Below are 72,089 nucleotides of genomic sequence, written 5' to 3' on the forward strand. Positions count from 1 at the left end.
AGAGATCTCTAGCCTTTCCCATTTTGCTGTTTTCCTCTATTTCTTTGCATTGATCGCTGAGGAAGGCTTTCTTATCTCTCCTTGCTATTCTTTGGAACTCTGCATTCAGATGCTTATATCTTTCCTTTTCTCCTTTGCTTTTCGCTTCTTTTCTTTTCACAGCTATTTGTAAGGCCTCCCCAGACAGCCATTTTGCTTTTTTGCATTTCTTTTCCATGGGGATGGTCTTGGTCCCTGTCTCTTGTACAATGTCATGAACCTCATTCCATAGTTCATCAGGCACTCTATCTATCAGATCTAGGCCCTTAAATCTATTTCTCACTTCCACTGTATAATCATAAGGGATTTTATTTAGGTCATACCTGAACGGTCTTGTGGTTTTCCCTACTTTTTTCAATTTAAGTCCAAATTTGGCAATAAGGTGTTCATGATCTGAGCCACAGTCAGCTCCTGGTCTTGTTTATGTTGTCTCTATAGAGCTTCTCCATCTTTGGCTGCAAAGAATATAATCAATCTGATTTCAGTGTTGACCATCTGGTGATGTCCATGTGTAGAGTCTTCTCTTGTGTTGTTGGAAGAGGGTGTTTGCTATGACCAGTGCATTTTCTTGGCAAAACTCTTTTAGTGTTTGCCCTGCTTCATTCCATATTCCAAGGCTAAATTTGCCTGTTACTCCAGGTGTTTCTTGACTTCCTACTTTTGCATTCCAGTCCCCTGTAATGAAAAGGACACCTTTTTTGGGTGTTAGTTCTAAAAGGTCTTGTAGGTCTTTATAGAACCGTTCAACTTCAGCTTCTTCAGCGTTACTGGTTGGGGCATAGACTTGGATTACTGTGATATTGAATGGTTTGCCTTGGAAATGAACAGAGATCATTCTGTCGTTTTTGACATTGCATCCAAGTACTGCATTTCGGACTCTTTTGTTGACCATGATGGCTACTCCATTTCTTCTGAGGGATTCCTGCCCGCAGTAGTAGATATAATGGTCATCTGAGTTAAATTCACCCATTCTAGTCCATTTCAGTTCGCTGATTCCTAGAATGTCGACGTTCACTCTTGCCATCTCTTTTTTGACCACTTCCAATTTGCCTTGATTCATGGACCTGACATTCCAGGTTCCTATGCAATATTGCTCTTTACAGCATTGGACCTTGCTTCTATCACCAGTCACATCCACAACTGGGCATTGTTTTTGCTTTGGCTCCATCCCTTCATTCTTTCTGGAGTTATTTCTCCACTGATCTCAAGTAGCATATTGGGTACCTACTGACCCGGGGAGTTCCTTTCAGTATCCTATCATTTTGCCTTTTCATACTGTTCATGGGGTTCTCAAGGCAAGAATACTGAAGTGGTTTGCCATTCTCTTCTCCAGTGGATCACATTCTGTCAGACCTCTCCACCCTGACCTGCCTGTCTTGGGTGGCCCCACAGGCATGGCTTAGTTTCATTTAGACAAGGCTGTGGTCCTACTGTGATTAGATTGACTAGTTTTCTGTGAGTATGGTTTCAGTGTGTCTGCCCTCTGATGCCCTCTTGCAACACCTACCATCTTACTTGGTTTTCTCTTACCTTGGGCATGGGGTATCTCTTCATGGCTGCTCCAGCAAAGCGCAGCCACTGCTCCTTATCTTGGACGAGGGGTATCTCCTCACCCCTGTCCCTTCTGACCTTGAACATGGAACACGTCTTCTAGGCCCTCCTGCACCCACCCAGCCACCCACCACTCCTTGGAGGTGCGGTTGCTCCTCCCAGCTGCCGCCCCTGGCCTCAGGTGTGGGGTAGCTCCTGCCGGCCGCCGCCCCTGACCTCAGACTTGGTAGCTCCTCTTGGCTGTTCCTGCGCCATCGCAGCCTGGCACTCTTGGCCGCTGCCCCTGACCTCCGACGTGGGATAACTCCTCTTGGCCGCTTCCTCTCGGGCATGGGGTCCTCCCGGCTTCTGCTCCTGACCTCCGACGTGGGGTAGCCACCCGCACTGAATGCACTGGTGGCAGAAGTTATATGCATTACTTCTGTCTATTTTGGCAATTGTCATCCAGCTTCAGTGTTTAGAACTCTCTCTGCAAACTATGTCTGCAAGAGAGATATTCAAAACTGACTTTTAAAACAGTTAGAATGAATTCTAAGATAAAATATGCTTTGCCAAATCTGTGAACAGTGTTCTGAACATTGATGTGATTTCCTCAACATTTGGGGAGGATGAACATGTATGTACCATATCTGCTTGATTGAGAGCTGGGGGAGCAGCATTTTTCATGAAATAAGATAAGGGAGGGCAGAGTTGGAAGTGGTTAGATTCAAGGACTAGTGTTTCTGCAGAGTTAGGGAAAAGGGGTAGGTGTGGTAACAGGGAACCCTGTGCTTGAATCATTCCCTGAGGTACTTAACAGCCTTCTGAAAGAAGCACAGCGTCCTGGGTTTCCCCAGGACAGCAAAAGTATGTGTCGGAAAGTTTAGATATCTGGACAGGCAGCTGTTCAATGATGTCAACTCAGGAGCTCCAGATAAGGTAAAGAAAATCTAATTCATCTCTGTTAGGGCACTTTTACCAACCCCTAAGTCATACTCTCTTCCTTTGTTTATTTGTACATTTTTTTTTTTTAGATTTCCAATATCAATGATATCATATATTTGTTTTTCTCTGTTTGACTTACTTCACTTAGCATAATAATCTCTAGGTCCATCTATGTTGCTGCAAAGGGCATTATTTCATTCTTTTTATGGCTGAATAATGTTCTATTGTATGTGTGTATATATAAATATACACATATATATTATATATTGAATATATATATATCACATATCTCCTTTATTCATTAATCTATCAATAGACATTAGACATTGATCCCAAATGTCTATTTATAGGTCATCACCAACTCGATGGATATGAGTTTGAGCAAGCTCCGGGAGTTGGTGATGGACAGGGAAGCCTGGTGTGCTGCAGTCCATGGGGTCGCAAAGAGTCAGACATGACTGAGCGACTGAAATGAACAGAACTGAATTGAGACATTTAGTTGCTCCTATGTCTTGGCTACTGTAGCAATGAACATTGGGGTGAATGCATCTTTTCACATTAGAGCTTTCATCATTTCCAGATACCAAAGTGAAGAATGATCCCTAATTATCCTTCAACATTTAATGGAAGTCTTCTCTCCCCACTTCCCCAAGGCAGAATGAGTGACTCCTGCTGTGTCTTCTCATAGTCATTTTATACAACTTTACTGTATTTAATTTATTTAAAAATATTCACTCACTCATTCATGTATGATTTGTGTTGTCAGGTGATGGACCCTGGAGATGGTGGGTACAGAGATCACAAGGAGACATTCCTTGCCCCTCCTGGAGCTCACTGCCTCAGCAAGCAAACACACAGGTAAGCAAACTATTACAGCAAAGTGTTTGCTATTACTAGATAAGGCTCTGGGAGCATGGAGGTGAGGAGGAACCTTCTTGAGAAGATGGGTGAAGGCTCCTGAAGAGGTGAAATGTGAGGGGTGGGAATAATGCTATTAAAAGAACAATGGCCATGGGATAAGAGTGAGCAGAACAAGTGCAAAGGTTCCCAGGTGAGTGCTCACATATGGTGCTGGAAGAAACCTCTGCAGGCTCAGCAGGGCTGGGGCAAAGTGTGGGATGCAGGAGGGGAGGGGGCTGTGGAAGAAAACAGGCAGGATCTTGAGCTTCTGACACACTTGACAAAGAGAGGTGGAACTTGTTCTGAAGATGGGACTCTTAACCTAAGACAGAGTGATGAGGATGATCGTGCCAGATTCCAGGAGAGAGACAAGGGGACTGAAAATGGGAAGGGTCATAAGGAGGGAAAAGTGGGATCCAGTTAAGAGGGGCAGAATTTTAAGGATTTGCCACACTGGGCTTAGTGAGAGGGCTCTCCCAGAGTTCTGAAGACCTGAAAGCAGGGTTGAGTCCAGCTGGATGCTCTGTCCTAGGGGCCCTCAGTGCCTGGCAGGGAGCTGGTACACCATCCACACTTACCCAGCAAATGAATGAACCTCACGGGAAAGAGCTCATCTACTTGGTTCCTCATGGATTGTGATGGAAAAGAGAGGAAGAGAAAGAGGTTAATGAAATACATGTTAAATTATGGCCATATAATGATGGGTAAGAATGATCCTTGAATGGCTATGCCATTATTTCCTCAGACTAGCAGCTTCTCCTTACCTGTAAAGAACACAGAACTGTCCAGTTTGGGCTTGACCTAGGAGATATTTGACCCACAGTCTGCACTTTTCTTTTTTTTTGAACTGCCCTCCCTTCTTAGAAGCTCTTTGCCTCTTGTCAATGCAGGGTTGCCAATCAACGCTGGCCATCTAGCCCCATCCTTCTCACTCAGCATTTAAAAGTTAAATGCTTCATAAGAAGCATTTTCCATGAGGCCCAATAGCACATAGAAAGTACTCAACAAATGGTAACTTTATTTTTTCCCCATAACTTGAACCAGCTGTTTATTTAACACTTTCTAAGTCTTGTCTTTCCATGGGAAAAACAAATCCTTTGTTGTATATAAATGAGATTAGCCTTCTTGGGTATATCTTTGTTTTTTGAATGGGGTCTTTCTGGAAATACAGTGACCTAAACCAAGATGATTCTAATGCTAAGATTTGTAGCCCCAGAGGAGGAGCAATAGGGAGGTATTTTGGAGCTGAGTGCATTTCAGAGCTGTTGGCATGGTACCCACAGAGATGGCTCCCTACCCAGCTTATGAAGCCTGGCTCCAGAAAGAGCTTATCACTCTGGTTCCTGTCTCTCTGTAACGACTATTCAGAGTGGTTTCAATATGTTTTCCATGTGTGGAAGTTGTTGTAACTTTTAAAAGATGTCCTGGTGGGGGATGGGCTTGGAGAGGAGCATGGGGTCTGGGCGGATGAAGCAACCATTGATGAACTTTGTGCACAGAGCAAAGCATAGAGAGGAGGAAGCAAAAGCTACAATAAAATAAGCAGCTCAGCTCCATCCTTGTCCCCCTTCTTGCTCTGTGCTGCCTCAGAATGCCCAATTCTATTTGTGGGATGGATGCCATAACCACATCTGAAAATCAAGCCTGTTTCACTCTGTCTTCCTCCTTCTCTCTCTCCCCCCTGGGTATTTATTGTTTTCTAACACTTCACTAGGCCCTATGGACTAAAAGACACTACAGAAATAGTCTTGGTGAAGGAGCTCATTGATGGAAAGGAAGAGAGATGGGGAAATAGGCACTTGTAGTGATAATCATCACAAATACCTAAGTTTCCCTTACTATGCACTGTCTGAGGCAGTTTATGCTTATTCATTTACAACTTAATTCTGAAAACTATGACATTATTTTCATTATCCTATTTTGAAAATGGAGGGACTGAGGGACAGAAAAACTAACTTGCTTAAGGTCACACATTTAGTGAGTGGCCAGGTTGGGACCCTAGTAGCACAGTGATAAAGAATCCACCTGCCAGTGCAGGAGACACAAAAGACATGGGTTCGATCCCTAGGTCAGGAAGATCCCTTACAGTAGAAAATGGCTACCTACTCTGGTATTCTTACCTGGATAATTCCATGGACAGAGGAGCCTGGTGGGCTATACAGTCCATGGAATTGCAAAGAGTCAGATATGACTGAACAACTGAGCTGGGATCGTGCAAACACTTCCCCTACCTGTGACACTGTTGCTCTATTGGAGAGGGTCTCTGCCCTGACTGGCACCTCTGATAAATCTTTCTGGAGGAGATGATACCTAAATCTTGAAAAATGGTGTTTTTTTTTTTTTTTACTGCATCACTCGGCATGTGGGACCTTAATTCTCTGGCCAGGGGTCAAACCAGCACCCCCTGGACTGGAAGCATGAAGTATTAACTACTGGATCAACAGGCAAGTCCCCTGAATCTTGCAAAATGAATACAGGTTTCTCAGGCAAAGAGGGAAGGGGCCTGCAGGGTGAGAGGGGTCTTCCAGGCACAGGCCATGTCAAAACCTGGAGATAAGAGAGGACAGGCTTGTTCAGAGAATCTCCAGTTGCTCAAGGACGCTGGAGTGAATGGTACAAGACATTGTTGCTGGTACACAAGCTGGAGAGGTAGGTAGGAGTAAGATTGCAAAGTCCCAGCTAGACATGAACTTAAGTCTGATAACTACAAAGAAACTCTAAAGATATCAGTGATAACTAGGCCAGAATTATTGACACCGCTGTCCTCATTGACATGCATTTCTGAAAGCCACATTATAAAGCCTTATGGCTGGAAAGAGGGAAGCCAGTCCTTCCTTACCAACCCCTTCTCCTCATTCTGTGTCTACCACACACGTATGCTAAGATGGACTTTTGTTTGTTCATTTATGTATGCAATATTTATTCAACAGGTATTTATTAAGCACCTCTTATGTGTCAGGATTTGGAGAAGGGCATGGCAACCCACTCCAGTATTCTTGCCCGGAGAATTCCATGGACAGAGAAGCCTGGTGGGCTACAGTCCACTGGATGGCAAAGAGTCGGACACGACCGAGCAACTAACACATGTGTCAGGAATGGTGCTAGGTACCAAGTTTACGAATAGGAATGAGACACTGGAAGGACAGAGTTTCCTAGGGACATATCAATGCATAATTTCAAAGAAGTAGGCAAAGCACAATAAGATGGATGTATTCAAAGTGTAGAAGAGGCGGTAGGTCTCCATGGCATAAAACCCAGACCCTCGAGTTGTGCTCCCCTGGGTTCAGACTCCAGCTCTGCCAAGTATTAGCTCTATGACACCAGGTCACCTGCTCCATTTCTGGGCTATCAGTTTCCTCATCTCACAAATGCAGATCATAATATGAACAACCCCACAGAGCTATGACAATGATGAAATGAGTTAACATTTTAAACTTAATGAGTCCAGTATGAAAGTAGGAGCCCTGAAGTGACATTGTTCCCCAGTAGATGTCACTGCTACATAGCGAGTTAGGTGAGATACTAGGAGTTCAAGTCTATGGTTTAACAATCCCTGCAGAAAAATGCTACATCAATGGCCATCTTCTCTAAATACAAAATATGGCAGAGGTTTAGTAGGTTGTGAAATATACATGGGCCAGGGGATGATGATCACCTTTTATAAAAAAAAGTTCTGCATTTAGACCTACTTGACAGTTTTGACCATGCCATACAACATGAGGGGATCTTAGTTCCCTGGCCAGGGATCGAACCAATGTGCCCTGCATTGGAAGCACCAAATCAATACCACTGGACAACCAGGAAGTCCCCTACCTGACAATTTTGAACTTTTTCCATAGTGGCTCCCTGGTGGAAGCAGTTTTCTCCCTGCTTCCTAGAAATCTTGGATGCATTCTTTCAGCTTAGACTTTGTCAGGAAGCATCTACTCATTTTCATGTTTTTAAAACCATTTCTGAGAAGGTGTGGAGTAATAATTGACAAAGCCACTGAGGCCTAACTTAAAAAGGAGCTTAAGATCAGATCGGAATACGGTGACTTGGAAAGAACCTTTGTAAAGTAGGAAGAGGCAGCTTCACTGAGTCTGACTTTATGGCAACTGGATTTGGGCCTAAAGCTTTATTATCTATGGGTCAGGGGAGATTCAGCCTTTTCCGTGATCTACATAGATCTTGGCCTAGGTGTAGTGTTGGGTGAATGAGTTCTTTCTGGTTCTTGATTCTGACCTGACCAGGCCTTGAGGTCAAATGGGTAGGTTGGGACAAAAGAGGTCATCACATACTCATTTACTTATTGGAGTTTCACAGAAAATTTCGTTTGGGTCAGACTTTCTATTAGGTAAAGGGATACAGAGATAAGTAAGGCCGGTTCCTGTTCTCTGTCTCTTCTTGAATGGAAGAGATAGACATGTAAGCATATAACTCTAATACAACCTTTGAAATATTATTAGAGAAAGGGCAACAAAGTCGATAAGGAAAGGGAAGTTGGACTTTTTTTGTCATGTGGAGAAGTTAGAGAAGAGCATTCCAGATAGAAGAATCAATACATACACAAGTGTAAAAAGTTAGGGGCAAAATTAATGACAATTGCTCTGAATGGAGGGTATGGGTATTGAAGTGGACAGATGAGGTGCTACTCTAATTCAAGGAGACTGTAGTGTTAAAAAGGCCTGACGGTTTTATAAGTGGAATCTTAAAATACTGCAGAGTTGGAGCCACCTCTCTTTCCTCTGTTGTTGATTCTGTAACTCCAGTTTCTTTGTCAGACAATCAGTGCTCACTTTACTCCCCGAGGGCCTGGGCTAAGAGGGTAATGTTGGAGTCACCACACAATGTACCTTGGCCCTCGTGAACAGCCTGAACATGCACTGGATAATAATAATAATCCCATGTGCTTAGTCACTAAGTCACATCTTACTCTTTGCAGACTCGTAAAGATACTGTAGCCTGCCAGGCTCCTCTGTCCATGGGGATTCTCCAGGCAAGAATCCTGGAGTGGGTTGTCATGCCCTCCTCCAGGGGATCTTCCCAACCCAGGGATCAAACCCAGGTCTCTCACATTGCAGGGGGATTTTTTACGATCTGAACCACCAGGGAAGCCCCAATCACAATATCAATAACTGCTAATCTTGTTGAGTACTACTCGTCAAATTCTGTACCAAATGCTTTATGTGTATGATCTCATCTATCACCATAGGAGTCTTATTACGAAGGCAGAGTGGTGTCAGGATATACAGCAGGGCTTGGGCTTTGGCCATCTGGAGCCATGCTGCCTGAGTTCATGGGGTGATTCCATTCCTTATTAACTGTGTGACCTTGGAAAGCTGCTCAACTCCTACCTGTGTCTCAGTATCTCCATCTATAAAATGGGATTAATGATAATACCTACTTTCTTTATATGAGCTCAATTTTGAAAGGACACCTCAAGAGCTAAGGTGGGCTGTAATTTGCCCTTAGTGTGCAGAGTTGAGAATGATTTAAAAACCCTGTTTTGTATCCAGCTGGCCCCACCCATTCTTCACTTACTGTGAATGAATCCAAGAAATTCAACAGGTACAAGCAATCACCGGAAAGCTATTTGTTGTGATTGGAAAACACTCAAAGAAATGGAGTGCTTCACAGATGATTTAATATTTTCGAGGTAGCACATGAGAATGAGTAAACTCAGGGTAGATGAGTGCGTTTACATTCCACATCAAGGTTTTACTTAAAGTTTACATTTTGTTTAAATGAGAAGTAAGATCAATGTAATATGACTTAAACCTTTCTTGGAAATTTATGGCTTCTTTTAATAAACCTCATAAAAGGCACTTTTAAACATATGCAGCGTTCTTAATGTAATGGTTTCATTCTTGAAATATATAGTATTTAGGTTGTATCTAAAATGCTCTAAAAGTATCACAAAGGCTGTAAAAATGTTAACGGGAAGGAATCTTTTCAGAGGGATAAATATTTTCTTGGAAAAGGAAAAAGCTGTGAACCTTTTAGGTAGGGGAATGGCTTGGTTTTGAAAAATAACAATTTGCCTTTTTTTTTTTTTTTCCTAACATCCTCTCTGTGGTTCTGCTTCAGCCAATTATTAGATTAAAGCAAGCTGTTGCTACGTGCCCTAGAAACTAAGATGGATTTGATGTTGCATCCTAAGTTTGTGAGGACAAGTTTCATTTAAGGCTTTAATGAGGTCAAGGGAACAGAGCAGAAGGTTGGCTGAGTCTTTTGTGTTATTTTAAGGGCTGTATCTTAGAATTACAAGGCTTGCATAATGCCATGGAAAGAACACAGGATTTAGAGCTAAAAGATCTCAGTTTGAGACTTGGCTCTGCCATTTCCTAGCTTTGTGACCTTGGCGTAATCACTTAGATGCTCTGAGGCTTGCTTTTCTGTGGGTCTAGAAAAGAGGGTCCAGAATACTTTCTGTAGCCACTTTGTAAGAACAGTGCAGTGTCAAATGTGATAAGAGGTAGTTGAATATGATCCTAGAACTTTGTAAACTACTTTGTGCTAAAGACATTTATTTGCTGTTTCTAAATATGATGAAAACAGTTTGGACTCCAGTGTATATTGTTGAGAAAAAAGACATAGAGCAGAAAATAATAATAATAACTAATATTTACTTAGCCCTTGAGGTTAAGAGGTGGTGAAGTCGCTCAGTCGTGTCTGACTCTTTGCGACCCTATGGACTATATAGCCCACCAGGCTCCTCCATCCATGGGATTCTCCAGGTAAGAATATTGGAGTGGGTTGCCATTTCAAAGACCATGTTAATTTACCATGAGAAAGTGCTTTGTGAGCTAGATGTCAGAAAATGCACATCAACTTTATTTTCTGGATAAACATTTGTTGAACACTTATTTTATACAAACACAGAGCAGAGCTTCTACCCCACTCTACAGAGGTAAGTCGATCTTATTATTTAAGACAAATAGTTACATTCTCTTTGGTGACCTGTTTCCGTCTCTGAAGATGGCAACCTTCAGAAAAATTTCCGCTAGGTATAACTTGAGATGCATATAGCTGCTAATTATGCCATGCTACAGTTGGAAAGAACATAAAGTCCAACTTCTTTCTAGATGAGGAAACAAAGATCTAGAAGGGGAGCTGAATTTACCTGCTAAATTCAGTTTTCATCTGCTACAAGTCATAATTCTATATACAAACATCATAAAATAAGGAAAGCAATACTTCTACCTACTTCATAAAATAAGGAAAGCAATACTTCTACCTACTTTACAGACTTATACTGTGTAAAGAAGGGAATTGTGGAGGATAAATCTGGAAAGGTAGGTCAACACCAGTTCAGGGGGATCTTGTATATATGGTAAGAAATTTAGAGATTATCCTGAAAATATAGGACTCCAGTAAACTATATTAGGTAAGAGAATTATTGAATTAGACGTGTGTTTTAGAAAGATGACCCTGGGACAATGTAAAAAATGAACTGCCTCAAGTCATGGTAGGGGGCATGTTTATGGTGGTTATAGAACCCTGAAGAAAAATAATGGTTTGAAGGCAGATTGGAAAAGAAGAAGTAAAGCTCTCACTGTTTGCAGATGACATGACACTGTACATAGGAAACCCTAAAGATAGTATCAGAAAATGACTAGAGATCATCAGTGAACTTACCAAACTTGCAGGAATCAATACACAGAAATCACTTGCATTTCTATATACTAACAATGAAAAAATCAGAAAGAAATTTTTCAAAATAAATCCCATTCACCATTTCAACAAAAGGAATTAAATATCCAGGAATAAACTTACCTAAGGAGATGAAAGAACTACACAGAAAATTATAAGACACTAATGAAAGAAAAAAAAAAAAAACATAAATGGATGGAGACATATTCCATGTTCCTGGGTAGGAAGATTCAATATTGTGAAAATGACTATACTACCAAATGCAATCTACAGATTCAGTGCAATCCCTATCAAATTACCAATGGCATTTTTCACAGAACTAGAACAAAAAGTTTCACAATTCATATAGAAACAAAAAAGACACCAAATAGCCAAGTCAGTCAGTTCAGTCGCTCAGTCATGCCCGACTCTTTGAATCGCAGCACGCCAGGCCTCCCTGTCCATCACCAACTCCCGGAGTTCACTCAGACTCATGTCCATCGAGTCAGTGATGCCATCCAGCCATCTCATCCTCTGTCGTCCCTTTCTCCTCCTGCCCCCAATCCCTCCCAGCATCAGAGTCTTTTCCAATGTGTCAACTCTTCACATGAGGTGGCCAAAGTACTGGAGTTTCAGCTTTAGTATCATTCCTTCCAAAGAAATCCCAGGGCTGATCTTCAGAATGGACTGGTTGAATCTCCTTGCAGTCCAAGGGACTCTCAAGAGTCTTCTCCAACACCACAGTTCAAAAGCATCAATTCTTCGGCATTCAGCTTTCTTCACAGTCTAACTCTCATATCCATACATGACCACTGGAGAAACCATAGCCTTGACTAGATGGACCTTTGTTGGCAAAGTAATGTCTCTGCTTTTCAATATGCTATCTAACTTGGTCATAACTTTCCTTCCAAGGAGTAAGCGTCTTTTAATTTCATGGCTGCAGTCACCATCTGCAGTGATTTTGGAGACCCAAAATATAAAGTCTGACACTGTTTCCACTGTTTCCCCATCTATTTCCCATGAAGTGATGGGACCAGATGCCATGATCTTCGTTTTCTGAATATTGAGCTTTAAGCCAACTTTTTCACTCTCCACTCTCACTTTCATCAAGAGGCTTTTTAGTTCCTCTTCACTTTCTGCCATAAGGGTGGTGTCATCAGCATATCTGAGGTTATTGATATTTCTCCCAGCAATCTTGATTCCAGCTTGTGCTTCTTCCAGCCCAGCATTTCTCATGATGTACTCTGCATAAAAGTTAAATAAGCAGGGTGACAATATACAGCCTTGATGTACTCCTTTTCCTATTTGGAACTAGTCTGTTGTTCCATGTCCAGTTCTAACTGTTGCTTCCTGACCTGCATATAAGTTTCTCAAGAGGCAGATCAGGTGGTCTGGGATTCCCATCTCTTTCAGAATTTTCCACAGTTTGTTGTGATCCACACAGTCAAAGGCTTTGGCATGTTCAATAAAGCAGAAATAGATGTTTTTCTGGAACTCTCTTGCTTTTTCCATGATCCAGCGGATGTTGGCAATTTGATCTCTGGTTCCTTTGCCTTTTCTAAAACCAGCTTGAACATGTGGAAGTTCATGGTTCACTTACTGCTGAAGCCTGGCTTGGAGAATTTTGAGCATTACTTTACTAGCGTGTGAGATGAGTGCAATTGTGTGGTAGTCTGAGCATTCTTTGGCATTGCCTATCTTTGGGATTGGAATGAAAACTGACCTTTTCCAGTCCTGTGGCCACTGGTGTTTTCCAAATTTGCTGACATATTGAGTGCAGCAGCACTTTCACAGCATCATCTTTCAGGATTTGAAATAGCTCAACTGGAATTCCATCACCTCCACTAGCTTTGTTCGTAGTGGTGCTTTCTAAGGCCCACTTGACTTCACATTCCAGGATGTCTGGCTCTAGGTCAGTGATCACACCATCATGATTATCTGGGTCGTGAAGATCTTTTTTGTATAGTTCTTCTTTGTATTCCTGCCACCTCTTCTTAATATCTTCTGCTTCTGTTAGGTCCAACCAAATAGCCAAAGCAGTCTTAAAAAAGAAGAACAGAGGTGGAGGAATCAACTTTCCTGACTTCAGATTATACTACAAAGCTACAGTCATCAAGACAGTATTACTGGCACAAAAATAGAAGTATAAACCAATGGAACAAGATAGAAAGCCCAGAAATAAACCCAGGCACCCATGGGTACCTTATTTTTGACAAAGGAGGCAAGAATATACAATCAGGAAAAGACAGCCTCTTCAATAAATGTTACTGGGAAAACTGGACAGCTACATGTAAAAGAATGAAATTAGAACCCTTCTAACATCATACATGAAGATAAACTCAAAATGGATTAAAGACCTAAATGTAAGACCAGAAACTATAAAATTCCTAGAGGAAAACATAAGCAGAACAATCGATGACACAAATCAAAGTGAGATTCTCTATGACCCACCTCCTAGAGTAACAGAAATAAAAACAAAAGGAAACAAGTGGGACCTGATTAAACTTAAAAGCTTTTGTGCTGCAAAGGAAACTATATGCAAGGTGAAAAGACAACCCTCAGAATGGGATAAATTAATAACAAATGAAACAACTGACAAAGGATTATTTTCTAAAATACACAAGCAGCTCATGCAACTCAATATCAGGAAAACAAACAATCCAATCAAAAAGTGGCAAAAAGACCTAAACAGACATTTCTCCAAAAAAGACATACATATGGCTAACAAACAGATGAAAAGATGCTCAACATTGCTTATTATTAGAGAAATACAAATCAAAACTACAATGAGATGTTACTGCAACTGGTCAGAATGACCATCATCAAAAAGTCTACAAACAATAAATGCTGGAGAGGGTGTGGAGAAAAGGGAACGCTCCTGCACTGTTGGTGGGAATGTAAATTGATATAGCCACTATGGAAGACAGTATGGAGATTCCTTTAAAAACTAGAAATAAAACCACCATATGACTCAGCAATCCCACTCCTAGACATATACCCTGAGGAAACCAAAATTGAAAAAGACACATGTATCCCATTTTTCATTGCAGCACTATTTACAATAGCTAGAACATGGAAGCAACCTAGATGTCCATTGACAAATGAATGGATAAAGAAGTTGTGGCACATATACACAATGGAATATTACTCAGCCATAAAAAGGAACACATTTACATCAGTTTTAATGAGGTTGATGAACCTAGAACCTATTATACAGAGTGAAGTAAGTCAGAAGGAGAAAGATAAACATTGTATTCTATCACATATATACAGAATCTAGAAAAATGGTACTGAAGAATTTACTTACAGAGCAACAATGGGGAAACAGACATAGAGAATAGACTTATGGACATAGGGAGAGGGGAGGAGAGGGTGAGATGTATGGAAAGGATAACATGGAAACTTACATTACCATACGTAAAATAGATAGCCAACGGGAATTTGCTGTATGGCTCATGAAAGTCAAAAAGGGGCTCTGTATCAACCTAGAAGGGTAGGGAGATGGGAGGCAGGTTCAAAAGGGAGGGGATATATGTATACCTATGGCTGATTCATGTTGAGGTTTGACAGAAAACAACAAAATTGTGTAAAGCAATTATCCTTCAATAAAAAATAAATAAATTAGAAAAAAAGCAATAATGGTTTGAATGGAAGAGTATTAGTAGGGATGGACTTCTAGGTTACTTGCTCAGCAATGAGGGTGGGTGATGATTTTCACTGAGAACAAAGGAGATCAGTTCAGTTCAGTCGCTCAGTCACGTCTGACTCTTTGCGACCCCATACACTACAGCACAGCAGGCTTCTCTGTTCATCACCAACTCCCAGAGCTTGCTCAAACTCATGTCCATCGAGTTGGTGATGCCATCCAACCATCTCATCCTCTGTCATCCCCTTCTCCTGCCTTCAATCTTTCCCAGAATCAGGGTCTTTTCCAATAAGTCAGTTCTTTGCATCAGGTGGCCAAAGTATTGGTGTTTCAGATTCAGCATCAGTCCTTCCAATGAATATTCAGGACTGATTTCCTTTAGGAGTGACTGGCTTGATTACCTTGCAATCCAAGGGACTTTCAATGGTCTTCTCCAACACCACAGTTCAAAAGCATCAATTCTCCAGCGCTTTCTTTATGGTCTATCTCTCACATCTATACATAACCACTGGAAAAATCATAGCTTTGGCTGGACAGACTTTTGTTGACAAAGTAATGTCTCTGCTTTTTAATATGCTGTCTAGGTTTGTCACAGTTTTTCTTCCAAAGAGCAGACATCTTTTAATTTCATGGCTGCAGTCACCATCTGCAGTGAAGAACACAGGAGGTGGTATTTATTTGGGGGAAGATTGAGGTTAGGCCAATATTTAAGGGCAGGTGTAAAAATAAGTAGTTGAATATGATCCTAGAACTTTGTAAAATGTTTTGTGTTAAAGACATTTATTTGCTGTTTCTAACTCCTATGATGAAAACAGTTTGGATTCCATTGTATATTGTTGGAGAGAAAAGAAGATATAAGGCAGAAAATAATAACTAATATTTACTTAGTCCTTGTTGTGTGTCAAAGACCATATTAATTTAACATTTTATTTCTCACATCAACCCTATGAGGTAAGGATTAAGCCCATTAAACAACTGAGTAATGAAGGATCAGAGGGTTATGATATAATTAATAGTCATAGTAGCCTTTATAAGCAAAGACTCAAAAGGAAATATATCTGCCTTTGCAAGCAAATGCTTCAATTCAGATGATGGGAAAGACATGCCTGGATTTTAAATCCTGACTCTGCCACTCATGTGTTGTATGAACTTGGTTAAGAAATCAGTCCTCGTATGTGTTCTATTAATTCATGTGGGAATTTTTAAAGACACCTGCCTATCTATCTCACAGGGGAGGATGAAGGAATAAATGAGGTTACACATGAAAATTTCTTAAAACAATGCCTGGCATGATATGTACTTAATAAACAAAATTTAACTGGCTTCTTCAATTACAGTCTTTCCTTCTGTATGTCTATCCTTCAAAATGTTATTATAATTTAAAGACATGCATAGAGTTCTGATTTTAGTATCATCCCATGCTAACACTAGTGATAACAAAACAAAACATAACATACTCACTGAGTCAATAATCATGTAATAGAAGATGGGAGAAGTCGTCAAGGACATCTTACCCCAAAGAAAATAAATTAATGAGAAAAGACACAAATGAACTTGGCTTGGAACTTCCAGGATGTTGGCAATTGGGAGCTGGACCCTCAGTGGTCTGGAGCCAAGATCTGGTCAACTGAAATTAAGATAGATTTACATACCAACACTAAAAGGTCACTACAATTTGGAGCAGCAATTAAATGAGGAAGTAATCTATGAGATAAAACCCTCCAAATGGGCTACTGTGGTCTGACTCATAGGTATCTCCTGACTTATTAGTATAAAGAGAGCTGTCCTCATTTTAGGCCTTTAGGCCTCTCACAGATACCAAACAAATAAGAATCAGAGGGTTATGGTATAATTAATAGTCATATTAGCCCTTATAAGCAAAGACTCAAAAGGAAATATATCTGCCTTCACAAGCAAATGCTTCAACTCAGATGATGGGACAGACATGCCTGGATTTAAATCCTGACTCTGCCACTCATTTGTTGTATGAATTGGTCAAGAAATCATACCTATATTACTATGAGTGACAACAGATAAAGCAACGACACACACACACTAAACTGATTTTGATCACAAAAGATTGAAGATGGTGAAGTTGTCAGGTACAAGATATAAAAGAATTTTTATGAGCTTAAGACAAAAAAAGCTATCAGAAATTAAAAAAAGAGAGAGAAACAAATGAAGCTTCTAGATATTAAAAGAATCTTCATATCTAAAATTTAAGGTATCTTATTAAATAGACTTAAATAGCATATTAGACAAAGTTGAAGGGTAAAATAGCAAAAGAAAACAAACAAATATATGAAAATAGAACAAGAAAATCTAGCAGACCATTTTCTGGAGTTTTATATAAAACCACAATAAAAATGAGAAAGAGACAATATTTAAAGAGATAATGGGTGTGAATTTTCTAAAACTGATGAAAAACAGGCATCTCTACACATTAAGGAAGTAAAACATATCTGAAGGAGGGTTAAAATTTTTCTCTTGCAAGATGAAAAAAAGTGCTCACCTTAAGAGGAAATGTTGGTAAATCTGGCTATGTTAAATTAAAATCTATTAATCAAATAAAATCGCATGTAAAGTGAAAAGACAAGATCTTCAATTACTGTACTGTCTCATTTTGAGGATCTTTTCAAGGGTAGTCAACGGTCTAGTTATTAGTATGCTGAAGAACTCCCTGCGGGTGCGCTAAGTCACTTCAATCACGCCGACTCTTTGTGACCCTATGGACCATAGCCCCCCAGGCTCCTACCTCTGTCTCCAGGTAAGAATAAGGATTCTCCAGGTAAGAATGCTGGAGTGAGTTGCCATGGGCTCCTCCGGAGGATTTTCCCTAACCAGGGATCAAAGCTGTGTCTCCTGAGACTCCTGCATTGCAGGCAGATTCTTTACAACTGAACCACCAGGGAAGCCCGAAGAACTCCCTAAAAATGTACAAAAGGTTTTGGTATTAATATATTTTATCTTGGTTTATACTTTTATATGTTTAATCTGAGAACTCATGGCTTTTCTCAAATATAAAAAAAAGTTATCAGATATTTGCTCTTTAAATTAACTTTTCCACCATTCTTTCTCTACATTTCTGAGATCTATATTGGAGTCTATCAATGTGTTCTCCATATCTTTTTATTTCACTTTCATTTTTTTAAATAAAGCCTCTGTTTTAATAGAACTATACTGCCAAACTAAATAAGGTGGAAAAGTAGGATAATCATACAAAAATACTAATAAAATATTTGTATTTTTAGGTATAGTAATGCTGCTTTTTAAAATTACACTTTTCTTTAATTTATTTTTTTTGGTATAGCCACTATGGAGAACAGTATGAAGGTTCCTTAGAAAACTAAAAATACAGCTACCATATGATCCAGCAATCCTACTCTTGGATATATATCCAGAGAAAAACATGGTTTGAAAAGATACATGCACCCCAGTGTTCACTGCAACAATGTTTACAATAGCTAAGAAATGGAATCAACCTAAATGTCTATTGACAGAGAAATGAATAAAGAAGAAGTGGATGTAGGATACAGGATGCTTGGGGCTGGTGCACTGGGATGACCCAGAGGGATGGTATGAGGAGGGATGTGGGAGTGGGGGTTCAGGATGGGGAACACGTGTACACCCATGGCAGATTCATGTTGATGTATGGCAAAACCAATACAATATTGTAAAGTAATTAGCCTCTAATTAAAATAAATAAATTTAAATTAAAAAAAAAGAAGAAGTGGTACATATATACAATGGAATATTACTCAGCCTTTAAAAAAGAATAAAATAATGCCATTTGCAGCAACATGGATGAACATGGAGATTATCACACCAAGTGAGGTAAGTGATATAGATAAAGACAAATATCATATGATATTGCTCATATGTGGACTCTATAAAAACAATACAAATGAACTCATTTACAAAACAGAAACAGACTGACAGACTTAGAGAATGAATTTACGGTTACCAGAAGGGAATGATAGCAGGGAGGGATAGATTGGGAGTTTGGGACTGACATGTATACACTGCTATATTTAAATTAAATAACCAGCAAGGACCAACTGTATAGCAGTGAGAACTCTGCTCAGTATTCTGTAATAACCTAAATGGGAAAAAAGAAATTGAAAAAGAATAATAGATGCATGTACATGGATAACTGAATCACTTTGCCATACACCTGAAACCAATACAACATCGTTAATGAAATATACTCTAATATAAAATAAAAATATATATTTCTTTCTCTGTGCTGTGTTTTTGGTGGATTCTTCAGTATTAATTGTATCCCACTACTCTTTGTGTCATATCTAGGAGTTAGCTGTATATCTTTCATATCCAGGATTTTTCTATTGCTTTTTTAAAAAATAATTATCTTTCTTGTTATTTCATAATGTTTTATTTTTGTGTGTGTGAAGAATAGCATTTCTTCCTTTATGTGAGGATATTAACTGTTATTTTAAAGTCATTTTAATTGAATCTATTGGTTTTATTTAATCTCTGATGAATTAATTTCATAACTAATGATTTTTGTAGCTTTCTTAACATTTTTTTTCTTATGCTTTTCAACTCTTTGTTTTATATATTCATCTTCTGTGGAAATCCGACTTTGCACAATTTTTATCTTACTCCTCCCTCCATTGTAGTTTTAAGTGTGGCTTAAACACCTTTATCAAGAACCTAGTTTTATATTAGGGTTAAAGTCTCCTACTACAGTTTTATATTCTAGATATTGAAGATCTGGTCACCAATTTTAGGAGCCAGACCCAGTTATGGCTAAGAAGCTGTGTCTTTTTCCTCATTCCTCTCCAAGCAAGCAATTTTATATAATTCATAACATAGATAGTGTTTGACCCTCTTTATAAGAAGGAGACACTCACTTCATAGTTTTTAATTGTAAGATTTTTCTGGTTTCATTCTTCACAGGGGGCACATTTTAGTCCCCATTACTCAACAAAATTGTAACTTTTCATTGCTTTTGCCTCTTTCAGGCACTTAGTTTAGAAGATCTGTGGATTTAGCACCATTTACTCTCTTGGGATTCTATTTCAGTTTTATTCCACAGAGAGATTTATTTTATTTCAGAGCATTGGATATATATGGAGATGGATGTTGTCTGGCAAACATGAACTCCCCATGTTATTTTTAATAACAGCTTTATTTAGTTGTAAGCAACTACAAAAATGGTATGTACATGGAATATATAAATTTATAAATTTTAATACTTGTATACACTCTTGAATTTGTGACCCAAATCAAGTTATTAAACACATCCAACCCTTCCAAACATTTTCTCTTTTCCTACCTAACATAGCTCCTTGCACCCCACACCCACTCCTTATGCAAGCACGATGTGTCTTCTGTTTTTATAAATAAGTTTTCAGTTTCTCAAATTTTATATTAGTTGTGCCAAACAATATTTACTCTATCTCCTCTGTCTGGATTCTTTCACACACAATAATTATCTTGAAAATCATCCATGCTGGTGTGTGTTCCTATAGTTCATTTATTTTTATTGTTGACTATTATTTCATAGGTTGATGACCCACAATTTAATTGTCTGTTGATGCAAATTTGTCTCGTTTTGACTTTTTGGCTATTACAAATTAAAGAACCACAAACATTGGCATACAAGTGTTGTTTTAGGAATATATGTTTTAATTTCCCTTGTATATTTATCTAGGGGTGAAATGAATGATTAGATCATGTGACAAATGGATCTTTAACAAAAAAAAAAAGGAAAAGAACCCCACCAAAAGTTTTCCAAAGTAGATGTGTCATTTTAGATTGCTGCAAGAGTTTATTTAGGTTTCATTTCTTCCACATCCTTGCAAACACATGATATGGTCAATATTTTAAATTTTAACCATTTTGCTAACAACCTCAAGGTTGTATTTTCTGTGGATTTCTCTAATCACTAATGATGCTAAGGATATTTTTATGTGCTTATTTACTACCCATATATCCTCTTTGGTGAAGTATCTGTTCACATCTTCTTCCCATTTTGTTATTGGGTATTTGTTTTCTTATTTTATTCTGGAAAATTTTCCTGTATTCTGATACAAGTTCTTTTCAGTTAACACACTTTGATATGTTTCTTTTAGTTGGTCTGGGAAGGTTCCACATACAGTGGAGCATGTAAGCCCATGAACCACAACTACTGAGCCCACACTCCGGGACCCACATGTTGCAACTACTGAGGTCCATGCATCTGGAGCCTGTGCTCTGCAACAAGGGAAGCCACTGCAATGAGAAGACAGAACACCGCAGAGAAGAGTAGCTTCTGTGAGATTGGTTCAAGATGGTGGAGTAGAAGGCCGTGTGCTCATCTTCTCCTGCAAGATCACCAAAATCACAACGAGCTGTTGAACAACTATAGACAGGAGGACACTGGGACCCACTGAAGAAAGATACTCCACATCCAAGGATGAAGAAGAAACTACAAGGAGATGGTAGGAGGGGTGCAATCATGATAAAATCAAATCCTATACCTGCCAGGTGGACGACCCACCTCAGGCCAAACAGCTGATAGGTAGGGAGTGTGGACCCACCCATCAGCAGACAATTGGATAAAAGTTTTATTGAGCATGGCCCTGACCACCTGAGCAAGACCCAGTTTTCCCCACAGCCAGTCCCTCCTACCAGGGAGCTTGCACAAACCTCTTATCCTCATCTATCAGAGGGCAGACAGAAGAAACAAGAACTATAATCTCACAGTCTCCAGAACTAATACCATAACCACAGAAAACTAACCAAAAATGGAAAGAAATAGTATTATGTCCCAGGTGAAGGAATAATATAAATCCCAAGAAAAGCAACTAAATGAAGTGGAGATAGGCAAACTTCCAGATAAAGAATTTAGAAAAATGATAGTGAAGATGATCCAGGATCTCGGAAAAAGAATGGAGAAAATGCAAGAAATGTTTACCAAATACTTAGAACTAAAGAATAAACAAACAGAGATGAACAGTACATTAGAAGGAATCAATAGCCAAATAATTGAGGCAAAAGAACAGATAAGAGACCATGAAGACAGAAGGGTGGAAATCACTGATGCAAAAAAGAATATAGAATAAAGAATGAAAAGGAATGAAGATAGCATAAGAGACCTCTGGGACAACAGTAAACACACCAACATTCACATTATTGGTGTCCCAGAAGAAGAGAGAGAGAAAGTGCCCAAGAAAATATTTGAAGAGAAAATAGCTGAAAACTTCCCCAACATGGGAAAAGAAAGGGTCAACCAAGTCCAGGAAGCATAGGGAGTTCCAGGCAGGATAAACCCGAGGAGGAACACATCAAGACACATAGTAATCAAACCAACAAAAATTAAAGACAAAGACAAAAATATTAAAAGCAACAAGGGAAAAAAGACAATGTACAAGGGAAATCCCATAAGGTTTTTGGCTGACTTCTCAACAGAAACTCTACAAGACAGAAGGTAATGGCAAAATATAGTCCAAGTGATGAAAAGGAAGAACCTACAACCAAGAATACTCTCCCCAGCAAGACTCTCAATAAGATTTGTTAGGGAAATCAAAAGCTTTCCAGACAAGCAAAAGTTAAGAGAATTCAACACCATTCAACCAGTTTTAAAAAAGTGCTAAAGGAACTTATCTAGGCAGGAAACACAAGTGAAGAGTAGCTCCTACTTGCTGCAACTAGAGAAAGCCTGCCTGTAGTGACAAAGACCATAAGAGCCAAAAATAAATACATAAATTAATAAAATTTAAAACTTGCTTCATGTGGCTGGGAGGTAGATCCAGCCTCTCTTATCCCATCTTGTCTGGAAACAGATGTCTTCTATTCATTTTTTTTTATTATTATATTAGTATTTTCTTTTTGAATTTCATTTTGGAATTTTATTTCTATCGCTACTTCTTCAAGTTCTTTACTCCTATCTTATGCAATATGCAGTCTGTTATTAGTCTCATCCAGTTAGTTTTCATTTCAGATATTACAGTTTTTGTTTCTATAAGTTCAATTTTTATTTTTTAAAAGCATATTCCATATCTTAACTTAAATTTTCAGTCTCTCTCTAGCTTCTTGAGCATATAAAAATAGAATATGTAAAATTTGTTTTGTGATATCTATTCATTATATCATCTCTATCATTTCTTGGTCAGTTTCAAATGGATTTATTTATCCTCTTTATGGGTTTTATTTCCCTCCTTTGCATGTCAGGTAACTTCTGACCAGAAGCCAGACACTGTGAATGTTACTTATTGTGTGATAGATATTTTTTGGTTCCTAAAAGCTTTATTGAACTTTGATTTGCAAAGCAGTTAAATTACTTGGAAATTATTTAATCCTTTTAGATTTTACTTTTAAGCTTTCTTTGGTTGGATCAAAACATGTTTAGTCTAGCTTAATTTTGTTCAACTACGAAAATAGACTTTTAGGAATTCTCTACCTGATGGTCCATCAATTATGAGATTTTCTAATTTAGTTGGTGATAACAGGCAATATTCTTGACTGTTTGAGGTTAAGTAATTGACGGATAGATGGGGAAACAGTGGAAACAGTGTCAGACTTTATTTTTGGGGGCTCCAAAATCACTGCAGATGGTGATTGCAGCCATGAAATTAAAAGACGCTTATGCCTTGGAAGAAAAGTTATGACCAATCTAGATAGCATATTGAAAAGCAGAGACATTACTTTGCCAACAAAGATCCATCTAGTCAAGGCTATGGTTTTTCCAGTGGTCATATATGGATGTGAGAGTTGGACTGTGAAGAAAGCTGAGCGCCGAAGAATTGATGCTTTTGAACTGTGGTGTTGGAGAAGCCTCTTGAGAGTCCCTTGGACTGCAAGGAGATCCAACCAGTCCATCCTAAAGGAGATCAGTCCTGGGTGTTCACTGGAGGAATTGATGCTGAAGCTGAAACTCCAATACTTTGACCACCTCATGCAAAGTGTTGACTCATTGGAAAAGACTCTGATACTGGGAGGGATTTGGGGCAGAAGAAGGGGACAACAGAGGATGAGATGGCTGGATGGCATCACTGACTCGATGGACATGAGTTTGAGTGAACCCCGGGAGTTGGTGATGGACAGGGAGGCCTGGTGTGCTGCGATTCATGGGGTCTCAAAGAGTTGGACACGATTGAGCGACTGAACTGAACTGAACTGCTCCTTATAATCCTTCAGGTGGTTCTTTCCCTGGCTTCTGCTACTTTTCTTAAAAGTGATTGCTGATCTTTTCTAAGCTAAGGATTTCCGGGCTCTGCAGATTTCAGTTGTTCTGTCACTATGTAGCTCTCTCCTCTTTGAGATTCTTCCCTGAAAATTCTTATTGCCTTAGTCTAATTGTACTTCCAGCTCCATTTTCTCAACTCAGACAGACTGCCAGTTTTGTCTAGGTTCTCTCTTCCTATGCTGTGGTCTTGGAAGATCATAGGTCTTATTTCATTTGATTCTTATTTCTGAGATTTTCTTGTCTCATATCTAATGTCTTAAAATAGCTTTTTATGTATATTTTGTATGATATTTTAACTGTTTCAAGGAGAGGGTAAATCCAGTCCCTACTTGTCTAGAATAATAATATTCAAACTGTTATCTTGACCAGAAGTCAGGAAGATACTGAATACGCTGAAAATGATTGAGTTGAAACTTAAACACTGAAGCCAAGCAGTAAACAAAGATCATAGACTTGAGAAAGGCACAGCCCCATTGAAGAAGAGTAAGGGGATTCAAGGAGTTATATAGTCTCTGTGGTCTCTGGTGAGAACTTAATTAACCATTGAGCTACCTAAACCAATTACCAAAGTCAACTTTGGTAAAGTTCTTGTTCACAAGAATGGATTACTCCTCTGGCTCTCTTAGGAAGTTCTGAAAACCCTTGGACTATGCATTCTATATGATACTGTATAGCTCTGGAATACTAGGAAACCATAGTGACAGACAGCATGAGGAACTAAGTGATGGATGGCTTGAAAAACCTTCAGTCAAAACTGACTTAGTTCCAGGAACTGAAAATCAAAATGTTTACTAGTCTCCCAGGGCTGCTATAATCAACCACAACAAAGTTGGTAATTACTATAAACAAGTTTATTCTTTCAAAGTTCTGGAGGTTAGAAGTCTAAAATGAAGGTGTTAGGAAGGCCAAAACTCCTCAGAAGGTCTTCCTTGTCTCTTCTAGCTCTTGGTAGGTCTTGACATTCATTGGCTTGTGGCAATATACCGTCAGTCTCTACCTCTGTCTTCACATGGCCTTCTTCTCTGTGAGCTGATTGTTAATACATATCCTGAATGCTTCATATTTCTACAGACTTGAAAATTCTTCCCCAATCACTCCAATATTTCTCAGTGCTACTGAATCCAAAGAAATCTTACTGAATTGATTGCTTGTTTTTATTGTTTACTTGCTAAGTCATGTCTGACTCTTTTGTGACCTCAGGGACTGTAGCTCATGAGGTTCTGCTGTCCATGGGATTTCCCACACAAGAATACTGGGGTGGGTTGCCATTTCCTTTTCCAGGGGACCTTCCTGACCCAGGGATCGAACTTACATCTCCTGCATTAGCAGGCAGATTCTTTACCACTGAGCCACCAGGGAAGCCCCAATTAGTTGTTTAGATTGGTAGTTATGAGCATAAAATCTGAATGCAGATTGTCTTGACTCAACTGCAGTTCCATTATAAAATAGTTGTGTAACCTTGAGTAAAGTTCAAAACATTTTTGTCTCAAATTCTTTTCTGGAAAATGAAGACAGTAGTAATACACCTACCTCAAATAGTTGTTCTATGGGTTTATTGAGCTAACATATGCATCAAATACTTAGAGCAGTGCTAGGCACCTAGTATGGAGAAGGAAATGGCAACCCACTCCAGTGTTCTTGCCTGGAGAATCCCATGGACGGAGAAGCCTGGTAGGCTGCAGTCCATGGGGTCGCACAGAGTTGGACACGACTGAAGCGACTTGGCAGGCAGGCACCTAGTAAGTGTCACAGAAATGTTAGTTGTTATTATTGGAAAAGACTCAGTTTCCTTGTCTGCAGACTGAGACAATCATAGGAGCTGCTTCAGATCAATTCTTGTCTCTGAAGTTTCTGTGTCCTTTCCTGCTTGATATTAAATGATATGAAAATTGTTACTTCACTTATTTTGTACATTATTTTATCTGTTTCTAGGGGAAGGCTAAATTTAGTCCCTGTAACTGTAAGTTGTCTGAAAGCAGAAGCCTCATGGTGCTATCTTAACTAAGTCAAGAAAGAAAGTTCATCCTTGTTAGAAGTTGGATTTCTGTAGGACCCAGAAACAGAGATAGTTAGAATGAGGTTCTAAAGTTTTAAAAAATTTCTTTGTAAGCCTGCCTGAATTCCATTTTTAATTTGGGTCCTCCTGGTGGTTCAGAGGGTAAAGCATCTGTCTGTAATGCAGGAGACCTGGGTTCGATCCCTGGGTCAGGAAGATGCCCTGGAGAAGGAAATGGCAACCCACTCCAGTATTCTTGCCTGGAAAATCCAATGGACATAGGAGGCTGGTAGGCTACAGCCCATGGGGTTGCAAAGAGTCTGCCAAAGTGCCAATGAATTATGGCAGCAGTGTGACTTCTCTTTCAAAATACATATAGATATCAGAGTTCACATCTCATAAATTCTCTCTTTGTGTTCATGTGATGCTACATCACAGAACAATTAGAAATATTACCCCTAGTGCTGTTCCCCCCCAGTAGGTTCCATCACATTAGTCACTCACTCATTCTCTTTGTAATAAAGTTGTTATAAGGAAAGTGATAGGAAGTGGCTTGGTCTTGGATGTATTTTGGAAATATTTATTTTTGAGATGACACCTCGAAGAATTTAATATAGAGAATTAAGGAAAAAGAACAATAAAAGATAATGATTGGGTTCTTGGCCTAACTGAGTATATAATGCTGTCAGAGAGGAAGACTAGAAGAGCTGTAGATTAGTAAGATGAGAGTAAGAGGAAAACAAGAGCTGTATTTTGACCATGCTATGTTTCAGATATCAGTCACCCAAGAGGAGGTGCCAAGTACAGTAAGTTCCCTACATACAAATGAATTCCTTTCTGGGAGTGCATTTGTTAAGTCCAATTTGTTCATAAATCCAACAAAGTTAGCCTAATTAGCCAATTGACACAATCGGCTATGTAGCTACTGCTGCTAAGTCTGTTCAGTCGTTTCTGACCCTGTAGCACTGTACTGTAATAGGTTTATATTACTTTTCACACAAATAATACATAAAAAGAAACACAAAAAATAAAATATTATTAATTTTACAGTACAGTACCTTGAAAGGTACAACAGTACAGTACAGCAATTGGCATGCAGGGGCTGACAAGGAGTAACAGGCAAGAAGAGTTACTGACTGTAGGAGGGAGAGAAGGTGGGAGATAGTAGAGCTGAAGAACTGTCAGCAATAGGAGACAGAAAATTCTGTGAAAAATTCTGAAAGAGATGGGAATACCAGATCACCAGACCTTCCTCCTGAGAAACCTGTATGCAGGTCAGGAAGCAACAGTTAGAACTGCACATGGAACAACAGACTGGTTCCAAATAGGAAAAGGAGTTCGTCAAGGCTGTATATTGTCACCCTGCTTATTTAACTTATATGAGTACATCATAAGAGATGCTGGGCTGGAGGAAGCTCGCCGTGAGAAATATCAATGACCTCAGATATGCAGATAACACCACCCTTATGGCAGAAAGAGAAGAAGAACTAAACATCCTCTTGATGAAAGTGAAAGAGGATAGTGAAAAAGTTGGCTTAAAGCTCAACATTCAGAAAGCAAAGATCATGGCATCTTTGATGGATGGCAAATAGATGGAGAAACAGTGGAAACAGGGGCAGACTTTATTTTTTGGGATTCCAAAATCACTGCAGATGGTGACTGTGGCCATGAAATTAAAAGATGCTTACTTTTTGAAAAAAAAGTTATGACCAACATAGAAAGCATATTAAAAAGCAGGGCATTACTTTGTCAACAAAGGTCCATCTAGTCAAGGCTATGGTTTTTCCAGTAGTCATGTATGGATATGAGAGTTGGACTATAAAGAAAGCTGAGCACTACAGAATTGATGCTTTCAAACTGTGGTGTTGGAGAAGACTCTTGAGAGTCCCTTGGACTGCAAGGAGGTTCAACCAGTCCATCCTAAAGGAGATCAATCCTGAATATTCATTGGAAGGACTGATGCTGAAGCTGAAACTCCAATACTTGGACTACCTGATGTGATGAACTGACACATTTGAAAAGATGCTGGGAAAGATTGAAAGTGGGAGGAGAAGGGGAAGACAGAGGATAAGATGGTTGGATGGCATCACCGACTTAATGGACATGAGTTTGTATAAACTCCAGGAGTTGGTGATGGACAGGGAGGCCTGGTGTGCTGCAGTCCATGGGGTAGAAAAGAATCAGACACGACTGAACGACTAAACTGACTGACTGACTGAAGAGACAGAAGGCCCGTTGCAATTTCACTCATGCCTGACATTGATGGCACAGGTTTTAGTTCCTTGCTGGATTCAGTTCTGTCTACCCTCTTGAAAAAATGATCCAGTGATGCCTGGTAGCAGCTCTTTTTTCTCATCATAAATGATGCAGTAACACTGGATTGCATTCTGAATGGCTGCTAAATTCTTCCTGTACTGTTCTAAGTTTGGGTCCTATGCCTCAAAAACTAGCAATGCCTCATCAAATAAAGAAAATCCTCTTGCCATTTCCTGCATCGTGAATCTCTTCAGTTCTTCAGTTACTTTTTTCTCTTATCTCTCTTCATCCTTTCTCTGGGTCTCCAATTCTATCTGTCTTTAATGCACATTTGCATCTTTGAAAGTTCACTACTTAAAAGTTTGTATGTAGGGGACTTGCTGTAAGCATTTGGATTTACAAACTCAACACAGAGGTCCAGGCTGGAGATATGGTTTTGGGAATCCTAAATTCTATCTATCTATCTATCTATCTATCTATCTATATATAGAGAGAGAAATTTTATCCATAGCATTCAGAAAGATCATCTAAGGAGAAAATGTTGAAGGCCAAGGACAAATCCTTCAGATTCTTGGAGTGCAATAACATTTAAAAATGTTTCAGAGAAGGAGATGCCAATTACGGGATTCAGGAGAAGATAAAGAGAAAATTGGATGAATGCAATTTCCTTGGAAGCTTAGAGAAGAAACCATCACAAGAAGGAGGGTGTGATCAATTGAGTCAAATGTTGGGGAGAATTTGAATGAGATGTGCATGGTAAAATGACTCAGGTTCTGCTAAGATGGAAGTTATTGGTGACATTAAGGAGTCATGTTGAGGGCTCTGAGACAGGGACAAAAGCCCAATGGGAGTGGTTGAGGAGAGGGTAGAATGTGAGGAAAAAGAGTCAGTGTGTATATACAACTCTTTTGAGGTATTCTATTGTAAATAGGGGGAAAATGAGATGAAAGCTGCTAAGGAAGTCAAGTTCAAGGAGAGTTTGCTTTTCTTTTCTTTGTTTTTAATATCACCTCAGATAGATGATATTAAAGCATGATGCTCAGGTTTGTATCCTGATGATTGTAATCCAGCAGAAAGGAAGAAACTGATGGTAGAAGAGCAAAAGTGGATATTTGCAGGAATGAGGGGAGTACTTGAGTAAGTGTGGAAAAGAACAAGCGAATTTACTTGGGAACTAGCAAAATTTTCTAACAGTGTTTTATGTCCAAGATGATGATCATAAATGAATAAGAAAGTACCCTTGTGTATATATGTTTGTGTGTGTATTTTCCTCTGGTATAGGTGCAACATAAGTGGAGAACTAGATTTGGCAAGATTGAGATTGTGGCAGGCAAATGTGATAGAGGCAGCAAAAGGCAAAGGGATCAGAAAGGGAAATTAGGAAAACAATCACATTTACCCTTGCATCAAAAAAACTACCTAGGAATTAACCTACTTAAGCAGGCAAAAGGCCTGTACTCTAAAATCTATGAGATGCTGATGAAAGAAAATCAAGACAACACAAGCAGATGGAAAGAAATACTGTATTCTTAGATTGGAAGAATTAATGTTGTTAAAACGAATATTCTACCCAAGGCATTCTGCAGGTTTCCTGCAATCCCTATCAAATTGCCAGTGGTATTTTTCACAGATCTAGAATGAATAATATTAAAATTTGTATAGAAACACAAAATATAGTGAATAACCAAAATAATCTTGAGAAAGAAGAATGAGGCTGGAGGAATTAGGCTCCCTGTTTTCAGACTTTATTACAAACTTACAGTCATCAAAACAGTATGGTATTGTCACAAAACAGACAGACACATAGATCGATAGAACAGAATAGAAAGCTGAGAAATAAACCTATGCATCTGTGGTCAATTAATCTATGACAAAGGAGGAAAGACTATACAATGAGAAAAAAACAGTAATAAATGGTGCTATGAAAACTGGACGGCTGCAGCTGCTGCTAAGTCGCTTCAGTCGTATCTGACTCTGCGCGACCCCATAGATGGCAGCCCACCAGGCTCCCCCGTCCCTGGGATTCTCCAGGCAAGAACACTGGAGTGGGTTGCCATTTCTTTCTCCAATGCATCAAAGTGAAAAGTGAAAGTGAAGTCTCTCAGTCGTGTCTGACTCTTAGCGACCCCATGGACTGCAGCCTACCAGGCTCCTCCATCCATGGGATTTTCTAGGCAAGAGTACTGGAGTGGGGTGCCATTGCCTTCTCCAATGAAAACTGGACAGCTACATGTAAAAGAATGAAATTAGGACATTCTCTAAGACCATAAAAAAATAAGTTCAAAATGGATTAAAGACCTAAATGTGAGAGTGGATACTATAAAGCTCCTAGAGGTAAACATAGGCAAAAGATTCTTTTTTTGTTTGTTTGTTTGTTTAAAGATGTATTATGTTCTTTATTGTTTTTTTTTTTAATTTTATTTTTAAACTTTACATAATTGTATTAGTTTTGCCAAATATCAAAATGAATCCGCCACAGGTATACATGTGCTTTGACATAAATCACAGCGATATTTTTTTTGAATCTGTCTCTTAGAGTAATGGAAACAAAAGCAAAAATAAACAAATGAGACCTAATTGCACTTAAAAGCTTTTGCACAGCAAGGAAAACCATAAACAAAATTAAAATGCAACTTATGGAATGGGAGAAAATATGTGCAAATAATGTGACCAACAATAGATTACTTTCCAAAATACACAAGCAGTTTATACAACTCAATATAAAAAAAAATTCAGTCAAAAAATGGGCAGAAGTAAACCCTTACTAAATAGACTTTTCTTCAAAGAAGACATACAGATGTCCAATAGACACATGAAAAGATGCTCAACATTGCTATTATTAATTATTAGATAAATGCAGATCAAAAACCATGATGAGATACCACTTAGCACCAGTCAGAAAGTCTATCAATAAAATATCTAGAAATAAGAAATACTGGAAAAAAAGGAAACCCTCTTACACTGTTGGTGGGAATGTAAATTGGTAGAGCCACTATGGAGAACAGAATGGTGGTTCCTCAAAAAACTAAAAATACAGCTACCACATGATCCAGCAACCCCACTCCTGGGCATGAAGAAAGAAAGTGAAGTCACTCACTTGTGTCTGACTCTTTGTGACCCCACGGGCTGTAACCTGCCAGGCTTCTCCGTCCATGGGATTCTCCAGGCAAGAAGACTGGAGTAGGTTGCCATTTCCTTCTCCAGGGGATCTTCCCAACCCAGGGATTGAACCCGGGTCTCCCACACTGCAGGCAGACTCTTTACCATCTGAGCCACCAGGTAAGCACTCATAGGCACATATTTGGAGAAAACTCTGATTTGAAAAGCTATATACACCCCAGTGGTAATCACAGCAATATTTAAAATAGCCAAGATATGGAAACAAACATTCCATCAACAGAATAATGGATAAAGAAAACGTGGTGTATATATACACACACATTAGAATACTACTTAGCCATAGAAATGAAATAATGCCATTGGCAGCAACATGGATGGATCTAGAGGTTATGATAGTAAGTGAAATAAGTCAGATGGAGAAAGACAAGTAGCATAGATAAATGAACTTATTAAAAACAGAATCAGGCTCACAGACATAGAAAACTTCTGGTTACCAAAGAGAAAAGGAGGAGTGAGATAAATTAGGAATTTGGGATTAAGAGATGCACATTCCTATGTATCTGCTACTATATTTACTACTATATATCTACTGCCTCTACTGCATGCATACTAAGTTGCTTCAGTCATGTCTTGCTGTTTGCTACCCTATGGACCATAGCCCACCAGGTTCCCCTGCCCATGAAATTCTCCAGGCGAGAATACTGGAGTGGGTTGCCATTTCCTACTCCAGGAAATCTTCCTGACCCAGGGATCGAACTTGGATCTCCTATGTTTCCTATATTGGCAGGCGGGTTCTTACCACTAGTGCCACCTGGAAAGTCCCCACTACTACACACTACTGTATAAAACAGATTTAAAAAGGACCCACTGTATAGCACAGGAAACTATATTCAATATCTTGCAATAACCTACAATTGAAAAAATCTGAAAAAGAATATATACATATTTGTATAACTGAATCACTTTGTTGTACACATGGTAAATCAACTATACTTCAATTTTTAAAAAGGCAAAAAGTTTAAGGTTGACAGATAGCAAGTAGTTACAGTGTCACACTCTGAAATCAATGCCTGGTAAATTGGGTTATAGGGAAGTAGGGAAGAATAAGTAATTTATGATGGCTGAGCAAAGCAAATTCTGCTCTAGCCCTACTGCCCTTCTGGGGCAGGAATGCAATCTGCCTTCTCTTGGATGCCCAGGAACAGAGGACTTGCTTCCATTCCATCGTCACTCCATCAGCTTATAAGCCTTGAACCTGCTCTGTGGCAGGTGCCGTGACTGAGACTGAAAGAGAAGGAATTTAAACATTAATAGGACATTTTTCATATTGTTAAAGTTCGAAGTTTACTTCTAAGAATCCTTGGTTTTCTAGGCTGCTACCTGTGTTCCTTTTGTGCTATGCCTGTGCTTTGCTCCTGGTGAGGTGAGTCACCACTCAAGGACTGACACATACTTCCAACTCAGGTCAGTGATCTCAGAACCCAACTGACCACTATGTCAGGAGACTCCTAAAGGGAAAAGGTATGGAGTAAACACTACAGTGGGCAGGATACCAGCCCAGAAGTTAGAAGACAGGGCCTCTAGTCCTGAATGTGCCTCTCACTGGTGGTGTCACGCTGGCTCCTCAGTCCCTTCACCTGTAAATAACAGAAACTATGAGATCTCATTTAGGTCCAATTTTGCAAGTAGGTGGTCCCAGGTACCTTGAAGCACCTCTGCCACCTTAAAAGTATTTCTAGCATGAGTCTCCATTGCTGGAAAAAATAACTAATATTTAACTTAAGTTGTCAAAAACATTCTCAAACAGTGAAGGACTTAACCTGATATGATCTAGGAAGTTAATTTTTATCCCATTACAAGAATTTGTTTATTTGGTGAAAATTTCTTACCTTCACTTTGACCTGGAAGAATACAGATACTGAGGCCTGAAATATCTTGGCTGCATAGGCCTTGGTTTGATGAAGGGAAAGATTTTGTCACCACTGGGCATTGTTGAGGAGCGTGTGTGTGTGTGTGTGTGTGTGTGTGTGTGCGCATGCACGTTCTGGATGAGATGAACACATATGGGGAAAGAGGACTAACTACTATGAGATTCAATATTAAACACATGGAGGGGGCCTCAGAAGTTTTATAACTCAGTATCAGTGTGAGAAAACTAAGGTCCGGAAGAGGAAGTATGGCTCCAAGCTCCCACATCTTTGGAGCAACAGAGCCAGGCCTGGGGAGCACACCATTCAGAGTCCTAGTCTGGTGCATTCTATATACCCAAGTTCTTTCACAAATGGCTATATCTCTCTCCAGGTTTTCTAAGCACGTAATCGTCTCTTTGTTAGGGGAAATGCACTGACTGAAATTGCCCACTCTGGCCAGGCACCATAGTAATTATTCATGTGAGTTATTTTATGACAGGAGGTCCCGGTAAGGAACACAGGACTAACTCGCCACCACCAACCAAAAGAATTTGAGAAAGGTCAAAAGGAGATGCCACGTGTCTTACCACCTTCCAGAATCCTTGTTGGCGTCCATCTTAGCTGAGCAATGCATGCGTCATCAGGACCCTGAGTCAGAATAATCGGTCAAAGATGACCCAGAAGCAAATCCCGTCACCACAAAACCTGAGATTGTAAGCCATGTGGCAGAGCAGTTCTCCCAGGTTCCCTTACCCTCCTGCTCCCTGCTTGGGTGCCTCTTCCCAATAAAGTCTCTTGCTTTGTCAGCATGTGTTTCTCCTCAGACAATTCATTTCTGAGTGTTAGACAAGGGCTTCCTTTAAGGCCTTGGAAGGGGTCCCCACTTCTTGAAACATCTCTTATTCACAATTCTGCATCAGGCAGGCTTACGTGTGTGCTCAGTCATGTCTGACTCTTTGTAAACTCAGGGACTGTAGCCTACCAAGCTCCTCTGTCCATGGAATTTTTCAAGCGAGAATATTGGAGTGGGTTGCCATTTCCTACTCCAGGAGATCTTCCCGACCCAGGGATTGAACCCTCATCTCTTGCATCTCCCCCATTGGCAGGCAAATTCTTTACCACTGGTGCCATCTGGGAACCATGATCAAGAAGGCTAGTTATGTGTTAATATGAATGGACAAAGGAATGAAAAGATTTATTTTGGTTCTACAAGTGCAGCAGGTGATGGTTTCTGGTTGTGAGGCTAAACATAAATCTAATCTCTTTGACTTTTGGCAAGAGAGTCACTCATACTTCCCTGAGTTGTTCTATCACTAAGGACCAAATTGTATGCTCTAACAGGCCTTTTTCACCTGAGCTCATGATAGGCTTCCCTGGTGGCTCAGAGGGTAAAGCGTCTGCCTGCAATGTGGGACAGCAGGGTTAGATCCCTGGGTCGAGAAGATCCCCTGGAGAAGGAAATGGCAACCCACTCCAGTACTGTTTCCTGGAAAATCCCGTGGACTGAGAAGCCTGGTAGGCTACAGTCCATGAGGTCGCAGAGTCAGACACGACTGAGCGACTTCACTTTCTTTCTTTTTTTCTTTCATGATGTGCACTCCTATTAAAAACAGCTCCAGAGACTCAGAGCAAAGAGTCAGCAACTGCCTTGAAGTCTCAGTTCATGTTTAGGGCTGCACAAGTGTCGCACAGAGTCGGACACGACTGAAGCAACTTAGCAGCAGCAGCAGCAAGCGCTAGGAACAATCTTGTCTTCCCACAGGTGACCCTTCTCTTACTTCACCAAACCTATCCTCCCTTCCGTCTGCCCTCCCTTCTTCCCTTTCTTCCTTCCTTTTGGCCAGGAGGTGGCTCTATAATACATGCTGGGATTAGATATCAAGGAGCACCCAGCGTTAAAGTTCCTGAAAAATCTCTGATCAATACTATTTAGGAAAGGAAAACAGATGTTCTTCTTTTGCTTATGTAGATGAGATGCTTGAATGTCCACTAACATGCAAATGCAAATGTGGAATCAACGAATTTCCAAAACTCAGTAGCTCCAAAGGACTCTAGAAGACAAAGTCCCAATTTATGCCAGCATGGATGTATGGAGCAGCGGAAGTACTGCTGATTTAGCAAACAAAAGAGAGCGTCAGATTTCAAGCACAACAGTATACAACTCTAAATAGGATAAATATACAGCAGGCAAAATGTGTAGTGGGAGGGTGGGGATGAAATGCTCAGGGGGGCCTTGCTGATTGATTCAGGGGCACCAAGGAAGAAAGAGTCAGGATGGGAAGTATTGAAAGGTAATTTTAGGAATGTTAAACATTTTAAGAATTTATTTGGGCAAAGACTGAATTCACTTGGACAGCATCCAGTCTAGCAGACAAACAGGAGCTCCAAGAAGCTGTACAAAATGAAAGACTTTTTTTGGTGATTTAACATAATAGAATTTATTAGATTTCATAGCCTGATGTGGTAGTTTGAGCGTTCTTTGGCATTGCCTTTCTTTGGGATTGGAGTTAAAACTGACCTTTTCCAGTCCTGAGGCCACTGTTGAGTTTTCCATTTGCTGGCATTTTGAGTGCAACACTTTCACAGCATCATCTTTCAGGATTTGAAATAGTTCAACTGGAATTCCATCACCTCCACTAGCTTTGTTCGTAGTGATGCTTTCTAAGGCCCACTTGACTTCACATTCCAGGATGTGAAGGTGACAGATCACACCATTGTGATTATCTTGGTCATGAAGATCTTTTTTGTACAGTTCTTCTGTGTAGTCTTGCCACCTCTTCTTAATATCTTCTGCTTCTGTTAGGTTCATACCATTTCTGTCCTTTATCGAGCCCATCTTTGCATGAAATGTTCCCTTGGTATCTCTAATTTTCTTGAAGAGATCTCTAGTCTTTCCCATTCTGTTGTTTTCCTCTATTTCTTTGCATTGATCACTGAGGAAGGCTTTCTTATCTCGATGCACATGAGTTTGAATGAACTCCGGGAGTTAGTGATGGACAGGGAGGCCTGGCGTGCTGCAGTTCATGGGGTGGCAAAGAGTCGGACATGACTGAGTGACTGAGCTGAACTGAACTGAACTGATAGCCTGGTGGACTGCAGTCCATGGGTTTGCACAAAGAGTTGGACATGACTTAGTGACTAAAGAACAAAAATATAATGTGAAGTCTATGGGTGGACATATTAAGAATTTTAGCTTTCAGACCAATGGATTAAAATTCTGACTATCATAGATATATATTTATATATATAAATAAATGTATATATATATACATATTTACCATTTTATTTTGGTGAGAACACAAGTTCTACTCTCTTAGCATCTTTCAATTATACAATACAGTGTTGTCCGCATATATATGGAATTTAGAAAGATGGTAATGATGACCCTATATGTGAGACAGCAAAAAGAGACACAGATGTAAAGAACAGTCTTTTGGACTCTGTGGGAGAAAGTGAGGGTGGGATGATTTGAGAAGGTAGTGCTGAAACGTATATATTATCATATGTGAAACAGATTGCCAGTCCAGGTTCAATGCATGAGACAGGGTGCTCAGGGCTGGTGCACTGGGATGATGCTGGGGGATGGGATGGGGAAGGAGGTGGGAAGGGGCTTCTGGGTGGGGAACACATGTACACCCATAGCTGATTCATGTGAATGTATGGCAAAAACCACTACAATATTGTAAAGTAACTAGCCTCCAATTAAAATAAATTAATTAGTTTAAAAAAATATAGTGTTGTCAGCTATATTCACCATATTATACATTAGATCCTCATACTTGAAAGACTTTTATAGGCAGAAGGTAAGAGAAACAGGGAGTTATCCTAGGCAAGTCTCGTAGGCAACAAAGCAGGTAGGTAACGCTGGACCGGAAGAAACACAAACTGGAATCAAGACTGCCGGGAGAAATATCAATAACCTCAGATATGCAGATGACACCACCTTTATGGCAGAAAGTGAAGAGGAACTAAAAAGCCTCTTGATGAAAGTGAAAGTGGAGAGTGAAAAAGTTGGCTTAAAGTTCAACATTCAGAAAATGAAGATCATGGCATCCGGTCCCATCACTTCTTGGGAAATAGATGGGGAAACAGTGGAAACAGTGTCAGACTTTATTTTTCTGGGCTCGAAAATCACTGCAGATGGTGACTGCAGCCATGAAATTAAAAGACGCTTACTCCTTGGAAGGAAAGTTACGACCAACCTAGATAGCATATTCAAAAGCAGAGACATTACTTTGCCAACAAAGGTCCGTCTAGTCAAGGCTATGGTTTTCCCTGTGGTCATGTATGGATGTGAGAGTTGGACTGTGAAGAAGGCTGAGCGTTGAAGAATTGATGCTTTTGAACTGTGGTGTTGGAGAAGACTCTTGAGAGTCCCTTGGACTGCAAGGAGGTCCAACCAGTCCATTCTGAAGGAGACCAGCCCTGAGATTTCTTTGGAAGGAATGATGCTAAAGCTGAAAGTCCAGTACTTTGGCCACCTCATGCGAAGAGTTGACTCATTGGAAAAGACTCTGATGCTGGGAGGGATTGGGGACAGGAGGAGAAGGGGATGACAGAGGATGAGATGGCTGAATGGCATCACTGACTTGATGGACGTGAGTCTGGGTGAACTCCAGGAGTTGGTGATGGACAGGTAGGCCTGGCATGCTGCAATTCATGGGGTCGCAAAGAGTCGGTCACGACTGAGCGACTGAACTGAACTGAACTGATTGCAAGTTTACTTTTCTTTATAGCAGGGGTCAGCAACCTCCAGGATCTAATGCCTGATGATCTGAGGTGGAGCTGATGTAATAATAATAATAATAGAAATAAAGTTCACAATTAATGTATTGTGCTTGAATCATCCCAAAACCATCCCCCCACCACTGGTCTGTGGAAAAATTGTCTTCCACGGAACTGGTCCCTGGTGCCAAAAGATTCAGGACCTCTGCTTTAGAGCGTGACAGGTGTGTATCAGGCAGTTTGTGTGTGTGCTAATCAGACAACTCCTGATTGACTGGATTAGGATCTATCTCTGAGAGAAGCAAACTGCCCTGGGGTTTAACATGCCTGCATGTGTGCTAAGTCACTTCAGATGTGTTCAACTCTATGCAACCCTATCAACAGTAGCCCGTCAGGCTCCTCTGTCTATGTGATTCTCCAGGCAAGAATACTGGAGTAGGTTGCCATGCCCTTCTCCAGGGGATCTTCCTGACCCAGGGTTTGAACCCAGATCTCCTGCATTGCAAGCAGATTCTTTACCATCTGAGCCACTAGGGAAGCCCTGGGGCTTAGCATAAGTAACTTCATTTGGGTCTGTTGTTCTTTTTAACAGGCAGGAGGACCTGCAACCACAGGGAAGGGGAAAAGGGAACTCTTTTGGACAAATAGAATCCATATCCTTACATTCCTGGTGCTTCATGGAGATTAGTTCCAGACAGAAATCCACACTCTCTGTGCCTCCCCTGACCCCTCTTAACATGTACACTCACTTGGAAAGTCTAAGTAATAGTTGTAAGTCTTAAACTTATGGAATGTTGAAGTCACAGCATTATTTGATTTGACCCCTCTCATTTTCTAGCTGGGGCACTGAGGCCAGCAGAGAATTTGCACCTTGCCCTGACCTTAGTTTTAAGATGAGATGGGCTTTTAGGACCATGAGCACTTTGAATTGGGTAATAGCACCTCCTCCCCTTGATAGCTTTCTGAGCCCAAGAAATCCTAACCCACTACAGCATGCATGGGAGATGCAGCAGTGTAGATTAGATGTTTATTTCCTGAGCATTGCCCAGGCCATTCAGAGGGGGTTCCAATCTCGTGAAAGTAGCCACGGCTCATAATCAGGTGGCCACTTCCTAGGTGATACGTGTTGACTCAGTTCAACATATCTACATTTTATGTGCCTTCAAGAGGCAGATTTTACCTATGTCCCCAGGAAGCACATTCCAACCACCATAGCTAGCTTCATGGTCGACCTTTCACTGACCTTCTTTAGCCCAAATACCAATAATAAGTTTCTAAATACCAGACTCAGCTACTACAACAGAATCCCTTGAGAGGAAGCTTTTTCAAAAACCAGTTCATGGGCCCACTCCTGGAGATTATGACTCAGTAGGACAAAGTTGGAGTGGAGCTCAAGGCTTTTTAATAATTTTTTTTTCTATAACACCCATAGATAATACTGATGCTAGCCAAATTCTAGAGACCAGTGTTTTCTACAACTAATGAACATTAAAATGAACTTTTTCAGCTACTTACTTAGTGCCAGATTCTCTATTACTTTTATCTCATGTAATCCCCTTCTCCAATAATCCCAAGAGGAGGGTACCATTATATTTTGACCAGGAACTTTCCCCAAATCACAAAGTTATTAAGTGGCAGGACTGAGCTGGATCCCCCCTCTCCTTTATGTTCACTACTTAACCTTAAACAAATTAGCAAATCTCTTTAAGCTTATGTGTTTCCTCTGGAAAATGAAGATAAAGATTGTGCCTATTCCATGAGGTTTTTGCATCCGAGGAATTAATGCTTAGGATATTGTGTAACATACAGAAAGCATTCACTCCTAGTGTGGTGAGGTCATTTGGGTCATTGGGGAACCTGATTACCTCACTGATGTTTAAGAAAAGAGGTTTAGGGTGTAAATTAGTATGAAGTGTATGTTGTCTGAACTCCAAAGAAGGTTTTTACTATGAAAACTCTACTATTTACACTAACAAAGCATTTTCACTTACCATTTGTCATTTGCTCTTCAAGACTCCTAAGAAGTTTTACTCCTTTGCATTTGGGAAAAAAATAAAGATAGGAATTTGAGAGCTTATATAAATTTGTTTTCTTCATAGTCTACTCATTTATTCAAGATTTTAAACTTCTAAGCCCATTAATATATATATATCATATATATATAAATATAGTTATATCAAAATTCAAGATGTTATTATCTTTGTTTAAAGCGAAACAATTTATCCTCTACCCTGCTTCTCTGCTCCCCTACTCCATTCAACCTCCTCTAGAAAATACTCAGGAATTGATCAGGGTGCATTAAGAAGGGCCTCTGGGGAACAGAGCTCCTGTTTGACTGTTTGAGTAAATTTAGAATTTTCATTTTATCCTAAGGTCAATTTGCCCACCCTACGAATGACACATCTTTGATGAAAATGTCCTGCTCTAAGATAGATAGTTGTTTTGGTCAGACAGAGATGAGACATTAAAGATGGAAGATACAGTGCAAAACAGATCATTTCATTCACCTGGCCCTGACAGTGGACCCCCAGAACGATCTGTCTCCTCTGGGCCACTTCTTCCCTTTCCTTGGGAAAGCCCCTTATCATAGTCAATTTCTCCTTGTCTGTCATTCTGATGTTCAGTCTAAGAGGTTTCTTTCTGAATTTTATCCCAGTTTCCTCAACATTTTGTTCATTTCTCTTTTCCCAGACTAATTTAAGGACATTGCATTTTACATTTTGCAGTCTTTCATTAATCTTCCATAAACATTGATATGTTCCGCCTTTAATTCCTCTTAAACTTTACAGATCTTTCTGAAATGTGGCCCACTTAGCTTTTAGTGATAAAATACACTCTTTAGCAAAATATGTTTTAGTCTTTTGCATTTGACAGTAAGAAATGTTTTCTTAATGGTCAAGCCTAAAAGCTGAATCGTGTAAGTTATACTTCATCAACTAGAGCCACTGACACAGATCTTAGCTTTTCAGGATGCTTGGTTTCAGGGGCTCCATGGAAACAAACAGGCCAGACAGTCTTGAAGGATGAGGGACTGTGGGAAGGAGGAAGAAGAGAATAGGGAAGCCTCATAGTATTCTTTGTCCATAACACAGGAACATTCTGCCTTCCTGTACCCTGAGCTCTTCTCAGCTGTAAGAGTTGATCAAACCAATAAATTAGTATTAAAAGAATCAGAACCAAGGCACCATTTTAATAAAGCTTAATTCATATGGATGTCTGATTTAATTTAGTCAGCTCTTCTCCTCTCTTGCTTCTGTCTGCACCTCCTCCACGCATTCTTTGTCTTCCTAGTCCTTTGGTTGATTTCCACCAGCTGTGGGTTAACCCACTCTTCTGGACTTATAGTTGCCAACTATTCCCATCTCCCAGACCAGGAGTCCCAGGGTTCTAATGCTAGGGCAAGAGCTGGATGCCCTGCCAGAGGTCTGTGGGGGAGGTCATAGTTCTGTTGACAGCATCTGCAGACAGATTCATGAACATTTTCATCTTGTGGTTTCATTGCCCTGAAAATTCTCATTCAAATGTAAATTTGTATTTCCTCTCTGAAACCAATATTTTTTTTGTTTTCTTATTCCAAGATTCAAGCTGGTCTAAAATTGCATTTCACTTCTGTGCCTGGTTGCCCAGGCTGTGTAACAGGGTTCTTTTGTATAAGTTGTATTTTTTTCATATCACCTCTAAGTTTATTCCTTACACTGAATTACTATGCCTTGATATGCAATCCACAGGGCTTTTCTTTTGAGACTTCTAAAATATTTTCAACATGGGATTTCCATGATATTAAAATTTTTTATTATGAAATATATCATCCACGGAGAAGAATCTATACAACATATATTTAGAACTTAAAGAAAAATATTGAAATGAACTCATGTGTACACACCAGACTGCATACAGAAGAGAACAATACCAGTACCTTTCAACATCCTGTGTGCCCTTCACAGATCAAAATCCCCATCTCCCTGCTTGGGTTCACCATGGACTGGGTTCGGTCTTAATTGTTCTTGTTGTTGCTTTCACACATGTATGTCTCCTTACACAGTATATTATTTACTTCATATAAGTGAAATTATGCCACATACGGTTTGAGATTTTTGAATGTTCTTCTCAATCCTATATTTTCGAAATTCTTCTAAATTTTTACATGGCGCTGTATCCATGTATATCAGTAGTATTCCCTACTTTTCATATAACACAATTTTTTACTGTTGGGCATTTGTGTTCTTCTCCATTTTTGTTTTTGTATTTTTTTCCATTGAGAGCATTGCTTTTCTGAGCATCTTTGTATAACTCCTGGAGTAGAATTGATGGGTGGTAAGGTCTATGCATCTTCAACTTTCCAAGGTGTTTATTACCAAATTATTTTCCAAAGTAATTGGATTCATTTATGCTCCAATTAGCAGAATATAAAACTTTTCATTGTGCATTCTTGACAACTTTTTTATTGTCCAGCATTTCAATTTTTGCTAATGTGTTGATTGTATACTTGTATCTCACTGGGATTTTATATTACAGTTCACTGATTAATAATAAAGTTAGTGAATTTTCTTATGTTTATTCAGCATTGGAGTTTTCTTTTCTGGAAAATTTATGTTCATGACTTTTGCAAATTTTCCTATTGAGATTTTGTCTTCTTCTTTTTGAAATCCAGAGGTTTTCTCTTTTATCTGAACACAAATACTTTATTATTATATGTGCTGCAAGCATTTTTTTCCCTAGCCTGTGGCTCACCTCTTAGAAGTTTCTTTATAGTGTCTTTTGTTAAAAGCAATTTCTAATTTTAATATAGTTGAATCTATCAATTTCTTTCTTTATGATTTTTGCTTTTGAGTCTAGGTTAAGAAATGTTTTTCTATCTTGAAATCACAAAAGACTTTCCTTATATTTTGTTCTAAAAGTTAAATATTTCATCTTTACATTTATGTCATAAATGTAGCTGCAAATGATATTTGCAAATAGCAGGAAATATTCCATTTTTTCCCATATGGATAACTAATGATCTCCACATACATCTATAGAGTTTACTTTATTCACTGATTTTTCTATCATGTATTAAGTTTCTAAGTTTGTGAGATCTCCATTTGATTGTATTTGTCCATTTATCTTGCACTATCCCAAAACTATATTGTCTTTCCTAGACTTTACTATAATTCTTGCTTATAGCAAGATTTATTATCTTTTCCTTCTTCAGAATTCATGTATTGACTGTTCTTCATTTTTTGCTATTAGATATAAACATTAGAATCAGTTTGAAAAAAAAAGTATACAATTTTATTTGGAACTGAATTGAATGTAAAAAATAATTTCAGAAACAATTGACATCCATGAGTGGATAAGATGTATCTTTCCATTTGCTTAAGATTTATTTAAAGTAGTTCGATAATACTTGATAATTTTCTTCAAAAAGGTTTGGTCTTCCTATCTTTTGATGCATTTGCTCCTTGTTCTTTTTATCATCATACATAGTACACATACACACACACATGTTCCTCTTCTGTCTGTCCTCTGATAGATGAGGACAAGAGGCTTGTGCAAGCTTCCTGATGGGAGGGATTAGCTGCGGGGAAAACTAGGTCTTGCTCTGATGGGCAGGGCCATGCTCAGTAAATCTTTAATCATTGGGAAATACACCGATGCTGGAAAAGATTGAAGGCAGGAGAAGATGACAACAGGATGAGATGGTTGGACGGCATCACTGACTCAATGGGAGATGGTGAAGGACAGGGAAACCTGGATGTTTCAGTCCATAGTGTCGCAAAGAGTTGGACATGACTCAGTGACTGAAAAATGACAACACACACAATGTTTTCTAAAGCTTTTGTATTATTTCTAGCCATGAAAATGATTTTTGTAGGTTGGTCATCTTGCTGGAAACACTGCTAAATTGTTTTATTAATTCTAATAATTAATCTCTATTTTTCGGTTTCCAATCAACACATATCACTTGAGAATGACAGTCCAGCTCTTTTTTTCCACTCTTTGTATTATTATTACTATTGTAGTCAAATTGAGCTAAGTTCAAATACTATGTTAACGAGAAGTGATCAGAGTAGGCTTTTAAAATGTTATTCATAACTGAAAAGAGAACTCTTTTAATACTCTCCATGAAATATGGAGTTACTATAGTTTTTGAACATAACTTTTGCCAGGAGAAGGAAATCATGTCTATTCCAAATTTTCTAAGATTCTATTTTTAAAAATCATGAATATCAGTTGAATTTTGTTAAATTATGTTTCTGTATTTATTGAAATGACTGCATTTTTTATGATATTCTTTTAATACAGTGAACCACATTACTGCATTTTCTTATACCAAAATTATCCTTGGGCTTCCCTTGTGGCTCAGCTGGTAAAGAATCTGCCTGCAATGTGGGAGACCTGGGTTTGATCTCTGGGTTGGGAAGATCCCCTGGAGAAGGGAAGGGCTACCCACTCCAGTATTCTGGCCTAGAGAATTTCATGGACTGTATAGTCAGTCCACAGGGTCACAAAGAGTCATATACGACTGAGCGACTTTCACTTTCATGCTGCATTCTTGGAATAAGCCTAATTTTGCTAATAATGTGCCATCTTTATATACATTATGAATTTGATTTTCTGATATTGTGTTCAATAATTTTTCATTTAAATTTGTCAATGAAATTGGCCTGTGATTTTTGCATTTCATAATTTTCTTGTCTCATTTTGAATTTGTATCTAGATTATTCCAATAGAATGAATTAGGCAATATTTCGTCTTTTTATAGCGTTTGAAGAAATGTGTGAAAAATTGTGTGAATTTACCAATTTCTTAAATGCTTTGCAGAATTCATTTATAAAATTATCTGGACCTGGTAAGTTTTTGATGAATATATTTTTTATTGGTTATTTATTTTAATTAATTGTTATAAGCAGGAGTGACAGGTAGAATATTTAACTAGTGTTTTGCATCAGGCGCTGAACTAGTCAGGATAGATTTCAACAAGTAGCCTTGAATTAGGATCTGAAGATCAACTGGACCCAGAATTAACCTTCAGCTGATGGATTGTAGAGAGGTTTATGGAGGCCTGGAGGAGGAGCAAAAAGTGGTTTGATTAGTACTTTGGAATCAAGGAAGGAGTTCTTAAAAGCTAGTGTGTAGATGTTTCAATATTTAACAACTTATATGATCTGCATTATATTAAAGCAGTGTGTCCTGAGTTAATAAAAGAAGATTTTTCTAAGTTGACTTCTTGGAGGTAATTCCCATTTTCCTAATAAAATTTCTAAAAGTTAGGCCAATTTATTGGTATAATTATATGGAGTGAAGTAAGTCAGAAAGATAAAAACAAATATTGTATGTTAACACATATATATGGAATCTAGAAAGATGATACTAATGAACATATTTGCAGAGCTTCTCTGATGGTTCAGATGATAGCGAATCCATCTGCAATGCAGGAAACCTGGGTTTGATCCATGGGTTGGGAAGGTACCCTAGAGGAGGGCATGGCAACCCAATGCAGTATTCTTGCCTGGAGAATCCCATGGACAGAGGAGCCAGGTGTGCTAAAGTCCATGAGGTCACAAAGAGTAGGACACGACTGAGAAACTAAGCACAGCAACACAGCAAAATGGAAACACAGACGTAGGGAAAAGACTTATGGACATGGCTGGGGGCTGGGAAGGAAGGAGAGGATGGGATGTATGAAGAGAGTAACATGGGAACATTCATTACCATATGTAAAATAGATAGCCAACAGGGATTTGCTCTAGGACTCATGGAACTCAAACCGGAGCTCAGTAACAACCTGGAGGAGTGGGATGGCAAAGGAGGTAGGAGGGATGGTCAAGTGGGAGGGGACACAGGTAGACCTATGGCTGATTCATGGTGATGTTTGGTAAAACCAACACAATACTGTAAAGCAATTATGCTTCAATTAAAAATAAATAAAAATTAAAAAAAATCATAATATTTATTTAATCTTCAGTGCATTTGTGGTCCTGTTCATCTTTTACTTCTAATATTGTATTTGGGAACTTCTCTTTCTGTTTTTATCTTTCCCATGTTCTTTCTCTGTAATCAGTTTTGCAAATGGTTTGTCAGTTTTTTAAACTTTACAGGAAGTCAACCTTTTCATATTTGTATCCTTTCTATTTCATGTTTGCTTATTTCATTAATTTAAGCTATCTTTTTTCTACTTTCTTCTTTGTGTGTTTGTACTCTTTTTCTAATTTCTTAAGTTTGACACTTAGAAGTTTTAAGTCTTTCTTTTTGGAACTCAAGTCATCAGTGGTCATTTTCAACATCTCTGTAAGGGCCAGATCAGCAGTGACTGTCTAACCTTTAATTGGAAATTGCTGTAACTGAATTTGCACATGAAGGAGGGTCCTGTGTTTCTCACTATGCGCACCAAGATGCCAGGAGTTAAATAATTAAATAAAGGCACAATTCCTCTTGACAATCTGTTAAAAATAAACAGGATGATCAGTTTTTCTCTCTGTATTACTTGTGTTTCCCCTTCACTCATATCTTTTCCTCCAGATTTATTGAAACATTATCAACATACATCAAGATGCACAATGTGATTATTTGATACACATATATATTGCAAAATGGTTATCATAATAAGGATAGTGAACACTTTCACTATCTCACATAATTAACTTTGTTGTTATGGTGGTGATAACATTTAAGATCTATTCTCTTAACAGTATATATAATACAGTATTGTTAATTATAGTCATCATGCTGTACATTAGGTTCCTAGGACTTATTCATCTTATACCTGGAATTTTATATCTTTTAGCAATATCTTCTAATTTCCCTTACCCTTCTGCCCCTGAGAAGCATCCAACTACTCCTTATTTCTATGAGTTAGGCTTTTTGAGATTCTACCTATAAGTGAGAGTATATGTATCTGTCTTTCTCTAACAAATAGTTCATTTAACATAATGTTGTGCAAAAAAGTCAGGACCTCTTTTCTTATGGCTGAATAATATTCCATTGTAGATATAAACCAAGTAAGAGAGTGAAAAAATAATTAATTCGCTGAAAATAGAGACAGAGGCATCAAGACAGCCTTTATGAATACACAGCCACCAGGCACACACTCACATACATATACACACAGAGACACACACATGCTCACATTCACATGAAAGCAGCAAGGGACACACACAGTGAGTGCTGGTGGAGTGTGCAGATGAGATAATAGCTCTGAAAAGAAAGAGGAGAGAAGAAAGAGGAAAAAGCAGATTTAGACAGGGAAGAAAAAAAGAATAAGGAATACCCACAGGGAGATAAAGATAGAAAAGTACAGAAACAGATTGAAGGATAGGAAAATACTCAAATATGCAGAGACACAGTTATAGAAATGCACACAAGAAGAGAGAGAGAAAGTCATGTGAGAAGGTGTAAAATTCAGAAAGAGAGGGAGAGACTTAGAGACACATATCTAGGCAGAGGGGGACAGAGCCAGCCCTATGGAGACAGAGACAAGCGACAACAAATACAGGTGGAGTCATAGAGGAAGGACCTGGGGGAGATGGACAAGGAGTGATGGAGGAGCTAATAAAACAAACAAACAAAACAAAAACAAAGAAAGAGCAATGAAAGAAGCAGTGAGGGAAAGATGGCAATTCAGGAGATAGAGGTAGGAGCAGGCAGGCACTGGAATAGAAGTAATAATAAAGAATAAATAGCAGACAATTTCTGTGAAGGAGGTCAGGTATCATCCTATTTTTCCCTTCTAACACTTCCTTCTGCTGAAGTGCAATACAAGGAGAAGCAAACACAGGAAGAAAAAAGGATATAGCCAATATTATGCAGCAACTTTTTCAATATGGTGCTAAATGTCCAGAGAACATACTTTTTTTTGTTTTTCTCTAGATGTTGGCCTTAGACACTAGTGATTCAAGTCAGAACAACATCTGGAAATGAAAGTTATATAGACACCATGGGGACCTGGATTAATCACCTTCCCTGCTGCCCTAACAATGAATCAGCAGCAACTTCAAACAATAAAACAGCCCCGAACTGGTGATTTCTCAAGGGTTTGTTAATGATGTGTTACTCAAAAAATATATCAATTAAAAAGTACGTATTGAATGGCACCATCTATCATCACTTTACTGTGTACTACAGGGAAATTAAAAAGAGCTCTAAAATATAATTCCAGTTTATACAGAATTTATAATTTAGTTATGGTAATATATTGAAGAAAATTAATCCACTAAATTGTGAAATACTGAATATTTATCCCACTTTTGTAAATATACAATGTAGACCCAAAAATAAGTTCCTTGAGGACAGGGATTTTTATTTGTGTTGTTCACTGAAAGAACCCGAGTCTAGAGTAGTATCTCATATCACAGGCAGGGAATTCCTTACTGACTACATCTAACTGGGATTTTGAGTCAGACAGATTTAGCTTTTATTATTTATCAGATATGTGGTCTTGGGCAAATTAGTTATCTAGCCTCAGTCTTATCATCTGTAAAATGGGCATGACCACAATACCACCCTCCCAAGTAAGTATGAGTGCTAAATTGGGTAACATACAAACACCTGGTGCAGCACACAAGCAGTAGCAAACAGTTAATAAATGGCATATATTATTATTTATTACTATCTGCTTCTTATCTTTTACTTTGAAACATTTTGCAAACTTAGTAGAAATTACTATATTTAGTACCTCAAAAATTATCATCTTAATATATTTCACAACTGTCTTATAATTCTGCTGCTGCTGCTGCTGCTACTAAGTCGCTTCAGTCGTGTCTGACTCTGTGAGACCCCATAGACAGTAGCCAACCAGGCTCCCCCGTCCCTGGGATTCTCCAGGCAAGAACACTGGAAAGAAAGAACATTTCTTTCTCCAATGCGTGAAAGTGAAAAGTGAAAGTGAAGTCGCTTAGTCATGTCTGACCCTTAGCGACCCCATGGACTGCAGCCTACCAGGCTCCTCCATCCATGGGATTTTCCAGGCAAGAGTACCGGAGTGGGATGCCATTGCCTTCTCTGATCTTATAATTCTAATTTTTAGTAATGAAGAGAGTTCATGTCTCAACCAAGATGAATTAGTGAATTTGAATACTATTGCAAGAAATCAGATACATTGATTTCATTAATCCCATGAGTTTTCATTTCACTTACAAAGCTGTATTCTATTAATACATTATTAGCTACAATACTATCAGCAACTATATCTGCATAATCACAAAAGAATTGTCATTATCCCTATGTTTTTTAGGTGTGATTCAGTTTTTCTGGGTCAGGTCCTGGAACCACACATGCAAGAATGAACTGAACCATCCCAGGGAATAGAAGCGACTGATCCTCCCAGTCATGTCCAATTGCACTGCTGGCATAGAAACACAGAGAATGATGATACTGAAAAAAGAGTCAGCACATTTTCAATTTAGATTGACACAATTCAAGAGACAGACATAACTGACATTTGTTCAATAATGTTAAAGTATGTCAAAGAATCTGTGAAAGAAAGTTTGATATCTCCAGTCAGCTTAAAGTCAAGTACTACACTGGGAAAATGTGTTTCAGGCAGATGCAGATGTTCTCACATGAAATGTTTCTTTGAAAAGTTGGGGGAGGTGTTTAACTAATGGAAAGTTCAGGTCATCACTTAGGCTTGATGCTTAGAAGTAATAAAGCTCTTGTCCATAAAGGTGTCTCTGTGTGTACATGTTGTTGGTCTGGTTGGAATTTGGCCATAGACTGCTAGAAATGAGATCTCTATTTTTGAGACACTAAGAATCACAATGCATGATACTGGATGCTTGGGGCTGGTGCACTGGGACGACCCAGAGGGATGGTATGGGGAGGGAGGAGGGAGGAGGGTTCAGGATGGGGAACACATGTATACCTGTGGTGGATTCATTTTGATATTTGGCAAAACTAATGCAATTATGTAAAGTTTAAAAATAAAATAAAATTAATTAAAAAAAAAAAGAATCACAAGCTTAACCTCTTTTCTGGTTCAATTAGTCAGTTACTACGATTTGCATGCCTGATCTACAGCCATCTAGTACCTGTGATTGTTTTCTGGACATAACCATGGTTTTCTTCCTGTGTGCCATCTCCTGGGAAGTTACTACCACATAGAACATTCTCTTATTCTCTTATTTGGTTGTTAACCTCCTTGCTCATTGAAATCCATCTCAAATGATACCATAATAACCTTTCCTCATTCAACAGCCAGATAGAATTTCTCTTTACATGAAATGCAATCAGGTTCATTAGAACATTATAAGGTTCTACATGGCAAAATATCTTTCCTCTTATACTTGTATTTCCTATAGAAAGTCACTCAAGACTTTTCCATATAAGGTAGTAACATTAATGACCTCAATTTTCTTCCCAACAAACATCCGTATCCTTTGCATATAACTCGATGGTACACTTTTGCTGTGGGCAGAGTACACATTCTCCACACCTTAGTTTAGGTACATGCTCTGATGTGGCCGGTGGGTTGCATGTCATTAGATGTGATGGAGCAGACTTGGAAAGTGCTTGTGTGACTGGCCTCCTTGTTCCTGCTCTTTGGACATCACCATGAGAAGGCCAGTCTTAGGATAAGGATGAGAGTGAAAGAAAGCTGTGTAGTGCAGAGTTGCTCCAGGCAAGATGCTCCAGTTAAAGCTGCAGAGGCCCTAGGCTATATAAAGAGATATAAGAAAACATAGCCAAGATCAGCCGAGCTGCAAAGACATGAAAAATAGGTGTTTATTTTTCACTGAGTTTTTGTAGTTATTCATTGCACAGCAATTTTGTAACAGCCAATGGATATAATATTAATTAACATCTTTAAATAAATTGAATTATTTTCTAGACTCTGCTGCTGCTGCTGCTAAGTTGCTTCAGTCCTGTTCGACTCTGTGCAACCCCAGAGACGGCAGCCCTCTAGGCTCCCCCGTCCCTGGGATTCTCCAGGCAAGAACACTGGAGGAGGTTGCCATTTCCTTCTCCAATGCATGAAAATGAAAAGTGAAAGTGAAGTTGCTCAGTCGTGTCTGACTCCTAGCGACCCCATGGACTTGTCCATGGGATTTGCCAGGCAAGAGTCCTGGAGTGGTTGCCATTGCCTTCTCCATTCTAGAACTGAATGTTTTAGGACGAATTTGTATGCACTTTTTAAAAGTATTTATTGAATTCATTACAATATTGCTTCTGTTTCATGTTTTGACCTGTTGGCAGTGAGACATGTGGGATCCCAGTTCCCCAACCAGGGATCAAACCCACACACCTTGCACTGGAAGGCAAGTCCCAATCACTGGAGCACCAGGAAAGTCCCTCTTACACATTTAAAAGGGGGAAGAGAGGCCTACAGAAGACATTACAGATTTATTCGTGCATATAACAATGGCACTGAGTTAAGGGGATGTTGTAGGTCTGCTGCTGCTAAGTCGCTTCAGTCGTGTGCGACTCTGTGCGACCCCATAGACGGCAGCCCACCAGGCTCCCCTGTCCCTGGGACTCTCCAGGCAAGAACACTGGAGTGGGTTGCCATTTCCTTCTCCAATGCATGAAAGTGAAAAAATAGTGAAATCGCTCAGTCGTGTCTGACTCCTAGCGACCCCACGGACTGCAGCCCACCAAGCCCCTCCATCCATGGGATTTTCCAGGCAAGAGTACTGGAATGGGGTGCCATTGCCTTCTCCGATGTTAATTTCAGTCAGGAGGATCTGTGGGCAATGTGCAGAGATGGGAGTGGGATGACACTTGCTTATTGTATTTAGAACAGGTAAAGGAATATATCCCCAAGCAGTGGGAAGGTGGACGGCGGTATGGAAAGAGACTTTTGAGGAGGGTGCCAGAGCCTCCATCATCACTCATTTCTGGCTGATTTTCAATTGTTCAGTGTCCTTCCTGGAACATGAAACTGTATGTGAGGGCTCTGTGTTAACTGTAAAGCACTGAAGAAATAGAAGAGGGTATTGGTGATGATGACAGAGCTGATGATGGTGACAACTAGGTTCTTCCCAACGCCGGCTTTCTCAGATTTCATTTCACTGCACTGAATTTAAACTTTACAATTCTCATGCTGCCTTTTTATGAGTCATATTCAGGTGGGAATTTTTGACATGAATATCATAGGGATAAAATAAAATGACCATAAGTCAGACAAGAGAACAGACCATTTCTCTTCACCCTGAAAGATAAAACTGTTCTCTCGAAGTCCTACCAATGACCTTATATTTATGAAAAGTAGTTTACCACTGACATCTTGTGAGGCTGGTACATAGTGGCACTCCCTCCCCCACCCTCCCCCTGATTCAGCAGAGGGTGCAGCTGGAATTGTTGTTGTTCAGTTGCCCAATCGTGTCCAACTCTTTGCTTCTGCATGGACTGCAGTACTCCAGGCCTCCCTGTCCTTCACCATCTCCCGAAGTTTGCCAAAGTTCATGTTCATTGGTGTTGGTGTCCAGCCATCTCATCCTCTGACACCCTCTTCTCCTTCTGCCCTTGATCTTTCCCAGCATCAGGGACTTGCCCAATGACTCATCTGTTTGCATTAGATGACAGTTTGTGGCAGCAAACTGCTGGAGCTTCAGCTTCAGCATCAGTCCTTTCAGTGACTATTCAGGGTTGATCTCCCTTAAGATTGACTGGTTTGATCTCCTTGCTGTCCAAGGGACTTTCAGGCATCTCTTCCAGCACCACAGTTCGAAGGCATGAGTTATTTGGTGTTCTGCCTTCCTTACGGTCCAGCTCTCACAACTGTACGTGACCACTGACGATATGGGCCTTTGTCGGCAGAGTAATGTCTCTGCTTTTCAACACACTGTCTAGGTTTGTCATTGCTTTCCTGTCAAGAAGCAATCATTTTCTGATTTCATAGCTGCAGTCACCATCCGCAGTAATTTTGGAGCCCAAGAAGAGGAAATCTGTCACGGCGCTCTTCCCCAGTAGCATACTGAACACCTTCACACTGGGGGACTCATTTTTTGGTGTCATATCTTTTTGGCCTTATATACAGTTCATGAGGTTCTCATGACAAGTGTACTAGGGCGCTTTGGCATTCCCTCCTCCAGTGGATCACGTTTTGTCAGAACTCTCTGCTATGACCCATCCATCTTGGGTGGTCCCGCACGGCATGGCTCACAGCTTCATTGAGTTACACAAGCCCCTTCAGTTGCAATACAGACAGATTAAGTTATTTTCCCCAAGATTATATAAGCAGTGAGTAGCAGAGTGAGGATAAGAATACAGTTCAGCTGCTCTGTGGCATGTAGTATCAGACCATATTGCCTCTCATAAATACATATACTAAGCTTCTTCCAAAAATGTAATACAAACTGAAGAAGAACTTCCAGTCACCTCACTTGCCATCAGCTTCATGCTAATGGTCATGGATAGCTTTGCTGCTGTGGGGAGAGAGCAGCTTAGCCAAGATGGGTCTATTCAGGCTTTTTCACCCCATGTTTTACAAATAATGACTAAGGCAATGGCACCCCACTCCAGTACTTTTGCCTGGAAAATCCCATGGATGGAGGAGCCTGGTAGGCTGCAGTCCATGGGGTTGCTGAGGGTTGGACTCGACTGAGCGACTTCACTTTCACTTTTCACTTTCACGCATTGGAGAAGGAAATGGCAACCCACTCCAGTGTTCTTGCCTGGAGAATCCCAGGGACGGGGGAGCCTGGTGGGCTTCTGTCTATGGGGTCGCACAGAGTTGGACACAATTGAACTGACTTAGCAGAACAGCTGGGCTTCCCTCATAACTCAGTCAGTAAAGAATCTGCCTGCAATGTAGGAGAGCTGGGTTCAATTCCTGGGTCAGGAAGAACCCCTGGAGAAGGAAATGGCAATCCACTTCAGTATTCTTGCCTGGAAAATCCCATGGACAGAGGATCCTGGCAGGCCACAGTCCATGGGGTCACAAGAGTTGGACACGACTTAGCAGCTAAACAACAATGAAAAGCTGAGATCATTTAGAGCACTGCATGTGTGTATCACCAGGTACTCATTTGGACATGGGCTACTTTTGTTATATGCTGCTGCTGCTGCTAAGTCACTTCAGTCGTGTCCAACTCTGTGTGACCTCATAGACGGCAGCCCACCAGGCTCTCCCATCCCTGGGATTCTCCAGGCAAGAACACTGGAGTGGGTTGCCATTTCCTTCTCCAACGCATGAAAGTGAAAAGTGAAAGTGAAGTCACAGTCGTGTCCGACTCCTAGCGACCCCATGGACTGCAGCCTTCCAGGCTCCTCCATCCATGGGATTTTCCAGGCAAGAGTACTGGAGTGGGGTGCCATTGTTATATGAGCTCCACCTAAAAAGCAGTGTCAGTGTCCATTGGCTTAGCAAGCAGAGGAGAGAGTATAGTGTGTCTACTATTACAATTGCTGCATCAGCCAGGAAAGAATACCATTATGGCTGCTGTACCAGCCAGGAGAGAGGTTGTGCTGTGTTGGTTATGCTTTTGTTGCTGCAACAGCCAGGAGAAAATAAATGTGTCTGCCATTCCTATGGCTCCTTGAGTCTTCTTCCAGACTCTAAGCTCATGCTTTGCCTTCCCTGGTTCAGGGAACAGTGTGCACAGTGAGATACAGCAAGACAATTGGTGTAGCCAGCAGGATACCCAGAAGTCAGTGGCCACCATTTAGCATGCGGTACCATGTGGCAGTGATCCTCTTAGTGTGGGCTCTGGTGAAAGACTGGGAAGCCATGGACAGGTAACAGGATAACACTGAAAAGACATTAGAGATGGTGAATTCCCATTTCCCAAGCAAGGCGGCATGGACTGCAGCTGGCACCATGCAGTGAATTTTCCTGGCTGCCCTGAAGGCAAATATGAATCATGCCCTACATGATGTCATGCCAGTGTGCAATGTGCAGAGATGCTTGGAAGAACTAGAGTAACAAATATTGGCTTTAGAGCAAGAACTTCGTGGCCCTGAAGAACACAGTCTCTCTGACAGCAAGGTGGTAAGCGACAGTGATGATGAACGCTATGAGACTGCGGCTCCCTGCTTGGCAGCAAGGCTCATTGTATGGCAGAAAATAAAGCATGAGCTGCCTACTTCCCAGGGGGGCATATCCTCAAGGGGCCTCCAATGCGACTGAGTTCAGGACATATCGACTACATACTCAGGCGGAGTTGGTCGACTTGAGTAAGCAGTTTCAGCAAAAGCAAGGGGAAACTTGGCAGCTTGGCTTTTCCTATTCTGGGACACAGGGGTGGGCCCACAACCACTGGGAGGGGGGATTGTGGGTCCTTACTGAGAGAAGTAGAGGGATGGCATGCGAAATGCCATTTTAAAAGTATGAAGACCCCACAGGGGTTCCATCCGGGTAAGATTCAAAAGTGGGCTGATTTGTGCCCATGGATACTGTAAAGGCTGTGTCTTATGATGTAGATTTAGAACAGTGTACTGTAAATTCTGTGTCCTCAGATTTAGAAAAGTGTAATCTTCTGGGTGGGCTGTGAATGCCACAAAAATCCCCTTTGAAGTGGTGGGCCTGGGACCTGCGGGGAGTTTTGCGGGTCCTTAATAAAAATTCCGCAGGAGTGGAGTTGCCCCTGTGGAGGCTTTTCTGCAGTTTCACAAGGACAGACAGTGGACTGGACTTGGCCAAGGAAGATAAAGGTCCTCCACATGTGGTGGGTGGCTCTTCTAGCCCTGTGAAGGCAAGGGCTGCAACATGAGTTCCAGGTGATACCTTGCACAGGGTTTTGCTATGTATTGGGGATGTAACTGTTGTTGTAGCTACTGTTGTTGCTAAATCCAAGGGTCAGTGTTACCTGCCAAGGGAATATCGCAGAAAATGGACTGCACATAGAATGTGAGGCAAGAGGCCCTGAAGGGATGAAGTGTGGAGAGAGACCAAATTAGCCAAGATGGAGTGTTCAGGCTCTCTTGCCCCGCGTTTTGTAAATAATGACTCCATAATGGCTGAGGTCATTAATAGCACTCAGCATGCACATCACGAGGTGCTCTCCTGGACATGGGCTACTTTTGTTATATGAGTTCCACCTAAAAAGCGGGGGTATTGCTGCTGTATCATGGTGTTTATTTGGGTAAGCCATGAGAGGAGAGAATGGAGCATGTCTACTGTTACAGTTGCAGCATCAGCCAGGAGAGAATACTGTTATGGCTTCTGTATCAGCCAGGAGAGAGGTTGTGTTGTAGTAGGTTATGCTAGGGCTGCTGCATCAGCCAGGAGCCAACAAATGCATCCTCAGTTCCTACGACTCCTCGAGCCTCCTTCCAGCCTCTTAGCTCATGCCTTGCCTACCCTGGGTTCAGGGAATAGTGCACACAGTCAGCTGTAGCAAGACAGTCGGTGTCATGAAAAGGATCAGCAAGACAGGTGTCGAGTCGAGATGCAGACCTGGCCCCAACGTGTGATTTAAGTGGTGAAAGGCGGTGACTGCTGAGCTCAGGTGTCTCTGGGCTGTGATGCTGCCTCTCCTGGACTGAAATGGAGGCAGAACGAAGTGTGCATCTACATTACTGTCACTTGGTATTGATTTACTGATGGCTTCTAAAAATGTCGCATTTGAACTGTCAGTGAATTTGCCGACTGTTGGCACGAGTGATGAAAGCAAGTGTGAACCATAATTGATTAGGCCTCATTTGCTTATCCATATTATGCTAATTAGATCTGCAATCTTTCCCTTTGTACCATCACCCAGTGACAGAGTAAATCAGGGTGATTGGGATGCAGATAGGATTAGAGGCAAGATGGAACAGGGCCCTTCTTATCAGAGAGAACGTGCATTTCTTTAATACACTTCCCTATAGAAACAGTGCCGTATATGACTCCTTTTCTTGGCATTTTTTCTGTGAGATGACTTAATTGAAATGAATTTTAGCTTTCTAGACCTCGAACTTGAAATATTTTTGTATAAGCCCACCCTCTGTTTAGTAATAACGAGGTATAGAATAGGGTCAGAAAGAGGAATTCTTTAGGATCACCTTATAGGCACCCTGGGATAACTCCTGATAGACCAGCAGAACCTACATTTATTCTCCTTGACCTCCCAGTTGCCCATAAAAAGTGAAGATGTTCTCCTATTTCTGAAGACGTTAGCTGGATTCCAGCACTGTATTGTACTGGAGTCTAAAATTTTACATGAACTTTTTAGTGCCATACTTTTGTATCTTCACCAAAGCACACAGACCTAAGGAGACAGCTAAAGGGTATCCATTAATCACCAAACATATGTTGAACACTCACTAAGTACCAAATGACAGAGTATCTTCTTTTTAATTGACATGCAACATTGTGTAAGTTAAAGGTGTACAACATATTGATTTGATGCACTTATATATTGCAATTCATTGCTATAGTAGTGTTAGCTAACACCTCTATCTCATCATATAATCATCATTTCTTCTAGTACTGGGAACAATTAAGATCTAGTCTCTTAGCAAGTTTCATGTTTAGGATACAGTTTTGTCTATAATCATTGAATGGTGTATTAGATCTCCAGGATCTAATTTGTCTATTTATTATTTATTTATCTCCAGGATCTTATTTATCTACTAGTTGCAAGTTGGTACCCTTAAACATCTCTCCCATTTCCTCACCTTTCCTCCAGCACCTGGTAACTACCACTTAACTCTACTTTTATGAGCTCTTTTTTTTTTTTTTTTGGATTCCATGTGTAAGATATAATGTACAGCATTTGTCTTTCTCTGACTTACCTCACTTAACATCCTCAACGTCCAGCTATGTTGTTGCAAATGGCAGAATTTCCTTTTACCTCATGGGTGTCTATATATATACACACACAATGGATGCTAAATATATATGCATGTATATTTAAAGCACCATCTTTAGCCACTAATCCATTGATAGACATTTAGGGTGTCTCTATATTTTGGCTATTGTAAATAATAATGCAGTAAACATGGGAGTGAAGATATCTTTTCAATATCCTGTTTTTATTTCCTTTGGAAATAAACCCAGAAATTGGATTGCTAGATCATATGGTAATTATATTTTTGATCTTTTGAGGAACCTCCATACTCTTCTCCACAGTGGCTGAACCAGTTTGCAATCCCACCAACAGGGCACAAGTGCTACCTTTTCTTTACATCCTGGCCAACACTTCAAGTATGCTTGTTGGGCCATCTGTGTAACAATCTCCTAAAGTGTTCGTTAAAATACAAATTCTTAAATGCTACTCCAGCACCTTCTAAATCAGTCTCTGGCACTGGCATCTGAGTATACACATTTTTAGCAAGTTCCCCAGGTGATTCTTATTCATAATAAAGTGTAAGAGCTACAGTCTTAGTAAGATTCAATGATACAAAAGGAGTGTGAGAAGGAGATTCTGGGTATAGTTAACTTAAAATCTAAATAAGATAATGATGATAACAAAAATAAAATTAACAAATAAGATTATTTTAAAATCTTAGGGAAAGAATATAAAAAAATGTTGTGCCTAATACTTCTCAAATAATTTTTATATAACAAATTCCATAAGGAATCCAATAAATAAACTGTTAGAGTTGAAAAGAACAGAGGGATGTGAAGCCCTGATATTGTGCTGTGGGCACTCTCTTTCTTCCTATGGTGGCCACCAGGAACTTGAGGGACTGTGTGTTTCCACTGGAAAAATAATTATTAAGAGCACATTGAAATAACCAATAAACAGTGGGAGAAATGCTCAAGTCTATTAGCATTCACTATGGAATACTAATTAAAACAGCTTTATAAGCTCTACATTGGCAAACATGTAAATGAGTTGGCTAGACTACCAGGCAACTACTAGAGTGTTCTTGAATATTGTTGGTGGAAATAAATTATTACAGTATTTCTGGAAAGTTCTAACAATATAAATTTTAAAATATTCTTTGACACAACAATCTCATTCCTAGAGATTTATCCCACAGAAATAAAAACACTAGAACATTACAAAGATGTTTATTGCACAGTGTTTTCTGTTGCTAAAAATTGAAAACAAATAAATGCTCATTGATAGGGAAATAAAATTGTAGCCTGCTCATATGATGACAAGTTAAGCAATCATTAAAATGATGAAGGCAGCCCAATACGTTAGCTTAGAGAGATCATCAGGATGTGTTTTATGTTAGAATAGGTAGATTTTAACACCAACTTTTATAATGTCATGCAAGTCTTCCATATAGGTGTATTTTATTGCAGTCATGCTCATAAAGCAATATATTTTATTATATATATATACATTGCTTTATTACAATGATAAAAGTCAGAGAATTGTTAATGTTGCTAATGTTGATTATTATGTCCAGTTGAACAAGGAGAAGAAGATAAAAGAAAAGTGTTATTTAAAAAACAGTCTGAATTATAAACACATACCATAATTTATGTAAAACTGCATGTCAGTCATGTTTACATGCAGAGCTGCTACTGCTGCTAAGTCACTTCAGTCGTGTCTGACTCTGTGTGACCCCATAGATGGCAGCCCACCAGGCTCCCCCGTCCCTGGGATTCTCCCAGCAAGAACACTGGAGTGGGTTGCCATTTCCTTCTCCAATGCATGAAAGTGAAAAGTGAAAAGTGAAAGTGAAGTCGTTCAGTTGTGTCCGACCCTCAGCGACCCCATGGACTGCAGCCTACCAGGCTCCTCCGTCCATGGGATTTTCCAGGCAAGAGTACTGGAGTGGGGTGCCATCGCCTTCTCCGTTACATGCAGAGAGTGATGTATTAATAGTGAGTCACCAAAATTATCAACAGTGATGGGATTTCAGGTATATTTTTATTTCCTTGGCTATGCTTTTATACATTGTATGATTTTCCCCCCAAGATACATTGTTGAAAATAAAAACAAAAACTGATTTTGATCAACACCTTCAATTTAAATAAGAAAACTAAAAATCTGAGAAGTGTGGGTGGACTAGGTTACTTCTTGTCAAATAATAAGAGAATGACAAAGCATGGATCAGAACTTTGTCCCACAAAGGTACTACTGATAAGCATTCTTTGCTGATGCACTAGCTCTGAAATATCCACTGGATTAATATCTTGGGGGCAGACATGACATCTTATTCTTGCCTTGCATGTAGCTTGTGTGTATGCATATTCTCACTCGGTTGTGTCTCACTTTTCGCAACCCCATGGACTATAGCCTGCCAAGCTGTAAATGGTATAAAATGAATGATTCTAATGTAGAAAAAAATAGCTCATAAATATTATTTTGAAAAACACATTTGAATAGAAGGTAAAATGAATTTGTATGTATTTTGTATGTATTTATGCAAATGTCTATCTATAATCTTTTCTTATTGGCTTAAAATTGGAACAGTGAACTTTATTCTATCTGCTCAACAGGCATCTAAAAACTTCTGCAGGATTCAAGAAAGCGTTAGACCTGAGATTATGATGGAATCCATAAGTATGGCAAACTCTTAAGTACTAAGACAAAAATTTTAGTTTTAGACTTACCCTGTCTTTTCAATGAAGTTCCAGATAGTAAATGCTATTTAAATTTTTTTTTTTACCATACTGCACTGCTCCATAGGATTATAGTTACAAAAGTTACATGATGTGTTTTTATATTGTGAATATTTTATGATGCTGCTAATCTTTCTCACTGTAGGAAATAAGTTTACAGAATAAAAATATATTCAAGGAAGTTCTCAAAACAGTATTATCAGTCTATTCAAAGACATTGTTTTTGACACTGATTATCATTTTTATTAACATAGTTAACAAAGTAACTAATCAGAAGATTAAAAGATAAGAGTAGTTTAATTAATATGGTCCTGATAATGAGAGTACATGGACCACACAGGATTCAATCCTAGGCAGTTAGACTTAAAAACTCAAGCTTCCCATTAATTCTGCTATAGCATATAGACATTAATGTCACTCAGTCGTGTCTGACTCTTTGTGATCCCATGGACTGTATAGTCCAGGCCAGAATAATGGAGTGGATAGCCTTTCCCTTGGGGATCTTCCCAAGCCAGGGATCAAACCCAGGTGTCCCGCATTGCAGGTGGATTCTTTACCAGCTGAGCTGCCAGGAAAGCCCATATCATAACCTGGTAACTGTTGGTCTTTTAGTTCAAATCTCAATAAACATGAGATTGAATCAACTATATAGCAGTCCCATTGACATTATTGGTGATCACAACCCGTGTGATATTTGTATATGTTCTCCAGTCATGCATCCTTGATAGGTCACTCTTGAGTTTTAATCTTCAAGAAGTTCATTACTCAAAAATGAAGATGATAATGTAACTTGATATCATGGAGTTACTGTGAGTATAAAATGAGATAATAATTATAAGGTGTTTTGAATTATGTCTGTCACATATTAAGTGTTTAATAAATGTTAACTGCCATTATTAAACACATAATTTAGATGCTACCTGATCAGTGGGCTAATGAGCTTTCTCATGAACAAAGTACAGTTTTACCAATAAGAATTATGAACACCACCACCCATGATGGTTAAGCTCCATTGTTCTCAGCTGAAAGGACCTGGGGACCTTGGTCTCACTGTGATTCAATGTGACCCATGAGCAGGGCCTACTAGCCCATATGGTCTTTAGGGACATTAGAAACAGACACTGCATATCCTGTTCTAGGATGCTGATTATGTTGGAACAGGAAGCATTGCCAGCATCCCCAGAGAGCTGCCATGATAAATATGCAAATCTGTGATGTCTAGTGTGTGAGCTGTTTCATCCGAGATATGGCATTGTGTGTGGAGGCTCTGCCTATGAGTTTGGCTCCTGAAAGCCCTGGTTTTTATAAATTGTGAAGCACTCATTAAAAGCCATATTGTATCAATCCTCTAAATATTTGAATTAGGGAGTCATATAAAGACACTTTGTCCAACAAGATTTAATAACAGGACATATGTTAGGAGAGTGACAAGAATACCTACATAATAGGCTTTTACTTAATCATGAAGAAAATTGCTTTCATTGAATTATATTTTTCAGTGCTTAATCTACCAAGTATAACCAAATCCTTGGTAAAGTGATATCCCAATTAAAAAGAAGGTGTTGTGCTTATTTAACATTCCCTTGTAATGATTCTTTTTTAAAGATAATGCTGGCTACTAATAATTTTAACGCTTTTTGAAAACTTTGTCCACACAAAAAATTAATGATTATAGCCTGCTAAAGCAGTCTAGCCTGTAAACACTTCTTATTTTTTTAATTTATTTTAATGTATATATTTATTTGGCTGTGCTGGGTCTTAGTTGTGGCATGTGGGATCTAGTTCCCAGCCCAGGAACTGAAGCTGGGAGCCCTGCATTGGAAGTGTGTAGTCTTAGCCACTGGTCCACCAGGGAAGTCCCTGGAAGCAGTTTTTACTGTTACTCTTCCTGTCCCTGTTCTGGTCCTGGCGAGTGTCACATGGTTTGGCTGTAGATTCTTACTGATCACAGAGTCAGCTCTGAGTAGTCCACTTTCACCTGATCTAAACACTTTACCACTAGTACTCTCAACTTTTGAAGTTATTGATCTTACTCATTGTTCTTAATTTCAGTTCTGTTTTGCACTGTTCTTTGACTTGGGCATAGGATCTTAGCTCCCCTTGACAATCAACCTGACTTTTCTCTCTAGAATCACTATTGGGGGCCACTTAACTAATGATCTCTTGGTTTGAATTGACCCTCCAAGGATTTTTCACCTTGACTCTATTATATTAGATTGAAAGTTACTTGAGGACCCAGATTGGGTCATGTTAGTGTGTTCAGAGTCTAGGTCAAGGAAGCAAAGGTGTAAAATGTGAAATAGTTCAGTGTTTATGGGGCAAAAAATAAGCAACATATGCAACTAACAATAAGAATTGGGTAATAGGATATAATTTCTAGTCTACATGACTGAGAATATGCTTGGGAAAATTAAAAGACTTTGAAGAGTATTAGGAAAGATGACACATTTTCAATTTACTCAGTTGTATCTATCAGTTATGCTGGGATTAGACCTCACTGTTAGGTATGAACTCACTACTGAAGAGCCATGAACTGTAAGGAACCTATCGTTCCATGAACTATAATGGAACCTTTCCATTTCTAAATGTGACACTTGTCAGGACCAAGTTGGATGACATCACCGACTTCATGGACATGAGTTTGAGCAAGCTCCGGGAGTTGGTGATGGACAGGGAAACCTGGTGTGCTGTAGTCCATGGGGTTGCAAAGAGTCAGACCTGACTAAGTGACCTAACTGAGAAATGGAAACCACATATTCTAAGTATATGCTGCACAAAAGAGAGTAGACTCTGCATTCTCTATTGAACTAATGGGTGTAAACAAAAAATCATAAAATTCTGAGACATAAATTGAAAATCTTATTGGGGTTTGGGTACGGAGTTTAGCATATTGCCCCCTGTCAATTCCTTTGAGCCCCTGATAAGCCTTTCATGAGGACCCAAGGCAAGTTTCTGTCCTTAGAGCTCAGTGGGATCAATGAAGATGATCCTATCACATTATGGAAATGAATAGTTCCACTTAATGTATGGAGTGTCCTCACAATTTACTCATATGAACTAGAGCAGCATCAAGCATTATTTTTCAATCCCTTTTATTAAATGTGCTGGGTCTGACTCAGCAAACTGTAGGGACTCTCTGGCCTCTGGATCTGACTGATGAGGATAACTGCATTTATTAAGTTGATGGGCACAATGGTATAGGGCCTCCACCCCCACCTCCATTTGTTTGTAATCTTATTGAGTCTCTTTAAGTACATGGTTTAAAATCTAATTATTTAAGAAACCAGTTGGAAGAGGTGATGATTTTAAAAGGATTTTGAAAATAGAATTATTTTAAAGTTTACTAGTTTTCCCCACTCTTTTCATTTATTTCTTTGCAAAAAATGGGGTGAATTATTTGGTATTGAGGGGAGGAAGCAGTTTATTAGAGTTTGAAGTCAAATTGTCTCTAAGTCCCAGTTCTAGTATAAGGCGTTAAGTACTAATCACCTATGTAACCAATTTGTTGCACAGTTTAATCCATGGCTGGTACAACTATTGAAACATTTTTATAGTTTTTATAGTGTTAAGCTGTTATTATCTCAGGGAGATCCTACTGGGATGTTCTTTTTTATTTATTTATCTTGGGTGCACTGTGTCTTCACTGCTGCGTGAAAACTTTCTCTAGTTGCAGTGAGAAGGGGCTACTCTCTTCTGTGACGTGCAGGTTTCTCATTCTGGTGGCATCTCTTGTTGCAGAGCATCAGGCCCGTTGGCTTCAGCAGTTGCAGAATAGAGGCTCAGTAGCTGCAGTGCACAGGCTCTAATAGTTGTGGCCCATGGGCTTGGTTGCCCCATGGCATGTGGAATGCTCCTGGACGAGGGATCAAACCTGTGTCCCCTAAATTGGCAGGTGGATTTTTATCCACTGTACCACCAGGGAAGGCCTGGGATTTTCTTTTTCTTCTTCTTCTTTTCTTTTAGGACTTTCTGAAGTTCTATGTAGTCAATTTAAAAACGTATCAGTTCAGTTCAGTCGCTCAGTCGTGTCCGACTCTTTGCGACGCCATGAATCGCAGCACGTCAGACCTCCCTGTCCATCACCAACTCCCGGAGTTCACTCAAACTCATGTCCATTGAATCGGTGATGCCATCCAGCCATCTCATCCTCTGTCGTCCCCTTTTCCTCCTGCCCCCAATCCCTCCCAGCATCAGAGTCTTTTCCCAATGAGTCAACTCTTCACACGAGGTGGCCAAAGTACGGGAGTTTCAGCTTTAGCATCATTCCTTCCAAAGAACACCCAGGGCTGATCTCCTTTAGAATGGACTTGTTGGCTCTCTTAGGTTGCAGGAATTATGAGGATGCAATCTGATCTGTAACTTCTTCATCTTCTCTCCCAGTTTGGAGTGTTGTCTGGTTCCTGGAACCTTCCTTCCTTTTCCTTGGCATGGCTGTATCTGGTCCGACTTCTTCCAACCCCTCAACAACTGCGCACAGGGGCACGCGTCACAGATCTGGGCTGCCCCCTGGGGTGATCAGCCTGCTGAGTAGGCTGATAAGCAACATATACAACTGAGCCACCTGGCAAAAGAAAGCAAGTTCTTTCCCTGGGCTTGGGTTGGTCGTGGGGAAACTAGGGAGCACTACTCCCTGGTGCTTTCTCTCAATTCCCTTTCCGCCTGCTCAAGTATGTGCAGGTCACAGCTAACAGACCCAGTGCCTGAGCACACAACCATCCAGACGTCCTCTGTAGATATGTCTAAGATTTGAATCTTGCTTCACTAGGTTTTTGGTAGGGAACAGTACCCCTTCACCCTTCTCAAGGAAAAGGCAGGGAAAGAGCCATATATATCTTCTCACCAGGCTGACAACTTTAGATGCTGAGCTGATTGCTGATTCTTAAGCTCTGAGAGTGGTGTTTATCCTAGTCATTGGCAGGTTTCTTTAGAAACAAGTTATTTAGGATTTCTTTATTACCTAGCTTGAAGCCTATTCTCTAATTCCAGAAAAAAAGGAAGTATCTCATTTAATGTTCTTTTATGTTTAATCTACATAAACTTAGGGAAGTTTTTTTTTTCTTTTTTTTCTAGGTCTCTGAAAAAATGTGTTTTCATTGAGTGTTGGGAAGAACCATCCCTAAATCCATTCAAGCATCATTTCTACTCTTGGAACCATATACCTGGGACATTACCCTGGGGAAGATGCAAGATGTATTTTAGATAGCCTGGACCCTCCAGCATGGCCCTTTCATCCTCAGGGCCTCTGAGTCAGATCCTGACCTCTAAAGATTACTCAGGTGGTTTGGAATTCTAAATTTACCATAGGTTTTCTTTGTATCTCTGTTTCCCATTGTACAGTTATATCCTTCCTTCACACCGATTTTATTGGAATGCATTGTCAGACCTAAGATAAAGAAAAGTTATTGGTCTATTTTGTTTATTTGTTTTCTCAAATCAGGATTATAGGCTGCTGATGCTGCTGCTGCTAAGTTGCTTCCATCGTGTCTGACTTTGTGAGACTCCATAGGCAGCAGTCCACCAGGCTCCCCTGTCCCTGGGATTCTCCAGGCAAGAACACTGGAGTGGGTTGCCGTTTCCTTCTCAATGAGTGAAAGAGAAAAGTGAAAGTGAAGTTGCTCAGTCGTGTCCGACTCTTAGCGACCCCATGGACTGCAGCCTACCAGGCTCCTGTGTCCACGGGATTTTCCAGGCAAGAGTACTGGAGTGGGGTGCCATTGCCTTCTCCGGGATTATAGGCTGGATAGTTTATAACATTTAAAACATTTGAGAATTAAGACCACCTGTAGAAGGAAGACCAGGTATGCATAGGAACTATTATCCCAGGTGGCTCAGTGGTAAAGACTCTGTCTGCCAGTGCTGAAGACACAGGAGACATGGGTTTGATCCTTGGGTTGGGAATTTCCCCTGGAAGAGGAAATGGCAACCCACTCCAGTATTCTTGCTTAGACAATCCCATGGACAGAGGAGCTGGTGGGCTACAGTCCATGAGGTTGCAAAGAGTCAGATGTGATTAATTTTGGCACAAAGCTAAAAAATAAATAGTACGTATACTTTTACCCTGGATATTCTAAAAATCTGCATACATTTTTACCGAGTTGTATGGTTTAGTTTAGGCTTCATGGGAGAAGTCCTCTCCTTGGGATGAGAGTACGATTATGCCTGCCACCAGTGCTAATTTTAACCAATTCTGAATAACTTGACTTCATACTCCGTTGTTGGAAAGGGTAATTAATGAACCATCAAGAGACTAGTGTTGTATAGCTTCCTCTTCCTTTTCACATGTCAAACTATTTTCTCTTGAAGGCAGAGCCCAGAGCCGAGTACAGGTTGCTAGACTGGATTTATAGAAGGAGGGTGTTTCCGTCTTTCCTGTTGGTTGCTGTGCTGAACTTCCTGGGTTTTATAAATTGACCCCAGTTTTCTTTTCCTTGTCAGTGCTGCTCCACATCTGCTCTTCAAACAGATTCCCTGTTTCCAGGGCTCCCTGGAATAAGCTCCAAGGGTGCTTTTTCCCATTACCGGACAAAGACGGGTTGATTAATTCTTAAGCATCTTTATTAGCACCTGGGGGCTTCAGAGTGTCCTTCCATTTTAGGGATGGCTCTGTTGCTTGAGAAAAAGTAAATTAAAACAACTGTCACTTGTTTTCTGCCTGTGAGGTTTTGTTTGTGATGAGAGGGGACAGGATATATGAGCAAATGGAAAATATATGAATACAAATAAAGGTGCAATATCTGGACTTAACCCTGATTTGTCACAGGGTACCTACTCTGAAGGTATCTCAAAATATGTTTGGAGTTGCTCTTCACAGAGATCAGAGAGTAAACATGGATTTCAGAAAGAATTATTTTAAGAAGCAGTGGAAACAAAATACAGAATGACAGCATATGAGCTTCAGATTGTGTTGTTGTTCAGTCACTCAGTCATGTCTAACTTCTTGCAACCCCATGAACTGCAGTACACCAGGCTTTCCTGTCAATCACTATCTCCCTGAGTTTGGTCTAACTCAAGTCTGTTGAGTCAGTGATGCCATCCAACCATCTCATCCTCTGTTTCCCCTTCTCCTCCTGCCTTCAATCTTTCCCAGAATCAGGGTCTTTTCCAATGATTGATTTCCAGGCTCTTCATATCAGGTGGCCGAAGTATTGGAGCTTTAGCCTCAGTGCCTCCAATGAATATTCAGGACTGATTACCTTTAGAATTGACTGGTTTGGTCTCCTTGCTGTGCAAGGGTTTCTCAAGAGTCTTTCCCAACACCAAAGTTCAAAAACATCAATTCTTTGACATTCAGCCTTCTTTATAGTCCAACCCTCATATGTATACATGACTACTGGAAAACCATAGTGCTGATTATATGGACCTTTATCAGCAAAGTGATGTCTCTGCTTTTTAACACGCTGTATAGGTTTGTTATAGCTTTTCTTCTAAGAAGTAAGTATCTTTTAATTTCATGGCTGCAGTCATCAACTGCAGTGATTTTGGAGCCAAAGAAAATAAAGTCTCTCACTGTTTCCATTGTTTCCCCATCTATTTGCCATGAAGTGTTGGGACCAGATGCCTTGATCTTAGTTTTCTGAATGCTGAGTTTTAAGACAGCTTTTTCACTCTCCTCTTTCACCTTCTGATCAGAGGCTCTTTAGTTTTTCTTTGCTTTCTGCCATGAGGGTGGTATCATCTGCACATTTGAGGTTATTGATATTTCTCTCAGCAGTCTTGATTCCAGCTTGTGAGTCATACAGCCTGGCATTTCACTTGATGTAGTCTGCATATAAGTTAAATAAGCACAGTGACAATATACAGCCTGGACGTCCAGTCCACTCCACTTCAGTCGCTCAGTCGTGTCCAACTCTTTGCAGCCCCATGAATCGCAGCACACCAGGCCCCCCTGTCCATCTTCAACTCCTGGAGTTTACCCAAACTCATATCCATTGAGTCAGTGATGCCATTTAACCATCTCATCCTCTGTCATCACCTTCTCCTCCTGCCTTCAATCTTTCCCAACTCATTTCCCAATTCTGAACCAGTCCATTCAAAATGAGCTTCAGATATTACTGCCTCTTTCTGGACTCATGGTTTCCCTCTCCCTTTCAAAGTAGAAATGATTTTATTTTTTAAGTGATTAAAAGTAACATGCCCATTTTGACAATATTATAACATATAGAAAGAATTAAAAGAAGAAAAATAGTAAATATAATCCTATGACTGATGTTTAAATAAATACTAATTCCCCATGCTTCAAATTTATTCTTTTGAATTCCTTTTTTAGGTTTTCTTTTCTTTTTTTTTAATTTAAATTTATTTATTTTAATTAGAAGCTAATTACTTTATAATCTTGTATTGGTTTTGCCATACATCAACATGAATCCGCCACGGGTGTACACGTGTTCCCAATCCTGAACCCCCCTCCCACCTCCCTCCTCATACCATCCCTCTGGGTCATCCCAGCCCCAAGCATCCTGTATCATGCATCAAACCTGGACTGACGATTCATTTCTTATATGATATTATACATGTTTTAATGCCATTCTCCCAAATCATCTCCCCCCTCCCTCAGAGTCCACAGAGTCCAAAAGACTGTTCTATACATCTGTGTCTCTACTGCTGTCTCGCATACAGGGTTATCGTTACCATCTTTCTAAATTCCATATATATGCATTAGTATACTATATTGGTGTTTTTCTTTCTGGCTTACTTCTTTCTCTATAATCAGCTCCAGTTTCATCCACCTCATTAGAACTGATTCAAGTGAATTCTTTTTAATGGCTGAGTAATACTCCATTGTGTATATGTACCACAGCTTTCTTATCCATTCATCTGCTGATGGGCATCTAGGTTGCTTCCATGTCCTGGCTATTACAAACAGTGCTGCGATGAACATTGGGGTACACGTGTCTCTTTCAATTCTGGTTTCCTCAGTGTGTATGCCCAGCAGTGGGATTGCTGGATCATAAGGCAGTTCTATTTCCAGTTTTTTAAGGAATCTCCACACTGTTCTCCATAGTGGCTGTACTACTTTGCATTCCCACCAACAGTGTAAGAGAGTTCCCTTTTCTCCACACCCTCTCCAGCATTTATTGCTTGTAGACTTTTGGATCGCAGCCATTCTGACTGGCGTGAAATCGTACCTCATTGTGGTTTTGATTTGCATTTCTCTGATAATGAGTGATATTGAGCATCTTTTCATGTGTTTGTTAGCCATCTGTATTTCTTCTTTGGAGAACTGTCTGTTTAGTTCTTTGGCCCATTTTTTGATTGGGTCATTTATTTTTCTGGAATTGATCTGTAGGAGTTGCTTGTATATTTTTGAGATTAGTTGTTTGTCAGTTGCTTCATTTGCTATTATTTTCTCCCATTCTGAAGGCTGTCTTTTCATCTTGCTTATAGTTTCTTTTGTTGTGCAGAAGCTTTTAATTTTAATTAGATCCCATTTGTTTATTTTTGCTTTTATTTCCAATATTCTGGGAGGTGGGTCATAGAGGATCCTCCTGTGATTTACGTCGGAGAGTGTTTTGCCTATGTTCCCCTCTAAGAGTTTTATAGTTTCTGGTCTTATGTTTAGATCTTTAATCCATTTTGAGTTTGTTTTTGTGTATGGTGTTAGAAAGTGTTCTAGTTTCATTCTTTTACAAGTGGTTGACCAGTTTTCCCAGCACCACTTGTTAAAGAGATTGTCTTTAATCCATTGTATATTCTTGCCTCCTTTGTCAAAGATAAGGTGTCCATAGGTGCATGGGTTTATCTTTGGGCTTTCTATTTTGTTCCATTGATCTATACTTCTGTGTGCCAGTACCATACTGTCTTGATGACTGTGGGTTTGTAGTAGAGCCTGAAGTCAGGCAGGTTGGTTCCTTCAGTTCCATTCTTCTTTCTCAAGATAGCTTTGGCTATTCGAGGTTTTTTGTATTTCCATACAAATTGTGAAATTATTCGTTCTAGCTCTGTGAAAAATACCATTGGTAGCTTGATAAGAATTGCATTGAATCTATAGATTGCTTTGGGTAGTATACTCATTTTCATTATATTGATTCTTCTGATGCCCCAATTCAGTAAAAAGCTCTGACCTAGAGATTGAAGACCATGACACTTTCCTTCTTAGATTTGTTAGTAATTATAGCTAACTTTATTGAGAATTTGCTGTGACAGATCTTATTCTGGGCATCTAAGAAGTATCAGCTCCTTTGACAACATCACTGAGGGTGAGTTTTAATATTATGTCTATTTCTAGGAGAGAAAACTGAGGCTCAAAGAAATCAAGTAACTAATACTGCATCTCACGTTTATTAGGTGATGGAGGTAGGATTGTGACTCAGAGAAGCTGGCTTCAGAGCTCATGAGCTTAACCATTACACTTTACTAGCTTCTCTGCTAAAGATGCCATAAAAATCATTAATGATGATCTGAATATGTAAACACATTAAGGCAAAAGAACTGAGGCTAACAACTTAATTTCCTTACATGACTGTACAGACCACAGGAGATTTAATTTGCATATTTTTGGTCTGAGCTATACTCAGATTGACTTCCCTGGTGGCTCAGATGGTAAAGCATTTGTCTACAATGCGGGAGACCCAGGTTCAATCCCTGGTTGGGAAGATCCCCTGGAGAAGGAAATGGCAATCCACTCCAGGACTATTGCCTGGAAAATCCCATGGACAGAGGAGCCTGGTAGGCTACAGTCCATGGGGTTGCAAAGAGTCGGACATGACTGAGCGACTTCACTCACTCACTCATACTCAGATTCCTTCCTTTTCCAGGATAAGAGACCACCTAATCATCAGTGAAGGGGTGATTTAAGTCACAGGTGCTCTGGTCACACAGAGGACACAGGACTCAGCTTTGTACATTGGTGATGTTTGTAAACAGTACAATATTGATTTTGGCCCTTGCAATGAGAACATGAATAGCCACACATTATGCACCCTTTTTGCTCAAATGAGAGCAAAGTCTTAATCAGGCCTAGACATTTAGAATCCTATATTAAAGGGAGATATATAGATATAAACCCAATAGATGCTTGCTTCTGTCATTTTATTTTAATTGTAATTTTGCAACTTCAACAACAGAAGATCCATTAGGCTTTCCTTCTCAATCAATACACAATATATTATCAGTCTAGACGACCAAAAACGACTTGTATAAAATATCAGCATGTTGCATTTTCATTATGTAAATGGAACTCTGCAGGAGAATTAATTGATTATTCAGTTACTATGGATCAGTCTCAGATGTCTTAGTGCGATAAGAGCAAAACTTATCAAGTCTCTCCAGTGACAATAACTTAAAAGGGAACAAGGTAAAAAAAAAAAAAAAGAAAGAAAGAAAGAGAGAGAGAAATGCAGAGCACATTTCACTTTCATTGGCAGCCTGGGCAAAACCTATGAAATGCTGAGAGAAAAGAAATCCATTACCAAGTTTATTAGTGATGGAGTGTCAAGAGTTATTAGGCTGGTTACTGTTTGGGGATCAATGTTTTAAAAACCACACAAACAAAACTGCAATATAGGCAATGAGAGTCATCTAGCAGTCTCCCCAGACTCTGAGTGCCCCAAGTAATTCACCCCTAGACCATATATAATTACAGCAGGATTGTTTAAGTAATATACTGACCCGTTTCTTTTTTCTTGCATGGGTGGAGACTGGGGAATGAGGAAGAGATTTTATCTTTAGCTTCATGAGAGAATGAAGAAGAGATATGAGAGGGCAAGTGGCTCCTGTCTTCCTTCCCTTTTAAGTATTGAAAAAGAAACAAATGTTCCCAAGACTAGTATAGAAGAATATGTGTTTGGTTTCAAATTGATGTGTTTTGTTTTTAAGAAACATACAAAAACTATGTACATCAAGTTCTG

Source organism: Bos grunniens, chromosome 3 (genome assembly GCF_055505025.1).
Source record: "Bos grunniens cultivar Pamir isolate PY7600 chromosome 3, Bosgru_T2T1.0, whole genome shotgun sequence".
Classification (NCBI taxonomy): domain Eukaryota; kingdom Metazoa; phylum Chordata; class Mammalia; order Artiodactyla; family Bovidae; genus Bos; species Bos grunniens.